The 68,185-nt window shown below is 38.0% G+C and overlaps 5 protein-coding genes, 2 long non-coding RNA genes and 1 other non-coding gene across 9 annotated transcripts; 3 read left to right on the forward strand and 5 right to left on the reverse strand.

The window, feature by feature from the left end:
* Positions 1-349: 349 nt before the first annotated feature.
* Positions 350-1,168, reverse strand: LOC106403876. The gene is made up of 2 exons (XM_048757385.1): positions 915-1,168; positions 350-824 (listed from the first exon to the last, which is right to left on the reverse strand). The coding sequence occupies exons 1-2, from the start codon at positions 1,166-1,168 to the stop codon at positions 350-352; spliced, it is 729 nt and encodes a 242-aa protein (XP_048613342.1).
* A 4,572-nt stretch (positions 1,169-5,740) lies between these two features.
* On the forward strand, positions 5,741-9,502 carry LOC106422852 (protein ALP1-like). Of its 2 annotated transcripts, XR_007324089.1 has the most exons (4): positions 5,741-6,758; positions 7,077-7,114; positions 7,198-7,497; positions 7,577-8,261. XR_007324089.1 is itself a non-coding variant. In XM_013863644.3 (3 exons), the coding sequence occupies exons 2-3, from the start codon at positions 7,079-7,081 to the stop codon at positions 9,465-9,467; spliced, it is 1,209 nt and encodes a 402-aa protein (XP_013719098.2). In that variant the 5' UTR covers positions 5,752-6,758; positions 7,077-7,078; the 3' UTR covers positions 9,468-9,502. The 2 variants fall into 2 exon arrangements, 1 of the variants encoding a protein (XP_013719098.2); XM_013863644.3 differs by lacking the exons at positions 7,198-7,497; positions 7,577-8,261 and adding an exon at positions 8,295-9,502 and having other exon boundaries at positions 5,752-6,758.
* Positions 9,503-9,811: 309 nt separating this feature from the next.
* Positions 9,812-10,757, reverse strand: LOC106431749. Its single transcript, XR_001286269.3, has 2 exons — positions 10,422-10,757; positions 9,812-10,343 (listed from the first exon to the last, which is right to left on the reverse strand). It is a non-coding gene; the product is annotated as an uncharacterized LOC106431749 (long non-coding RNA).
* A 2,076-nt stretch (positions 10,758-12,833) lies between these two features.
* Positions 12,834-13,665, reverse strand: LOC106422853 (septum site-determining protein minD homolog, chloroplastic-like; the record flags this gene model as incomplete). Its single annotated transcript, XM_013863645.3, has 1 exon — positions 12,834-13,665. A coding segment is annotated over one exon (495 nt), but the record flags the coding sequence as incomplete, so codon positions are not given.
* Positions 13,666-19,672: 6,007 nt separating this feature from the next.
* LOC106422854 lies at positions 19,673-21,784 on the forward strand. Its single transcript, XM_013863646.1, has 3 exons — positions 19,673-20,008; positions 20,204-20,998; positions 21,077-21,784. Exons 1-3 carry the CDS (start codon positions 19,673-19,675, stop codon positions 21,782-21,784), a joined length of 1,839 nt encoding a protein of 612 aa, XP_013719100.1.
* Positions 21,785-29,259: 7,475 nt separating this feature from the next.
* LOC125588245 lies at positions 29,260-29,366 on the reverse strand. Its single transcript, XR_007324633.1, has one exon. It is a non-coding gene; the product is annotated as a small nucleolar RNA R71 (small nucleolar RNA).
* Positions 29,367-44,883: 15,517 nt separating this feature from the next.
* Positions 44,884-50,883, reverse strand: LOC106380260 (putative two-component response regulator ARR19). The gene is made up of 7 exons (XM_048758814.1): positions 48,057-50,883; positions 47,871-47,956; positions 47,591-47,770; positions 46,196-47,497; positions 45,646-46,028; positions 45,500-45,556; positions 44,884-45,235 (listed from the first exon to the last, which is right to left on the reverse strand). The coding sequence occupies exons 1-4, from the start codon at positions 48,547-48,549 to the stop codon at positions 47,030-47,032; spliced, it is 1,227 nt and encodes a 408-aa protein (XP_048614771.1). The 5' UTR covers positions 48,550-50,883; the 3' UTR covers positions 44,884-45,235; positions 45,500-45,556; positions 45,646-46,028; positions 46,196-47,029.
* An 89-nt stretch (positions 50,884-50,972) lies between these two features.
* LOC125587749 lies at positions 50,973-52,976 on the forward strand. Its single transcript, XR_007324090.1, has 2 exons — positions 50,973-52,406; positions 52,516-52,976. It is a non-coding gene; the product is annotated as an uncharacterized LOC125587749 (long non-coding RNA).
* Positions 52,977-68,185: the final 15,209 nt, after the last annotated feature.

Consider the following 68,185-nt stretch of genomic DNA (forward strand, 5'->3'; position numbering starts at 1 on the left):
ATAGTTTTGACCAGTAGAGTACGTAGGTATAGTCTTGACCACTTTCTTATAAGGTCTTAGGCGTTTTCTTTCTTTAAATCTAAAGGAACTTGTTTCCTTTTGCCCATTGTTTCTATTTGGAAACCATTTTATTATAACTCAGTGGGTCATACATTCTTGGGTGTATATAATGCCCTTTAGGCAATGCCTTGGCCATAGATTTTTTACTAGGCTACTATACCCGTACTATAATGCCCTTTAGGCAATTTCTTTATCAATAAAATCATTCACATTATCAAGCAAAATCAGGCAAGATATAATAGCAATGAACTCAAAGCATTTCATAAAAAAATAAGACAAGATGTCGATTTTAGTCTTTGAGACAATCAGAAGTCTCAAAATCCAAGAGGTCGTCCTTTTCAAGGTCGTAATCATCATCAGCATCATACCCGGTATCATGAACCATATGGGCTTCCGGGTTCTTGTTCTTAAGGCTCTCTTGATAAAGCTCACATAGATGTTTAGGGGTTCTACAATTCTTGGCCCAATGGTTACTCATCCCGCATCTGTGACAAGCTGATTTGGTAGAGTTAGACGGTTTGGATATGCTGCCTCGACCACGGTCATAACTGCATCGGCCACGACCATAGCTGGAACCACGACCACGGTTATTGTGGTTTCCTTGCCGGCCATATGAGTAGTTGTCACGGCCACGTCCTTTGTATCTACTACGGCCTTTGCCGTGTGATCTCTTATCATCATGGACGTGGTTGCACTCTTTGGGATCTTTCTTTTCAGCCTCATTGGCTTCTGGTAATGCTGCTGTTCCGATGGGTCTCATCTCACTGTTTTTCATCAGGAGTTTATTATTAGCCTCGGCCAGGAGTAGGCACGAGATCAGATCAGTGTATGAGACGAAGCCTCTCTCTCTATACTGCTGTTGCAGCAACACGTTCGTCGAATGAAACGTGAAGAATGTTTTATCAAGCAACTCTTTCTCGGTTACTTCCTCACCACAAAGTCTCATCATTGAGACTATCTTAAACAATACTGAATTGTATTCATCCACAGACTTATAGTCCATGAATCTGAGATTCTTCCACTCATGTTTAGCCTTTGGTAATAGCACCGTTTTCTGGTGATCATATCGTCGCTGTAAAGCGGTCCAAAGGTCTAGTGGATTCTCCATGGTGAGGTACTGATCTTTTAGACCCTCAATGAGATGGTGGCGTATAATACTTATAGCCCTGTACCGATTCTTATCAGTCTCATTGTTGTCCTCGATGATAGCATCACCGAGTTCCTTTGACCTCAAGTTAATCTTTGTGTCAAGTGCTCATTGCAAATAGTTGTCTCCGGAGAGATTAAGGGCATCATAGTCTAGGTTTGAGATTTTTGACATCTGAATCACATTATCATTCAAAATTTGGGGTTTCACAATGTGATCATGTGGCCGCAAGACAATCAATAATCTCGGCCACAAGCAAGTCTTATACAATCATGTTTTCAAACAATCTAAAACGACCATGGTGCGATCAATCATAGATTCTATATTAGGCCGCACGGCCATACAATTCTATGATGCAAACTATTCAAGTTTATACGATCTATATGTCATGCTGGTCGATATTTTAAAACAAAACGAATGCAATTCATATTCAGTTTTATATGTTTATGCAAACAACCCTAATCAATCGGTCTCTTATTATGAAAATTAGGGTTTTGATTTAAGCAATACTAGAATTCGATTTTAGCAATATGAGATCAAGGTTTCAAGGCCTTTAGGATTTCAAATTCGAGATTAGATCTATCAATCAATCTATTAATCCTAAAACCTCAGATCATCAATCATTCAATCAAAACAAGAACAATCAAAATCGAATTCAAGCTTTAGGGTTTTAGGGTTTCGATTCCAGAATTTAGGGTTTCATAATTCAGATCAGAAACAATCAATAAAACAATCAATCATGTTCTAGGGAATCAATTTCAATCTAGTGATTATGATATGATCAGTTTTAGGTTATACCAATTTTAGGGTTTGATCAATAACATCGGATTTCCATAATAATGGATTAGGGTTTTAGGGTTTGATCATTATGTTCTCAGATTATTCGGTATACCTTTGTTTGTAGGGTTGAACCGGACCATCAAAGGGAACGGATGAACCTCGAGCTGGAATGAGAACAAACACGAGTTGGACACGAGCTGGTTGCTTTCAGATCGTGAACAGCTAGGACGAAGAATGCGCGCCAACTGCTTCAGGGGACGTTCGTCTGCTTCACGCATCTTCGAGCTGGGGGCGTCGATCGTCGGATTGCAAGCTGGTCCTTCGGGAGCGGGAGCTAGCTGGGAACGTCGGACGCGTACTGGCTGAGCTGAGACGCGGGACACGTTTTATCGGGAACGCGAGCTGGACACTTGTTATCGTGTCGCGAGCGTCTGATCGGTATTGCGAGCTGTCTGATCAGGAATGTGGGCTTGCTCTGTTGTGAACATGAAACTGGGGACATCTAGGATCAGGAACGCTTTAGGGTTTAAGCTGATCGGATAGTTGCAAGCCGGAACACAAGCAAGAACAGATTAGGGTTCTTAGGTAAGTTGTCGGCTAGGTTAGGTTTAAGGGGTTGGCGATTTAGGCTCAGGTTGCAGAGGACAATCGTGCTGATAACGTGTTGTAAAAGAATTGGGAATTCTGTGTATTTTATTAATGAATAATACATCCCTTTATATAAGGGTTACAAAGGAGTTTAAATGGAAATACATAAATGGAAAGATTACAAATCATAAACCAACAAGGAATAGGAAAACTAGTAATATGGAAACCCTAAGTCGGCTGCCTCTCTCTCTTCTCTCTCTCTAGGGTTTCGGCCATGTCTCTCTAGGTATGGGCTGGTTATGGACCGAGCCGATTATGGACCGGGCCGGTTATGGGCCATCCACTTAATGATTTATAACAGAAACAAGGTTTTACGTCATTGTTGGACCTAAATCCATTACAAAACAGTCAAGAATATTTATCGGCCAAACTCACGGATATCTGGAATGCGAGGAGAAAGACAATAAGAAGACCTTTGGACCTCGGCTTCAAAGAAAACCCGGACTGAGCATACCAAATATCTAGGGGATCTTAAAACACATACTAGATATTTGGTACTAAAAGATTAGGGAAGAAATGTGGGCAACAATATCTTCAGAACGAAATGATATAATCAGTTTTTTTTTTTTTTGACAACGACTGATCTGTTACTCAAGCTTGAGGTGGTATGGGAAACCATACCGGAATAGAACAACCAATCTAATACATATCTCTATGAAAGGATCTCGCTATCTTAGCTAATGAATCAGACGATACATTTTCATATCGAAGAATAAAAACAATTGAAAAATCTGGAAATTTGCTCTTCAGCTTCTGCAGCTCATCTAATTCAGTTGAAGTTTGTGAGAGGGCGATCTACTGGCCCAAAGTTATAGGAGTTTGGCCTCTGCTATCGCAGTTGTTAGTCTCCTTGAGCGCAAATTAGAATGGACCATTAGCTTCTAAAACCAACCAGACCGGGTAAGCCGGTTCCAATTGACCATCACTTTTTGCTATTTTTGGATCAAAAATAATTTAACGTATTTCATCAGTAGTTTCTTTTAATACAACATTCTCAATAAAGTTTGAGTGAATTACTCAAAAAAAAATTTCTTATGTTTTGTTACTCCAAAAGACACTTATTGCATGAGAGACACATTCACATTTTCCAAGTCAATTGTTAGACTTTTTTGCCCTTATTCATTTAAGGTAGTTCATCTCTAGTTACAGCTGGTTAAGAAACTGAGAATTACAATTATTTCAATTAATATAGTTTGGTTGCTCATTCAATTTTATTATTTTTAGTTTTATATTGAGTGAATTACTCAAAAATACACTTTCTTGTGTTTTGTTACTCAAAATGACAATTATTGCATGAAAGACACATTCACATTTTTCAAGTCAATTGTTAAACTTTTTTGCCCTTACTCATTTAAAGTAGTTCATCTCTAGTTGCAGCTGGTCGAGAAACCGAGAGTTACAATTATTTCAATTAATATAGTTTGGTTGCTTATTCAATTTTATTATTTTTAGTTTTTATATTTTATTGGTTTCTTCTTCATTTTCTTCTCCACCATGACCCTACGTATACACCACCACCTCCACCACCACTTTGTATCCACCTTCGTATCCATTGCACCACCACCTTCTATGCAACAATCATCTCCACCACAATCTCCACCGCAACCACCTATATTGTATCCATCACCGCCTTTCCCGTAACCACCACTTTCTTCACAACCCCCACTCCTCCGCTGCGGTATCCACCAGCTGCGCCACCGCAATAGCCACCTCCTCTACCTCGACGACCGCCACCACTTTCACGGTATCCACCTTCACGTCTTCTACCACTGTCTTCTCCATAACCACCACCAACTCCACAACCACCACCACCTCCACTTCCACCGGAACCACCACCATCTCCACCTCCACTTCAACGGCCACCTCTTCGTCCACCTCCACCACCATCACCACTTCCACCACGACCTACACTGCAACCACCTCCACGGTATCCACCTTCACGTCTTCCACCACCGCCTTTCCCATAACCACCACCACCTCCACTGCGGTATCCACCACCATCTCCACCACGGCCTCAATCTTCACCACCATCTCCACCTCCACTTCAATACTACTTTTCTCATTTCTATTGATCAGGAAAAAAACAAAAGCTTATCATCACCTCCAGCAAAGATACGCCGCCGTCATTGATCTACCAGTCTCACGATAGTAACGGCCTAACTCCTTCTCCTCAGATTTTTCAGCTTCATCTTCTCCAACATCACCTCTTTCTCTTTCGCCTCCACTACCACTATCCTCGTTTCCACCTTTACTCTCACCATCACCGCCACCGTCGCCGCCATCTCCGCCGCCGTCGCCATCAAAATCGCTCCAAATCACGAAAAGTTTCATCTTCTAATCACTGATTAAGTTATTAAATCTTTTTAACCTTCGGAATTGAAGTATGAATCAGAGTTTGTGAATTGGGGAAGTGACTTTTTCGGGGTTTGTTTTTTATTTTTGAAATATTGACTACTCAAAATGCTTTGGTCGGACTAAAAAAACATGCAACAACATGGGGGCAATGAACCCAACAAGATTAAAAAAAATAGTGTAACTTAAAGCTCAATCTATATGATGTCCCCACTCATAATTATTTTTTGCTCCATACCTTTTTTTTTTGCCCCCAACAGAAATATTTTCTGCCTCCGCCAATGGGTCGGAGAATGTAACGAGAGTAGGTTGATTCTTTGCAGATTCTGCACTAGTTTCTGGTTTTTGATTTTCCAAAATCTACTTTTTATCCAATCATGATTTTGACAAAATAGATTTCCTATTTTTTAGGGAAACTGGTTTTTACTTTCTTTTACTCTTTCCTTCCCAAAAACTAAGGTGATGATTGTTTACTTAGATTTTAGATTTTGGTTTTTGGTTTTTGGTTTCTAGTTTTTAGTTTCTAGTTTTTGGATTTTAGTTTTTAGTTTTTGGTTTTTGATTTTGCAGTGGCTTTTAGTGTTTTTAAAAAACTTGAATGGTGAGTTTAGATTCTTGGTTTTGGTTTTTGATTTTTGATTTTTGATTTAAAAAAAAAAATAATTTTCTGTATTTTTTTGTTTTCTCTAAATTTTTGATTAGTAATTTATTTAATTTTAAAATGTGTCTATTATTTTTAAGAACTTGACTTAATTTTACATAAAATAATTTTTAAATAATTAATTTTATTTATTGACAAGTTTTTTAAAAATGTTCTTATATAAAAGTATTATATTGGTGATAAAGTCTTATAGTTTATAGACATGAAATAGTAAAATGGTGAAACCTAATTTTCCTAAATAATACAAAAATTTATCAACAGTAATATTTACATGTTATTTTAATAGTTAACTTTGAATTATTAAATTTATTTATTCATAAGTTTACAATTGTATGAGCTAGCTATCAAGATTGTAAAAAAATGATGTACTATTAGATAGAATATCATTCACACACTGTAATAATTCTATTACATTTTAATTAGCATAGATATAAAATTGATGCTTATGTATATACTCTGTTGACCAAAAACGTATCTCCTATTTATTTCAAATAATCAAATTTAAAATTTGATTTATCTTGACAGCCTACGAATATGATAGTAGACGCACTGTCTCATAATAAACACAAAGATTACTAATCCTTATTTTTACAATAATTAGTACTTTTCTTTATTTTCCCTATATTAATGGATAAATATAGAAAAAAAAGAAGAAAATTGAAAAACCAACGAAAATGAGTAGTGAAAACTGATGAAAGCTTGTTTTTGGTTTTTACGTTAAGAAAACAGTTATTTGAAAAAACTAGTTTCCCTACATTTTAGGAAATCCATTCTTTGAAAATCTTGATTGGATGAAAATTGGATTTTAGAAAAACAAAAACAAAAAACTAATCCAAAAACTACAAACAATCAACCTCTAAAATCCCTATTCTATTGGATTCTTCCTAAGAAAGTTACGTACAAACACAAAAATGATTTTTTTCTGTTTTTTTTGTTAGCTAATTTTAGCTAAATAAAGTACTATATAAGACAAATCTATTTCACTACAAACACACAAAACAAAGCAAAAGCAAATCAAACGTAAACCTTAAATAATGCATCCAAGTGTCAAGTTTTAGGAAGCTTGCTGATCTTCGTTTCAAATCTTCTTCTCTACATCCAATCGAGAAGGTATTTTGCTCCCTGAAAATAAATTTTTGTAGCTATCTATTAATGAATATATAATTATGGTTAATTTTGTTTTAAAAATTATGGATGTACATATTTTACTTATTGTTTTAAAGGTACGGTTTCTATCTATTTATATTATATCTACAATAAAAAATTAAAATTTTATTCTAAAATATAATTACAGCATAAATACATGCATTGTTATATAATTATTATTATTATAACATGTACGTAGGAATTTACCTCTATAGCTATTAGTAGTTTATTTATAATATTAAGTTACATATATTTAACTATTAATGGTGTATTTTGTTATAGGTATGACACACCGAGGACAATCATCAAATGGCAAAGAGGTATTTATTTACTAAATAAATTATTTTAATTAACTGATTATATAGTTTAATTGACTAACTTATGTATGATATTACTGTTAAAGGGAAAAATACTATGGAACGATATCAAGGTCCATATATTTCTTGAAATATATGAAAATGAAATGGAAAAAATAAATTGGCGTACCGGTCCTTTGAAAAAAGAGAGTAAAACGAGAATTAGAAACGAATTTCAAGAAGCAACAGGTCAAAATCCAGAATGGCTTCCATTGAAAAATAAATTCTATTCTATAAAAAAAATGTATGACATTTATCGTCGATTGGGCCGTATGACTGGGGTTTCATTTCACGAGACCACAAAAGCTATTCAAATGGATGATGAATGGTGGAATGACCGTATTCAGGTAATCATTGAACATCATAACTCATCAAGTTTTTTTAAAAAGTAAAATAAATTATTATTAATATTTTTTTTTAATTTAGGAAATACCTGATGCTACAAAGCTCCGGGAACATCCCCTCACTGATATTGACAGATTGGATAGACTTTTTGGAGGCAAACACATTTCAACCGATGATGGATACTATCCAGGTTCTGGAGTGGATTAGAATACCGAGTCTGAGACTGTTACCGAGAATGAACACGACACTGTGAATCTAGAAGATGATTCTGATGCGCCTTCAAGAAACCAAAACGGAACACCGTCTTCCTACAACCAGAGTTCCAAACGGGTGTACGGAAACACTTCGCGTAGTTCATCTTCAGCACGTAAACGAGGAACATCAAAGGTTTCGTATGACTTCGTGACAAATGAAGCCTATATGAAACGAACAGAACTTTATGAACGAGCCCAAGATAACAAGCTTGAACGTGCAATTGCCTCATTAAAAACACTACCAGGTCTTCAATATGACTCTTCGTTATATTGGGGAGCAGTGACTGTGCTTCAAAGTAATGAGACACATGCACGTGTTTATCTTACACTACCCGATGATGATGCTAGAATTAAATATCTCGAAAGAATGACAAGAATCGACCGAGAGGCTGAATAAGAAAATTAAAAAAATATTGAATAATTTTTTTTGTCGTATTTTATTTCATGTTTAATTTTGAATAACTATTTCTTGTTTTTTTATTTTTTTAATTTATCAAATAATATTTATTTATTTTAATATATTACTTTTTTTTTTTTTTGGTTAGAAAGAAGCATTTTACCGAAAGCTTGAAGATGATGAAGCAGAAGATGGAAGCATTCATTTTGGAGAATCCTTTGTCGATCCTTACTCTGTGAGTATAGAAAGGCAACGCATGAACCTGGATCCAGAACGCGGTCGAAGATATGTATATGAATTACTTCACGGCCATGACGTACAATGCTATAACATAATTCGAATGTATCCACCGGTATACATTCAGTTATGTGAAAAGCTTAAGGATGATTATCAGTTGAAGGAGACTGATAATGTAAGCATCGAGGAAAGTGTTGCGATATTCCTTAACATATGTGCTCAAAATGCAACTCAGAGGTATGTTGGGAAGACATTTGGTCATTCACAGGAAACTATAAGTAGGAAATTCCATGAAGTGTTGAGTGCTCTCGAAAAAATGGCGGTTGATTTGCTTAAACCTGGTCCAAATAAGCTCACACAACCTCATCCTAGGTTACAATCCAATAGAAATTATTGGCCTTACTTTAAAGGATTTATTGGTGCAATTGATGGAACACATGTTCCTGTCACTATCGCGGGAAAAGATTCAGAAAAATATTGGAACAGGAAAAGTGACACCAGTATAAATGTTTTAGCTATATGCAATATGGACATATTGTTTACATATGCATATATAGGTATACCGGGATCAGCTCATGATGCAAAAGTTTTAGCACTAGCAATGGAGGGGCCTCATCAATTTCCAACTGCACCTTTTGGAAAGTATTATTTAGGAGATTCTGGTTATCCTCTTCGACCTGGATTTCTTACTCCGTATAGAGGGGAAAGATATCATCCTAGCCAATACGATGGAGCTAGTCCGCCCAGTAGTTATAAAGAAATGTTTAACAAACGACATTCTTCGCTACGATCTGTTATTGAAAGGACTTTTGGTGTGTGGAAAGGAAAATGGCGGGTTTTAAGAGAGAAGCCAAGATACAACATACATGTTCAAAGAAGAGTTGTTGCAGCTACAATGGCTCTACATAATTTTATCAGGCTTTCAAATTTAGGAGATGTTGGTTTTGATTCGGACTATCCAACTGGTAATGTACCAACTGAAGACTCTGATTCAGATGAAGACGAAGAACATAATAACACTCATGTGCACTATATGGAAGGCATTCGAGATCAAATTTCTGCATCTTTATGGGATTCAAGATAAATTTTATTTTATATTTAAATTTTTTTGTTTTAAAATATTTTAAAACAAAATTATGTATGCTTTGATGATAGTATTTTATTTTTTATTTTTCAATAATAGATATTTTACTATTCATAATATTTAAAATTTATTTTCTTTTAAAAGCAAAAACCAGAAACTAAAAACCAAAATCAAAAACCACCAATCAAGTTTTTCAAAAAACCAAAATCTACTGCAAAATCAAAAACCAAAAACTAAAAACCAAAAACCAAAAACCAAAAACCAAAAACCAAAATCTAGAATCTAACAAAACAATCATTGAGTTGTTTCTTACCGGGTATTTTGGTCTTTGAACAATGAGAAAGTGTGTCTAAAGCAAGAAGTGTCTTATTGTGAAATTACAAAGTCAAAAAGTGTTTATAAGTGTAATTGTTTCATAAAGTTTATGTAATGTTTGTCTGAAACATCATGAAGACATGGGCACTACAAAGATGCAAAGATCAAATTCCTTGATTGACACGAACCCTTTGTTCGACCAAGTTCCAAGAAAACTTCAGTTGCCTCCGAGCATTTCTAGTGGGTATGTATGAACTGTACGTATGTATCCCTAAACTTTGGAATACCAATGTGTGATGCAGAGTGGTCATCCAGACAGAGTTTATATGCCTTCAAAGTTGTCCTGGAAAATGATTGTTGGCTCACAATATCTATAATTAACTGGCTACTGGTTACAAACCTGCCACTTGGGATGCATAACTCTCTAGTCGCTTTGTGTGCATAAGCAGTGCCAAGTTCTACTGTGGAAACTCTTTGTGCAAATTTTAAAGTACTGATTGTTTATCCAAAAGTATTCCTCAGGACTCAAGTGAGCAAAGATCAGTGTTTTGGCTTGACAACCTTAAATAAAGACAAGAAATAAAAGCACTTAATATCGTTTGTTCACAAAAACAGAGAAGAAATTATTCATATTAGTACCTAATGCGTCTTGGAGTAGAAGATTCAGCTTGCTGTTTCGGTATAGATTGGAGAATTGTTCTGACCCCAATACAGAAATCACATATCCTAGAAAAGAAACAGATTTGTTTCGATATTGTGCTTCCTTGAGTCTGTCTTCTGTAACGTCTGATTTATCTACTGTTGCGCTCCATGCAAGATTCAACAGATGCAAGCAACTTCGGATGGTACCTCTAGATGTGGATGGTACCTCTAGATGTGTCTTTCCCGCGTACGTGCACCATAAAAATGCAATGAAGTTAGATCATATAACAGTAACTATTTGATTCTGACAGTGTGTAGTTTAGAGTTATGTAAGAGCACCTGTGAGACCGACTACTTTGATTGTTTATGGACGTGAAACTAACATCCCTATTCACCTCACCAAACTCCATCTGCTGAAGTACATCCATGGTATAGTTCACAGAATGCATTGTAGCATCAGGAAGACTCAAGCCATCGTCCTTGCTGGAGCAAGTCTGAATATCTAATGTGCGTAATGCGTATAGTCAAGAAAACTTAAGAACATAGGGTCAGCCTATGTGAGAAAGGTAACAAACCAGGAATGGTAATGTAAATTAAAGTTCCGGCGGGACTCACGAAAGGATATTATATATTGTGCAGGAGGAATTTTATGAAAGAAGGTCTCAGACTTGTTCACTGTAGATTTCGACCATTTGGACGTATATCTCGTAAGTTGTCAAGTCCCTTCTTTTATCAAAAACCAGAAAGATATCACTGAGAGCATGATAGTCAAAGAAGAGGATGCTGGCGAGATTTATAGTCGTATGAGAATACTACGGGAAAAGGCTTTTTGATATTCAACAAACCGGAACAATTGCTTAATATGTACGAGAATTTCAGGAGTTGGCGACTCACGTACATTTTGAAGAGGAAATTTTTGGAATACATATTCTTAAATTGTTTGAAAATAGAGATGAAATAGGTGACTAAAATGAAAGAACAGGTGGGATTACCTAACTAGATTGTGGCAGTGATGAAAATGGAAGGGAGTGAATTAAGTCGTTTAATTACTGGAGGAAAGAGCTTTGACAGTCAGTTGTTAAGTCAGATACATGGTGTTACATTTTGTAATACTTGATATACTCAAACTACTCCAAGTGTACTCTGTCAAATAAGATATCAATTATAATACTTGGAGGTTAAATCCACAAGGAGCGTACTAGTAGATTATTACCTAACACTGATATGCATCCATATCGTTATCCACATTCCCACATGGACGCAATGGGAAAGATTGTTTGATCCAAAAATGGTGTTTATGCTGGTGATGTTTGTTGAATCAATACAATAAAAGAATCTAAGTTGAATGATTAGATTCTTGAGGCTTAGGAGAAATCTTGAGATGAAATCAAATGGAAAAAGAATATAAAAGAGATTTCATTGAATAAAGGTTTATTACAAAGGTAAAGTGAAACTTAGAATACAAAATCTCTATGAAAATATGTTTTTTCTATTCTAAGAAGAGGAGAAGATCCCTTTCCCATAAGGAGGAGCTCCTTATTTATAGAAAGATGAAGCCTAGGACTTCCTAGCAATATGGGTCTAATTATTGTCTAATGGGCCTTGAGGTTGTTGTAAAATCCACCCCCAACAGTAAGCCCCCCAAGTTCGTAAAGAGAGATGAAGTCGATCTCTATGAATTTTACGAATAGGGTTTATTAGACAATTAATTAGACACGTATGCCTAGGACGATTTAGGCGAGTTTACTTTGAACTTGTGCCTAATAAAAGGCGAATTTGCTTTAGACTCGTGCTTAGCAAAAGACGAGTTTACTAAACTCATGCTGAGACAAGGGCGAGTTTACTGAGAACTCGTGCCTAGTAGAAGGAGAGTTTCTGTAAACTCATGCCTAGCCAAAGACAAGTTTTTGTAAACTCGTGTCTAACAATAAGCGAGTCGACCGCAAACTCGTGCCTAATAAAAAGCAAGTTCAATTTAAACTCGTGCCTAAATGCATGTTTACCGAACAATTGCCGACCCGAAGTCTCGTGTTGAGATTGTGTGTGTCGAGCAAGTTGTTAGCGTGTATGCTCGTCAGGCTATGATGACGTGAGAAAGCACCGGCTTGTGCTGTTTCCGATAAGCTCGTGGCTGAGAGCCATCTTTCGAAGCATGAGGACATATGGTGGTGGCAACTGCTTGTTGGCTCCGTTTTTTCTCTTTGGCTCTGTTTTACAAAAGCATGATCATGATTAGACAAAAAAAAATAACCAACTGTTGCATAATTAATATGCGAGCTATCAAACTTGTTTTTACTTAATGCTAGTGAGTTGTGCATGATGATATAATAATTGTCAACTTATTAATATCATAGACTACCAACAGCTAATCAATAACATAAGATGAATGAACAGTTTAGAGTTGTTTCATTAGTTTAAACCAAAGCCACAATGTTTAAGTGATTAAAGCACGTGATGGTTTGATAAAATAACTTATCTTTGGTGTGAAGAAGAAACGAGCATCCAAAAAGCTTGTGCCTTTAATGGCTAGCGACAGAACTGGCTAGCGACAGAGCTGGCTATGGTGGTCTCGTTGCAAGGAAGAGATAGTAGCATTCACTCGTTGATTCTCTTTGGCTCGACGTTACGTAATCAACTCCGAGGAAGTTCAGTTCAGTTTCACTTTCAGTTCGGTTCCACTCAACCACCAAAGAAAGAGAAGAAGCCACGTTTCTTAGGCTCCTCCTCCACCATAACAGCCTTCATACTATCTTGTTATGTCGGGAGTCGTCACAAGAGCCGCCTCGTTCGCCGGAGTGATGGCGGTTATGAACCCGGCGTCGATTCCGGCAGGGCAATCGATGATGATGAAGTCCGGCGAGCCTTCCGGCCTCGTTTTTAGGGCGTCGACGAGCCACTCGAGCGCTTTACCGCCGAATCCCATCGGGAGCTTCGACCTAGGTTTCGAGATGCATAGCAGTTCGAAGTTTGACCAGCGCTTGTCGCGAACGAGGGCCTGGTCGAGGCGGCAGTCTCCGTTGAGGACCTCGACGACGGTGTAGTTGACGTGATTCGCTAGCCCTAGGAGGAGATCGAGGTTGCGGAGGCCGAGGTCGGCGTCAATTGCGACGACGGAGAAGCCGTGGTGAGCGAGGGAGAGTCCGACGTTCGCGGTGGTGGTTATTTTCCTGACGCCACCTTTTCCGGAGGTTATGACGACGATGCGCGGCGTTTCTCCGGCGAGCTGGGGTTTCTCGCGGCGTTATCGAAGACGCTCCTTTTTTCTATTTTTTTTTTTTTTTTTTTTTTTTTAGAAAGAGAAGATGAATAATGGATCTAGGATTCTCTCAAATTTGATATGATTAGAAGATAGTTGTTCTCCTTGCCCCCTCCTTCTAGCGTCAACTGTTTGATCCAAAAATGGTGTTTATGTTGGTGATGTTTGTTGAATCAATACAATAAAAGAATCTAAGTTGAATGATTAGATTCTTGAGGCTTAGGAGAAATCTTGAGATGAAATCAAATGGAAAAAGAATATAAAAGAGATTTCATTGAATAAAGGTTCATTACAAAGGTAAAGTGAACCTTAGAATACAAAATCTCTATGAAAATATGTTTTCTCTAGTCTAAGAAGAGGAGAAGATCCCTTTCCCATAAGGAGGAGCTCCTTATTTATAGAAAGATGAAGCCTAGGGCTTCATAGCAATATGAGCCTAATTATTGTCTAATGGGCATTGAGATTGATGTAAAATCCACCCCCAACAAAGATGGTGGATCAGATCATACAATCTGCTGTTATACGCCATAGTAGGAGTCCTTTGCGAGTTCAGTTCTATTAGTAAAGAAGAAAGACTCATCTTGGGTATTCTTTTTGGATTATATGGTGTGAATAAATAATAATTACGGACAAGTTCTCTAATCCGGTTATAGATCAGTTTTGGAAAAAAACAGAAGGTGAAAAAATATTCTCTAAACTGGATTTAAGGTTAAGATATCACCAAATCAGGATGGAGAAATCTGATGTAGAAAAACGGTTTTCAAAACTCATAGTGGCCAACATGAGTTCACATTAATGCATTTTGGATTATGCAATTCTCCATCAATGTTTCAGTCTCTTATGAATGAAATTTTTCTACCTCTATTGCGTAAGTTTGCATTAATATTCTTTGATGATATACTAATATGCTCAAATTATGCTATGACAACTCTCTCAAATAAGAGATCGATTGCAGTACTCAGAGATCGAATCCACAAGGACTCTAGATTGCACAATATGCTTTGGTTTTCTAGTTAAGCTAGACAGTAATGATAAATGCAATAAACAAAAAAAATAAATTGTTCAGTTGTAAGTTATCAGAATGAGGGGTGCTAGACTTAGGGAAACTTGAATGTATATCAGAAATGCAAACAAATGCATTATCAGGGATTCTTAAAGAACCGCCTCGAACTCAAACTCATATAACAACCATTCAACTCTTGCTGCAATGATTATCTAATGTTAACTTAGAATTTCAACTCTCGTTGTGAATTCAGTTACTTCAGACAAGCATTAAACTCAGGTTTGATATGCTCACTAAACACTTAGACCAACTCTCACTGTGCCTAATAATTTAATTCATCTAAACTTGGTTCAGGTAATTGACCATGCTCTCGCATGTCTTTATTATCCTAAGATCTAGGTTTAAGATGATCAATCCTTAACTAATTATTTAGGTCAGCCAGATGAAGAACTAATTGATTTTCCTAGCAATTCTATGAGTTTAACAATCTATTTGATGACCCTTGAAAGACCCTAAATCTAACAAAATTGATTACTCAGACTTATTAATAAATAACATCATAGATATATCTGAATAAATTGCATAAATAGAATAGAGTAACAAGAGAGTTCAAAATCTTCTCTCTAAAGGAGTTCAGATCTCTATCTCCAATCCTAATATCTGCTATCCAAAAATGAAGCCTAGCCTAAACAGTGACCATAAAATAAACTAATATAGGTTAAACACGTCCAAGGCCTTCTTTTCAAATAAGGAAACTTCTGGGAAAAAGTGCAATTCCATAGAGTTGGTCAGCTTTTCTAGTTCTCAACAACATCGATCTACACCAAGGTGGCGTCATTCGACGCTCACGTCAAGGCTTGACTCCACTTTCTGCACAGCTACCGCTTTTCATCACTTTAAGCTCCATTTTAGTCTATAATCTCCAAAGTGCTCCAAAATGCACCTAGACCTGAAAATGACATAAAAGATATTTGAAATGCATAATAAAGCTCTCAAATGACCTATACCATGGCTTGAAAATGGTAAATTCCATGGCATATCATATGCTAATGTACAATGGTTCATTGAAGGAACATGTTATTCACTTAAGATTGGTTATGGAGTTTCTGGTCAAGCATCAACTGTTCGCTAACAGGAAGAAATATTCATTTGGTCAGCAAATGGTTGATTATTTGGGGTATATCGTCTCGGCAGAAGAAGTAGAAACATATTTCGAGAAGACAAATGTTATTAGTAACGGGCCAGTTCCAAAAATAGTGAAATTAAAAAGTTTTTTTGGGCCTCACATATTACTATAGACTATTTATCAAGTCTTATGGGGTAATAGCAAGGTGCTGACTGAGTTGCTGAGGAAGGAACATTTTGATTGGGATAATAAAACACAAAAGGCTTTTCCAGAATTGAAACAATGCATTATCATTTCCCCTGTATTGGCCTTACCAAATTTGACTAAAGTGTTTGTGGTTGAATTAGATGCTTCGGGGGTACAGGTTTGGAGTTGTTTTAATGCAAAACCAATGTTTTATATCATATTTTAGTAGAGGACTGGAAAACGGAGAATAGATCAAACTGGTATATGAATGGGAGCAGATGGCTATTGTGTTATGGCTGTGGAGAAGTGAAAACACTATCTGATGGGATGCAGATTTACCATTTATACAGATCAGAAAAGTCTGAAAATAATGTTGGACCAGAGAGATGTGTCTATGGATTACTGGAATTGGCTCACCAAATTATTGGGATATGACTTCGAGATTCTTCATAAGGTTAGAGTGGAGAATAAAGTAGCAGGCAGATTGTCAAGAATCATGTCTGATAAGCAGTTTACGTCTGTGGAACTGTTTAGTGAGTTGACAGTGGCATCTAATATGAAAATGCAAGAGATTTTTGAGGATATTGATACACATGAAAAGATCCGGAAGATGTTAAAGGAAATGATTTATAGAAGTTTTGAAAAGGTGAGCTATAAGATGAAGGGTGGTAGGTTGTTTTATAAGACATGCTGGTCTTGTAACACCCCTACTAATAGTTGACAGGAAATAATACGATCGATGTTTCCCGAAAACAGACCTAAGGTTCTCAGAATACTTTTGATCGCCTTGCACTAGCAACCCGATAACACCAACGCTCTTATCAGATATCAATCTAGGCTTTTCAACCTGACCAAGTAATACCCGATAGTTAGTTTTTTCCGTACAAGGACTAATATCATATGGAAACTCTTCATTTACAAATATTGTTTACACATTATATATTTACTTAAACAATATTACAAACCGGTTATAGTTTTAACCTAAGGCATATTTTCCAACAATGTTTCACCTTAAATATACAAAACATCGACTTTGCAAGGATAACAAAATACTACCACTGGTTTCACCGTTCCTTCAAGCCCAACAAAAAGTTTTCCCAACCAATGGTTACCTGCGCACACGAATGAATCATGAGTAACAAGTTACTCAGTCAATTTAGAACCACTACCAGTCAATCAATCATACACAAGTGCAATCATAACAATGCATAATCATGCTCATACAAGTACTAGTACCATACATAGATTATAATCCATCCTTGTGAAATCCCATCTTAAAAATCACTTCCATATCACCCGTCTTTCACAAATCATTCATATATATATATGCTAAACCCGAAACCATCAAGGATAAGATCTTAGCGGGTAAAGAAACATCATCAACATCATCATCGCCTTTGGATGAGCACTTTATAAACATCCTACACTGGACCGTCAGCCATTACACAGCCCTAGGCTGCAATGCGTAACTCTGTGTCTTCATACATTTTGGTCCATCACGAGCCACCATGTAATGAACAAGCAACGGTACTTCATTCATACGGGGATACTTATTTAATTTTTATTTTAAAGTCTTGATGTTTTAGTGTATTTGGAATTTTCATATCTTCCTTTCAGAATATGAAAAATTGATTTAAGATTAGAAAGAAATGGACAAAGAAATAATTACATTTATTTAAATAATATTATTGGAGATAAATAAAATTATTTATAAAATAAATGAATTTTGTAATTAATATTAAATTTAAAATATGTATAAATTGTATTTGTTTATGAAACAGAGAGGGTACTTATTTATACTTTGAGTCTAATTTTTATCCTACGCTATATTTTCTACTCAAACTTTAACAATTTTCTCTTTGTAAATTTATTGAGAATTTTTTCCGAACCTTCTTCTGAAAAATTTAGCAAATATTTCTAAACCTTCTTATTTGTAAATATATATGTTCTTTGTAATTATATTTGAGTAATTTCATTTTAGATTTTAGGGGTTCGATAGAATTCATCACTTGATATTTATGCTTTTTGAGAAAAGGGAAACATCTATTCCTATGTTTTAAAGTGTATTGTTGTATCTAGACTCGAGGCCTAATATGTGATGTTAGGTTATTAGATGCACCATAAGTGTTTAATTTAATGCATGAAAATATTTATGAACAAATTGTCCTTCGCCAACAAAAACTGATACGAAGATAAATTTGTGAACTTATCAAACTTGGACATAAATGTGCGTTTAGACATCTACAATCAAGCAAATAATTACAATATATCAATCCTAGAAAGCGGATAGGGTTTTGGCGACGACCGTGGCGACTCTGAATCTGTGAGGGCGTGAAGTGCAAGACGAAGACAAGAGGGAGACTATCGACACTCCTCTCCATTCTACGGTGTCCTGTATTGCATACGGAGTTTCCTCTACAAACTTTTTCCATCCCTTTGGTGTGTTTGCGTGCTTAACAAGGTTTGTTCTGACAACGAAACCATGAGCCGTCAATTAGGATCCCGGGCAAGAAGAGACATTGACACGACAGTGAGACGTCGTCTACAGGAGAACGAGGAAGAGATCATCAGGGTTCCTGTGTTTGATAACTCGGATCTGATTGCAAAGTTCAAACACACTCTTATAGGATGGATGTTCCACTCTGACGGAAGAAGGGTTGAGTCCCTGATGAAGCATATGCCTAAGCGTCAGATCTGTGATGTGGAGGGACGGGTACGAGGAAAAAACCTTGGGAACAACAGGTTCCACTTCGACTTTGATAAGGAGGAGGATCTGATCAAGGTACTGGAAAAATGTCCATGCCACTTTAATAAGTGGAGCTTTTCATTGGAGAGATGGACCCCTACAATCAAGGAAGACTTCCCCAACTCTCTGCCTTTCTAGGCGCTTGTGTCGGGGGTTCCGATTCATTATAAGAAACCAGAAACCTATGAAAGTGTGGGGAAAGCACTGGGAGTGTTTGATAAAGCGGATATGGAAGGAAGTCGGGTGAGAGTCTTTGTGAATGGAGATTTGCCTCTGAAATTTGAATGTAAGGTTGGCTTTGAGAATGGCGATGTGGTAAAGGATAGACATTGTTATTCCTGTAAGCGGATATCTCATGAGGAGGGAACTTGCCCTGAGCTTAATGATAATCAAAGAGAGAGAAACCGCTTGGCAAGAATGGAACAGAAAGAGAAAGAGGATATGGCGATGAAAGAAGCCTTCTCACTGATGCAGCGTGGATCTTATTGTTCATGAGTTTTGGTTTTCCTTTTCTTTTGGTGTTATCCTTTTTCATAATTATCTTAAATTAGTTATAATTCCTTTTCTTATAAGGAATATGGTTTTTATTTAGTTATATATAGAAACGATCCCTTAGCTTGTGAGGGTACGTTTATTATTTTGATTATTAATCTAAAGAGATTTGGTGTTCTTGAACCTTGCAATCGGCTAGAACATAGGTGTTCTCAACAATTCATGAAAACTTTGATCCTAGGAATTCTCAGACTAAATAGGATTCATCGTGTTATTGTAGCGTGAGCTACATTAGTTGGTATCAGAGACAACCGTTTTTGATTTCTCAATCGGAAACTTGATCATGGCACCACGAAAATTTACCGACGAACAATTGGAGGAGATCCGCCAAATGTTCGAAACGTTTACCGCGAGTTTGCAGACTACCTTACAAACCTCGATGGAAAACGCTTTAACCACCGTTCTTCATGCTCAACGTGAACAGCGGGATGTTCAGGGAAATCAACAACAGCGTCAAGAGAGGCCTCGCAACGCCCAGGTTGATGTTTCTGATGATGAAGAGCTCGCCGAAAACCTATTCGCTGCTCAGGGTCACGATCAACGCGATCGCCGTGGTCAACACCAAGACGCTCGCCATGATGACCATGATCAACGACTACATCAACGGTGGGAAACGGGTTTTCGTTCTGAAATCCCAGAATTCTTGGGAACTTTAAACCCCGAGGATTTTATTGATTGTACTCATATGGTAGAAGAGATCTTAGAGTTCAAACAAGTGCCTCCAGAGATGTGAGTTTCGCTTGTCGTCACCCGTTTCAAAGGTCGCGCCATGGCATGGTGGCAACAACTCAAGGAATCTCGGAGACAAATCAGCAAGCAACACATTGATTCATGGGAACGACTTCTTAAACATAGGCGTCGCAACTTCCTACCTTAAAACTATGAACGCACTCTGTATAACAAATTACAGAATCTGCGCCAGGGAGACCGCTCGGTTGACGAATATGCAACAGACTTCTTTCACTTCGCATCACGCATACCGGCACCGGAATCAGAATCTCAAATGATTTCGAGATTCATTGGAGGGTTAAGAACTCAGCTACAGAACACACTGCAACAATTCAATCCCTCTTCGGTCTCAGAAGCTCACCAACGTGCAGCAGCCATGGAAGTTCAGCTTCGCACTTCATGGTCGTTGGGCTCCCCTAGACCGCGTGGCCAACAGGCTTCGTCAAGCGAAGCGACACCCAGTGCTGATAAACAGAATGTACGTCCGGACGATACCAAAGCATGGAACATGACGGACTCAATCGCGGCTTCTCGCCCAGCGAGACCTAATGCATTACGATGCTTCACGTGTGGCGAAAGAGGACACATACAAACGGCATGTCCAAATAAGACGCGTAGAGGCTTGGTGGCGCATTATACTGACGAGACTGGTCCACAATATGATGATTACGAATCAGATCATGACGAACAGGGTGATATGATACAAGGCGATACTGGTGTCTGTTTGGTTCTCCACCGCAGCTGCCTACAACCTCAAACATCAAATGATTCGTGGCTTTGCTCTAACCTGTTTCGTACTACTTGCACGATTCAAGGAAAGGTTTGCAAGCTGATCATTGATTCAGGGAGCAGCTCCAACTTGATCACACAAGAGGCTGTGCGTAAACTCGGCTTCAAAACAACTCCTCACCCGTCGCCTTACAAGCTAGCTTGGTTGAACGCTAGCACTGATCTCTTCGTCTCAAAACAAACTTTGGTTGCTTTCTCGATTGGATCCTATAAAGATGAAGTCTTATGTGACGTAGCGCCAATGGATGTGTGCCATTTACTTTAGGGGAGACCGTGGCAATACGACAGATATGCAACTCATCATGGTCGCAATAACACTCATATGTTTGTATACGGCGATCGCACCGTTACCTTGCTACCCTCAAAGGAACTAGGTGACAAAGTGGAGCCAGTACTACACAACGATCAGAAACATCACACTCAATCTCTCATCACCTTACCTAAGGCCGCATTTGAAGCAGAGCTCGTGTCGTCACCAACTATCTTGGCGATCGTCGCGGTCCCATGCATGGCGGCATCAACAAATACAGTCCCTGCACCATTTACGGATCTACTTACCGAGTTTCAAGATATGTTTCCGGACGAGTTTCCACAAGAGTTACCACCATTACGCGATATTCAACACCACATAGACTTGGTTCCTAATTCAGTCTTACCGAACCGGCCACACTACCATGTGAGCCCTCAAGAGCATGATGAACTTAGACGGCAAGTAGGGGATTTGCTTGCTAAAGGTCTTATACGAGAAAGCCTGAGTCGAACCACAGTGCCTGCTCTCCTAATTCCCAAAAAGGACGGCTCATGGCGAATGTGTGTCGACAGTCGAGCAATTAACAAAATCACAGTGAGATATCGTTTTCCTATACCTCGTCTTGATGATTTGCTTGATCAAATAGGACATGCGGTAATTTTCACCAAACTAGACTTGAAGAGTGGCTATCATCAAATACGCATCCGACCTGGCGATGAATAGAAAACAGCTTTTAAGACGCGGGAAGGACTATTTGAATGGATGGTCATGCCGTTTGGCCTATCCGATTCTCCAAGTACGTTCATGCGAGTCATGAATCAAGCCCTGCGTCCATTCATTGGCAAATTTGTGGTCGTCTACTTCGATGACATACTCATATTTAGCTCATCATTGCCGACACATATGGAACATCTCCGAGAAGTGTTGACAGTGCTGCGCCGCGAGAAGCTTTATGCGGCTAAACAGAAGTGTGTTTTTGGTACCAATGAGGTTCTTTTCCTCGGGTATATTGGGTCTACGCGAGGTCTTGAAGCCGACCCTAGGAAGTTCGAATCTATTTGTTCACGGCCGACGCCGACGCCGACAAAAATCAGTGCGGTTCGAAGTTTTCATGGTCTTGCGTCATTCTACCGATGTTTTGTTCATCACTTCAGCTCCATTACAGTGCCTTTGACAGACTGTATGCGTGGTCAATCTTTCCTCTGGACCCCAGCCGCAGATGATGCTTTCCAAACCATCGAAGAGAAGCTCACATCGGCCCCTATATTAGTCCTACCCGACTTTGATAGTGTCTTTGAACTACATACGGACGCTTGTAAGTTGGGCATTGGAGCTGTCCTTAGTCAGCAAGGAAGACCGGTGGCGTTCTTTAGCGAAACGATTGCCGGTTCTCGGGCACAGTACAGCACATATGATGTGGAATTCTATGCGATTGTACAAGCGATCAAACATTGGAGACACTATTTTTTCCATCAGGAATTTATCCTTTACACTGATCATGATGCTTTAAAACATTTGGGCAGTCAGGATAAAATTTCTGCTCGGCACGCTTCGTGGATCGCTTTTCTCCAGCAATTCACTTTTGTTATCAAGCATCTCTCAGGTCGAACTAACAAGGTGGGAGATGCTCTTAGTCGACGCCATGCGCTTGTCTCCACTCTCCATACTATGGTGCCTGGGTTTGCGGTCTTGACAGAGCTTTATCCATAAGATAGTTTTTTTGGCCCTATATGGAAGGACTTACATGAAGATCGGCGTTCTGAGTACTCCCTCGTTGATGGGTTTGTGTTTCGCTAGAACAGACTTTGTGTGCCAGAGTGCAGTCTCCGCCTGCAGCTCATAAAAGAATTACATACAGAAGGGCATGTGGGTCGTGATCGTACGATACAGTTGGTCGCATCCTCGTATTTTTGGCCGAGTCTTCGGCGCGACGTGATCCATTTTGTGGAGCGGTGTGTCGTCTGTCAGCAGTCAAAAGGGCATGCCTCCAACAGCGGACTATACATGCCATTGCCTATCCCAACTCAACATTGGACAGATATCAGCATGTATTTTGTTCTTGGCCTTCCTCGCACTCAACGTGGTAACGATTCTATTTTCGTTATTGTGGATCGATTTTCGAAGATGGTGCATTTTGTGGCATGTAAGAAAGCTACATATGCGCTACAAGTAGCTCACCTCTTCTTTCGCGAAGTCTACCGTCTCCATGGTCTACCGTTATCCATTGTTTATGATCGAGACTCTCGTTTCCTTAGCCATTTTTGGCGGTCCCTGTGGAAACTCTTGCGAACTAGTCTTGATATGAGCATTGCATACCATCCCCAGTCTGATGGCCAGACAGAGGTCGTCAATCGGTCCCTTGGTAACATGCTTCGGTGTCTCGTGGGCGATAATATCAGGACGTGGGATACAGTATTAGGCAAGGCAGAATTTGCCCACAACCACGCAGTGAATCGTAGTACCGGGTTTTGTCCTTTCCGGGTTGTTTACGGACTGATACCTCGTGGTCCTCTTGATCTCGGTGTTCCTCCGGATTTGTTGAGAGATAATGCTCAGGCTGTTGACTTTGTTGGGTCCTTGACTCACATTCATGGGCAGGTTCATGACACTTTGCAGGTTTCTTCCGCCAAGTATAAAGAAGCCGCTGATCGATATCGGCGCGACTTGCAGTTCCGAGTGGGTGATCGTGTATGGGCTGTGTTAATTAAAGATCGTTTTTCTCCGGGAACTTATAACAAGCTCAAAGCAAGAAAGATCGGGCCTTTGGAGATTCTTGAGAAGATTAATGCAAATGCGTACAGAGTGTCTTTGCCATCCGACATCCATTGTTCGGACGTGTTCAACGTAAAACATCTCTGCCCATACATTCCGCATGATGATGTTACAGATTCAGGGACGAATCTTTTTCTACCCCGGGTGACCTGATGCAGCGTGGATCTTATTGTTCATGAGTTTTGGTTTTCCTTTTCTTTTGGTGTTATCCTTTTTCATAATTATCTTAAATTAGTTATAATTCCTTTTCTTATAAGGAATATGGTTTTTATTTAGTTATATATAGAAACGATCCCTTAGCTCGTGAGGGTACGTTTATTATTTTGATTATTAATCTAAAGAGCTTTGGTGTTCTTGAACCTTGCAATCGGCTAGAACATAGGTGTTCTCAACGATTCAGGAAGACTTTGATCCTAGGAATTCTCAGACTAAATAGGATTCATCGTGTTATCGTAGCATGAGCTACATTACTCACAACCCCAACATCAGAGTCCAAGAGCATACACTGACATATATAACCGAGACAACAGGGGAAGAGAGACGAGATCGACCTATCAAGAATCTTCAGACTTACGTAGAGGAGGGCGCAAGGAGGATGAGAGATACCATGATCTACGTAAGCAATTGAAGGAGAGACGTGACGCCCACTCAAAAAACGTATAGAACAGACTTAAAACAGGTAACCACTCCGAGCTTCACCACTGTCGGGAGAGATACCATCCGTATCAAAACAGCTCCGGAGCTCTGACAAAAGAGAGGACCAGAGACTCTGCTTCATCGTTTGAATGGAGACCAAAAAGAGCACCGGGGAATCGTTACGAGAATCAATCAACAAAGCATGGGGATCATGGATACACGAGCTCCAAGAGCAGGATGCCATGTGACTCGCAGAGAACCATATCTCAGAACCCCCGACGAAAAGGTTTCATGGACTCTGGTAGAGGAAGAAACTCAAGATCTACACCTTCCGAGGTGTTGGAATGGAGACCAGTTAATAGAGCTCGCGACTCCGACAAACCTCGCGCCTTACTGAAGAAGGACATCACGCTTGAGAACTCTAAAAAATCCTTGGGAGTAAATGCCCCTGGTGACTCAGCCAGTAGAAGAAGCAACTCTAATGGCCTCGGTCTAGATAGAGAGAACCAAACTACACATGACAGAGAGATTGTCTCTAAGGAAAGAGTCCAAGAAGATGAAACGATCAAAAACACTGAAAAAGCGCTGCAGTCAAGTGACAAAGATCAAGGGATGACGATGGGAAAAGAATCTATAGAGGGTCAAGAAACAGAGAAGAAGAGAGAGGATAAAGATCTGGATAAAACCATTGAAGAGTATGTGGCTCTAGCTATGACAGTTGAAATGACTAACGAGGATGATCTCCTGGACGACATCGCGGAAATGGAGAAACAATCGTTAGCTGATGAGATGGAGGATGTCAGGATAAAGGCTATCTCACAACTATCTCCGTAACGACCAAGTAACAAAACTGCTGAGGCAAAGGCCCCGTCTGACAAACCAGCCACACAAGGAATGAAAAAGAGTGAGACTCTAGGAAATAATTCAAAGTATCAAAAGAACAGGCGAAGCTCTCAGCAGAGTACAACTTTGGGGAGAAAGAGGGGAGCTCGTAGCCCGGATCTTAAAGGAGCTCCAGCATCACGAAAGCTGGCAAGTAAAGGACGTCTATCACCAAAATCAAAGGTCATGAAGCCGGCCAGAGAGATGTCTTACGACTCTCGCAAAGTCCCTCGCCATGAGGTGTATCTTTCTGCGATTTCAAGCAGAAAACCAGTGTCTACTCCAGGTTCGATGATGTCCCAGAAACCATCCAGTTCCCAGATATGAATGCAATCGCATGAAACTGTCAGGGGGCTGGCGCGTACCTGACTAAGCAACATCTCCGGGAGTTGCATTGCTGTTTTCATCCTCGCTTTCTTTTTCTTTCTGAAATGAAAAACAATTTTAATTTTTTGCAAGACTTTAAATTTGAGTTTGGTTATGATAATTTGTTCACCGTGGAGCCGTTGGGGTTAAGCGGTGGCCTTGCTTTGTTTTATATGAATGATGCTGATGTGAAGGTTGAATTCTCAATTGAGTGGATGATAGATATTGAAGCTAAGATAGAAGGACACAAAGTGTTTATTACCTTTGTGTATGGTGACCCGGTTGTAGAACATCGGGAAGCAGTATGGGAGAGACTTATGAGAATCAACCTTCAAAGATCGGGACCTTAGCTTATAGTGGGGGATTTCAATGAAATTACAAGCAACCTGGAGAAAAAAGGAGGTAGAAAACGCCAGGAATCGACCTTCTTACCGTTCAAGAATATGATCTTAGCATGTGGTATGATTGAGTTCCCACATTCGGGCAACTTCTTCTCTTGGGCCGGTAGAAGAAGATCAGGAAGAGTCCAATGTCGGCTTGATCGAGCTCTAGGAAATGAAGACTGGCACCAAGCTTTTTCCCACACGGATGTGGAGTACTTACTTCAATGGGGCTCAGACCACATGCCTGTCCGAGTAAAAATAAAATAAAAAAGTCTACATGGCGTAAAGGCTGTAGGTTCGATAAGAGGTGGCTCGGGAAGGAAGGCTTCTATGATACCGTGAAACTAGGATGGGGAGATGAGGTCCCAACGGAATCAAAGAGCCTACATGAAAATTGGTCGCTGCCGAAAAGCTATCTCGAGATGGAAAAAATGAAACCCGTCGCACAACCAAAAGCTAATCGAAAAGCTAAAACAAGAACTGGACAGAGCCCAAAATAATGACAGTATGTCTACTGAGGAGGAGCTCGAGCTAAAGTGGAAGTTATGTGAAGCATATAGGGAAGAAGAGCTATTCTGGAGACAGAAATGTCGAGCCATTTGGCTTAGGGAGGGAGATAGGAATACAAAGTTCTTCCATGCTAGGACGAAGCAACGCAGAGCGCGCAACCGTATCATGAAGCTCCTGGACTCACTTGGCAACTGGGTGGAGACAGAGGAAGGTATAGAACATCTGGCTACAGAATATTTTTCGAACCTGTTTACAGCCTCAGAACCGAGTGATTGAGAGGAAGCTCTCCGGTTTACTACCGCGTCGGTCACTGAGGAGATGAACATAGCTCTGATGAGAGAACCAACAGAGGCGGAAATCAAAGAAGCAGTGTTCACGATCAACCAAGATAAAGCGCCCGGACCAGATGGCATGACGAGCCTTTTCTACCAACGTTTCTGGAATCTCACTGCTAAAGATATCTTCCATATAGTTCAAAATTTATTTGCTTCGGGCGAGCTAGACGAGAGGATAAATCAGACTAACATATGCCTGACTGATTTCTTGCATATTTTACATGTTTTTAATAATCCATTCTTGTATATTTTGATCATGTAGAATAGATTTAGACATCTTTAGGATCCATTTTGTATTCATAAGTCTTTATCAGGTGTTGGTGTGCCTATGGAGTTCTTGAAGGTGTTTTGAGGCATTGTGGTTCGAAAATAAGTGAAGAATGATGTTTGGTCGAAGCTAGGCTATGGGAGCGGGTTGAGTACAGCGGCCTGGATAGCCCGCTGGTTACAGGGTGAAGTAGAGCGGCTGGTCGGAGCGACGTCCCACACCCGTCCGCAGATACATCGTCCAACTTGACCAGACTGGCGCGACCACCCGGAGAGCCCTGATCACCCGGCACTGAGGACTGGAGCGGGCGACCTCAGCGACCTCTCGACCTCGCTCGCACGACCTTCTTCTCTCGACCAAGTTGGAGCGGTCTGCTGGAGCGGCCTGTCGCCCACATTCACCTACCCGCTCCGTGTCTTTACTTGGTCGATTTTAATGTTATTATGGGCTTTCTTAGACTTATTTATGAAGCCCATTAGAGTTTTAAGGAGCATATAAATACTTTGTAGATCCTAAAGTTGAGAATTATCTTCTTTTCTCTCAATAAGAACACATAAACCTCTAAAAAGAAAATTTGGATCTTGAATCATTTTTCATCTATATTCTTTGTGTTTGTGTGATTATCTTGCTCTCTAATCATGTTTAACCTTGAATCATCCATGGTTTTGGGTTTATTCATGTCTATTAGTGAGTAGACTAATCTTGGATTCATGGGCTAGGGTGATTAGAGAAGATCTAGGGTATTTAGTGTTAGATCTACTTGTTTTCTTGCTTGTTGAGGGTTCTCAATGCTATTTTAGTCTTGATCCTACTAAAATAGATCTATAGGCATTTCCTGCCCACAAGGTGTATGATGAAATGCCTTAACCAACTCTTCAATGCTTTTAGCTTGCTTTACCTAAGAGATTAGTTACTAAAGGAGTTAAGATTGCTATTAGGCTTGTTCTCCATGTTTGCTTTAGTAACATTCAACCTAAGAAATTTGATGCTTGAGTTGTTTTAGCAAAAGAACATTCATCTAGAGATAGAGCTTGTTTAGCTTAGTATCTAGGCATAAGGAAAGTGTTTGATTGATAGCTTGCCACTCTTAGATTGGATCTACATCACCCAAGATCAAATGCCTAGCCCCATAAGTCCTCTTGCTTCATACTGAGAAAGAAAGATCATTACTTTATTGCATTAGCTTATTAGTTCTTAGTTCATACAATCTTTAAAACCGGATTGCACTTAGCTTAAGAATGAACTTGCATTCCCTTTGCTTTAGAATCACCTAGGATTGGCTCGACAATCTTTTATACTACAACATTTGATTAGGAGCCTTGAAAACTCCTAACATCAAATTGGCGCCGTTGCCAAGTTCTAGGTTGATTGTGACATTGAGATTTAGTCACTTGCTTGAGACTAAGTCATTTTTCTTTTATTTTGTTACTGATTCTCCTTCTTCCTCTCCCTTCGCATTTCAGGTGTATGAACTTGAGGAGCAGAGGTTCATCAAGCCTAGTTCCAAGAGTTGAAGACATAGTTTAACTTGAGAGGGAGATAGCAAGAAAGAGAAGAGAAGAAGAGCAACATGCTCACTTTCAGAGATTGGGGTTTGAAATGGAGCACAATAAGAATCAGCCTCATGATGGAGTGGCCCAAGGAGCTGCAAACCTTAGGCCACAACATCCACAGCGCCAAGCTAAAGCCATTGGAGCCTATGATCAACCTCACATTCGTGGTCATAGGTTGGGAATCAGAGCACCAGCTGTGGAGAACAACAACTTTGAGATCAAGTCAGGGCTGCTCAACACCATAGAGAACAACAAGTATCATGGCCTTGCTGCAGAAGATCCATTTGATCACTTGGACAAGTTTGATAAGTATGGTGGCTTGTCCAAGACCAATGGTGTTTATGAAGATGCCTTCAAGCTCAAGCTGTTCCCCTTTTCTTTGGGAGACAAAGCACACCAATGGGAGAAGACTCTTCCAAGTGACTCTATCATAACTTGGAATGAGTACAAGAGGGCATTCCTAGAGAAGTTCTTCTCTATCTCAAGGACAGCCAAGATCAGGAATGAGATCTCTAGCTTTCAGCAGAAGAACCTAGAGGGCTTTAGTGATGCTTGGGAGAGGTTCAAGGGCTATTGGTCTCAATGCCCACATCATGGCTTCACCAAGGAGAGTTTGCTCAGTACCTTCTACAGAGGTTCTCTTCCAGAGTTCTGGAGCAGATTAGACACAGCCAGCAATGGTTTCTTCTTGGGTAGAACTTAAGAGAATGCAGAAGAGCTGGTGGAGAACATGGCTAAGAGTGACTCAGTCTACAGTGAAGAGTATGATGGAAGCAACAGAGGTGATGATCAGCACACCAGGAAAGAGCTGAAGTCTCTCCAAGCCAAGTTGGATCTACTTCTTGCAGAAAAGGCTAAGCAGGAGAAGATGAACTTTGTTTGTGACCAGAAACAAGAGGCACCTCCAGTGATCAATGAGGTTGATGGTTTAGAAGGCCAAGAGGAGTTGTGCTTCATCAATGCTAATGGCACATGGTACAAGAAAGAGCCCAACTTTCAGTACCAAAAAAACTACCAGCAAAGGCCACTCTACAACAACCAGCAAGGAGGTTACCAAGCCAAGCAGAATTATCCTCAAGGTTTCACCAACCAAGGCAACCAGTCTCCTCAAACTCAAGGAAGCTCTAACCAAGCTCAAGCTCCAGATTCAAGTGTGGACTCCATGTTCAAGAAACTCTTGGAATTTCAGGCCAAAAATGAGAAGACAATGGTTTTTGAGTTCAAGAACATCCACACAAAGATTGATGAGAACTACTCTGACGTCAACAACAAGTTCTTACAACTTGCCTCTCACTTCAAGGCTTTGGAGAGTCAAGTTGCTTCTATGCCTTCATCCTCCAAGCAGCCAATGGGGTCTGTACCAGGGAAACCAGAAAAGAACCCCAAGAAGTCTTGCAATGTTGTCTTCTCCACTACTTCTTCAAAGATTGAGCTGAGTGATCATGAGAAAGAGGAAGATGAGATTGAAAGACTGGTATTTGGAACTGAGTTTGGGGAGGTTGAGAGATTTGTTGTGGCCACAGCTGAAGCACAGATTGTGAAGGACGCTGCCAAGAAGGTTGAAGCAACGAATCTGCAAAGAGCTGAGCATAAGGCTGAGAAACAAGTTGAGAAGAGAGCTGACAACAAGCTGAAAGAGGTTAAGCTAGAGGAAGCCACTGAGGTTGAGCTATCACCCCATGATAAGCTCCCTTTCCCCCAAAGAGTTCTTACCAAAGCTCAGAAGAAGGTGCTCTCCAAGTTCAGGAAAGATCTTAGTGATGTTGGGGTCATGCTTCCATAAATCTCGGGTATGCGTGAAGCTCATGTCCAGATGATGCTTATCAAGGACATTCTAGACCACCAAGCTGAAGTAGCCGAGCTTTTGGACATCTCCATTCTGAAGATTGATCCACCAATCCCTCCAAACTCCCTCCCTAAGCTTGAGTCTCAAGGGATGTTCACCTTGCCTTGCTACCTTGGTAAGCTCACTTTTGATGATGCTCTTGTTGATTCTGGTACAAGTGTGAATGTGATCTCAATGGAGATGATGAAGAGTCTAGGGATTGAGAGCATGGAGCCAAACACATCTTCCCTACAGTTTGGAGATTCCTCTTCTACAACTCATATTGCTCTAATCAAGGATTTCCCTTTGAAGATTGGAGCATGCACCATTCTTATAGACCTCACTGTTCTAAAAATGGCAACTAAGAAAAGAGTCCGATTAATCCTTGGCACTCCATTCCTCACAACAGTGGGAGTTTACATAGACTTTGCCAACAAGAAAGTGTTAGAAGCTAAACAAACATTTGCTTCCTTAGACACAATTTAACCTATCTTCACAAAAAAAAAAAATCTAGTGTTCAGGAGAGTGTTAGAAGCTAAACAAACAGTAAATCAATTAGCTAGAAAGCCTAACTAAAACTCTACATTATTATATATAAGAGGTTTAAGAATCTAAAATTAATTCTATTAAATAATAAAGTATAATATATGGAATGTTATTATTTACAAGTAATAACACTCATATTATTTTAATTATCATATGGTATTATAAAATAATTTATAAATTTAAAAAATTTATTGTTCAATATTATAATTTTAGTTTGTTTAGACAAAAATGATTTTTAATAACTAAATATTGCAGGAAATCTAAATGGTCACAGTTTATCAAATTAAAACATTGCTCATATTCTACACTCAAATTATTGATTCCCATCTAACTCTTAAACAACGAATATTCAAAGAAGATATTTATTAGATTTCGTTAATGACCCAATAATCCCTCAAGGAAAATACAAACTTGATGAAATCACCAATATGAGAGAATCATCGGATTATGATATTGAATGTAATGTTATAGATAGATAACAAAATGTGCAAGTGAATCCACAATAAGAAAATAATATATGAGAAAAGTGTGAGATGTAACATTGTTATTTTTGTGGTGAAATATGTTGTTAATGAGATATAGCATCTGCATCATTTGATGTGCCAACGCTTTGAGACAGACCGCAAAGATGTAACAGCAATGGTAGGAGACCTTGAGTCATGGTCGAGCTATTCGAAAGAGTCTAAGGAGATTCAAGAACTCAAGAGTAGATTTCAAAACTTCGAGATCATCTATATTCCTAGAGGATATAATGGAACTGGAGATCACTTAACGAGGAAAGCGAGATCCTTTGATAGAGACATTTGTTTTGTTGGTTATTGTATTCCGGTATGGTTATCCAAACCACTTCAGGAATAACAAAATTACATTTTGTTGTAAAAAAACAAAAAACATGTATGAAAACAAATAAAGTGTAAAAGACACGTGTAAAAAGATTATCGACATATTAGCTCGATAAAAAAGAGTTCGATATCACACTTTCTCTTAATCAAATGACAATGGTAAGCTTGTTCATAACCTCTACGTTTTAAACGTCAAGGCTCGTCTTTGTGTTTTCTGAAGTTATTCTTTTTTCTGTGTATGTTGTTTTCCTCTACAGATTCCATTATGATAACTGGAAAGAACATAGATGGAATACAGATGGGAATGAGATCATAAGTAGATGGACACACAATGTCTTTTGAACCCACAACAAAAATATTTCGGTCCACTAGAATGCACACTATTAATAGTAAATTCATTTTTATCTGATTCTGTTAACCAAACATAGGATTCAGTGTCAATAAAAACTAAATGGGACTGTTGTTTTTAGTACCACGTACAAGATTATCTACTCTTATATATGTTTTAAGTCCTAGGAAATTTATATAGTTTTTCTCTAAAAGTTATTTTTATTTATTGGTTACACTAAAGAATTCTTTGTGGCTGCCTGGTCTGTGGTTGGAGGTGAATTTATTATTGTGTTCCAATCTTTTTTTATTTTTGGGTTTCTGCCTACCGGAATCAATGCCACTATTCTTTCTCTAATTCCTAAGATTGAGAATGCGCAGACGATGAAGGAATTCAGGTCCATTGCTTGCTGTAACCTATTGTATAAGGTTACATCTAAAGTTTTAGCTGTCAGACTAAAAGTTTTTATGCCAGATGCAATTGAACCAAACCAAAGTGCATTTGTGGAAGGTGGGCTACAGCTGGAGAATGTTCTTCTTGAATCAGAGTTGGTTAATGTGTATCACAAGGCCTCTACGTCTCCAAGCTGTGCTATAAAGTTTGACATATTTAAAGCCTTTGATACAGTCAAGTGGTCATTCATTACCTCTGTGCTTAAAGCCATGAACCTTCCTGATCAGTTCATTCATTAATGTATTAATATCTGCATCTCTACAGCCTCTTTAACAGTGGCAGTTAATGGAAGTCTAGAGGGTTTCTTTACAAGTGCACGAGGAATCCGACAAGGTTGCTCTCTATTGCCCTATCTCTATGTCATCATGAACAACGTCCTCTCTAAGATGTTGAACGAGGCAGCAGCAAATGGAAGATTTGAGTATTATCCGTAATGTCGGGCAGTTAATTTGACACATCTAAGCTTCACAGACGATATGCTGGTCTTCTCGGATGGGTCTGTGCGATCACTTGATGGGATATTGGAAGTGATGAGTCGATTTGCTCGGTTCTCTGGGCTTCATATCAATGCTACCAAGTCCTCTATATTCATTTCTGGTGGTTGTGGGAGTGACATTGTGAATGCAGCGGCTGAGAAAGGCATAGGAGTTGGTATCTTACCAATCCGTTATCTTGGACTCCCATTAACCTCTGGTTGACAAAGTAGGGACTCGGCTGCTGTCTTGGGCAAACAAGAGTCTCTCGTATGCTGGTAGACTGCAACTTATTAAAAAGGTTATTTACAGTATTGTGAATTTCTAGAGTTCTGCATTCATACTTCCTATAGGCTGCCTTGATATGATCGAGGGTCTCTGCAGTACTTTCCTCTAGTCGGGGACTGTCACACAAACCCATAGAACAAAAGTTGCATTGGCTGATTTATGTTTCCCTAAGGATCAAGGCGGCTTGGGACTGAGAAGACTTCGAGATACCACTCGGGTTTTTTCCCTCATCTTAATATGGCGGCTCTTTACAGACCATTTACTCAAATCATGGATTCAGTAATATCTGTTGCGGAATAGTTCGTTATGGGATGTAAAGGAGAATTCTCAGGGATCCTGGATTTGGAGAAAATTGTTGAGGCTACGGGGTGTCGCTTACTAGTTCATTCGCCATGAAGTTCGAAATGGTGAATCGACCTACTTTTGGACTGACAACTGGATGAAGAGAGGGAAGCTTATTGATATTACAGGAACGCAGGGTACGTGCTAGCTTGGGGTATTGAGGCAGGCGAAGGTTTATGACGCCATTGATGGATCACAATGGAGAATTGGAGGAGGAAGGAGACGAGTATTTCACGAGCTCATCTTACAGATATGTGATCAACCTGTTCCTGTGAATGACTCGGGACCATATATTATTCTGTGGAAACATGCGCACGACGTCTATCAGAGCAGTTTCTCGTCCAGTCGGACTTTGGAGCAGAACAGAGACAGGCGTGATAAACTTGTTTGGAGCAATGTGGTCTGGTTTTCGCAGGCTGTCCCGAGATACTCTTTCATCACTTGGCTTGCGATTAAAAATTGTTTGTCAACAGGAGAGCGTATGAGGATGTGGGGTATGCAGCAATAATGTATACTTTGTGGGGAGAAGAATGAAACTAGAGACCATCTCTTTTTCGCATGTCCTTATAGATATATGGCTTGGATACGAGTGACTGGGAGATTTTTGGGTTCTCGCATTACTCCGGACTGGCAGGGTACTCTTGACAGGATGCAGAGTGGTCGGGTCTCTGGAATGGACAAAATCTTAGAGAGAATGGCTTTTCAGATGACAATCTATCACATATGACGCGAAAGGAATGCAATGAGACATGGGATAGCGTGGACACTGATGGAGCAACTTTCTCATCAGATTGATAAAACCATGAGAAATAGAATCTCATCTTTGGGTTACCGGTATGGAAGTAAACTGGAGGGGGCTCATGTGGTGCTGGTTTGAAGTCACAATTTGAATAATTTTTGGTCGTCCGTATACAAATTACATAGGCAATAAACATCTATTTATGTCTTAGCTTTATAGCAATATAGCTTTTATCTTTCTTGCCCTTCATGTGAATGCCTATTTTTTTGATTATTATCAATAAATTTGAAATTTCATAAACAAAAAAAACAAATTGTAATATTGATATTCATAAACTATTTTTGGGTATATATATATGTCTAAAATTATAGCAATATTTTGTTTTAAAGTTTTATAATATAAATAAAAATATCATATACATATAAGTATTTATATTATCTCAATGTAAATTCAAATTAAATATTTTTGATCATCTATTTATATAGTTTTTCTCTAAAAACTATTTTTATTTATCTTTCCGTAATTGCCCTCGCATCCAGTCAAAAGCCCTAACATAGATTCCAACCTAAATGAAATCGCTACAACTAAAACTAGAGATAAAGAAACTGAGGCAAATATATACCATTTTGTCTAGGATTTAATTATCATTTAATCATCTGAATGATATATATTAAAGCTTCAAAATCCAGTACAGATTTAATAAACTATAAGAAAATATCTATAACTCTAATTACGTGCATCCACTACAAGAAAACAGCAAGGATACTGAGGGAAAAAATCGTCGGAATTTCGTCGGAATAACGTTATTCCGATGACATACCGACGAAACAAGTCCTCGGAAATAATTCCTTGGAATTTCTTCTTTCCTCGGAAATCCCTCGGAATTTTCCGACGGAATTCCGAGGAAACAAATTTCCGAGGAAATTCCGAGGATCACTAGTTTGTCAGAAATCTCCTCGGAATATACCGAGGGAGAACTTCGTCGGGATATTTCCTCGGAAGTTCATCGATCGATGCGTTTTTGGACATATATCCATCGATCGATCCGTTTATAAAAAAACATTCGGAATATACCGAGGAAAGGTGTCCCTCGGTATATTCCGAGGAAGATGTCTCTCGGTATATTCCGAACGTTTTTTATAAACAGATCGATCGATGGATATATGTCCAAAAACACATCGATCGATCGAGTAAAAAATATAATTAATTTCCTCGGAATGTAAAAAATATTAATGTTTTTTAAAAAATAAAATTTTTGAAATTGAAATTCGAAAAAATAAAATTAAAATTATAATTGAAATCATATTAATTAATATTCAAAGTTTCACAAATAAAAATAAAACATTCCGAGTTTTTGGAAAAAAAAAAAAACTACGGGTCTGGCACGTCCGGGAACACCTCGTTCGGGTACATCCTCTGCATCATCTCCATCATTTGCTGGTTCAGCCTCCTCTGTGCCTCATAGCCCGCCTGTTGAGCCGCCATCTGGGTCTCCAACAAAGATATGCGATCATCCTTGTCCTTCAACTGAGCCGTAAGTACTTCTGGATCAACAAAGGGCGGTGGTGCACAAGAAGGAGGAACCGACCGGGTGCGACGACCCAAACCGACCAAACGTCCCTTCTTCTTTGGAACCGACTGAATAGAAAATAGCCAAATTTACAAATTGAAACCAAGAAATAAATGAATTGAACTTTAAAAAAAAAAAACTTACGGATTCAACGATTTCGTTGATTCGAAACCGGGACAAGTTGGTCGAAGCCGTCGAAGCGTCATCCTCGATTTGAAGCTGAGACACTTCGTCTACCACCTGAGTTTGGACAAGGTCGACCACGTCCCTCACAAGACCGTCATCAATCTGGCCGGTCTTCTTGTTGGTATACGCCTTCCTCATTAGGGCGAGATCATCAACCGGCTCGCCATCATTTTCTTCCGCCTTGAAAAAAAAATAAATTAAAGAAACATTAGAAATTAGAAGAAATGCACAATAAATTAAAATTCTGAAACTCAAATAATTGAAGAAAAAGCGGTTGAACTTACCATGCGATCTCCCTGAGTGGCAATAGATTGAGCACCCAAGTTATGCTTGTAGATGCCCTTCCCTTTACGGTCGCTCCTGCGGTTGGTGGAGTTGGTGGAAGAAGTTTCTTTCGTCTCTTCCTTATCCCAATGCGCACACAACTCCTTCCAGACCGTGTCGTTCATCGACTTTGGGACCTTTTAATAAAAAAAAAATAGTTTAATAAATTAAAAAATTGTTTAATAAATTAAAAAATTGTTTAATAAATTAAATCGAACCTTATTGATTTCCCACTTCTTCTTCCACTCGTGGATCTGCTTCCCATAGTTGTCCATAACTTTATGGACGAAGTGGTAATAGATAAAGAGCGTCTCATCGGAATTCCAGTTGAACTCTTGCTGAAAAAAAAACACAATTAGTAGAAAATTTATATTAAAGATTAAAAATATAAGTAAAAAATTAGAATACTTACCGCAAACTGACGAAACCACAGAACCTGCTTGTCGGTAGGGAAGTGAGTGAAAGTCGGATGTCCTCTGTCGAGGGCCGAGTACATTATACGGTTGATCCATGCGCTGATCCATGCGCTGATCCCGTTCCCGGATCGGTTGAACCTAATAAAAAGAACAAACAGTTAATAATGAATCCAAATTTAAAGAAAAAAAATGTTTAATTACCATGTTTGACCCCGTCCATGTGGATACGGAGTGAGATACGGAAGATGGTCACGACCGGGCTGTTGAACCAACTCCGCAACACTCATCACTCCCGGAGGACCCGGAGGAGCAGGAGCGGATGCAGCAGCGGGAGCGAGAGGAGCAGGAGCGGGTGCAGCAGAGGGAGATGTATGGTTGGAGCTGTGGGGCGAAGGGGAATCCTGAAAATGGCTGGAATCCTGAGACTGGCTCCCCGTACCACCACGACCACGACGCTGTCGAGGCCGGGTCTAATCATCATGAGACCTGTAAATTAAAAAAATATATTTAATAAATACAGAAATATATAAATTAATTTTTTAAAAAAAAAAATCCCAAATAATTTAATCACAAAAAAAGATTTATAGATATTAAAAATATTTAATAAATATATAAAAATAGTTCTAATAAACAAAAAATAGTTTTAATAAATAAAAAATAGTTTAATAATTACAAAAAATAGTTTTAATAATATATATATATATATTAAAAATATTTTTAAATCCCAAATAATAGTTTTTAATCACAAAAAAAGTTTTATAGATATTAAAAATGTTTTGTAAAATCAAAAAATTCGAATTTATATACAAAAATGATTTTGTCAAATCCAAAAAATCGAATTTATATAGAAAAATCGTTTTGTAAAATAAAAAAATCGATTTTATATACAAAAATCGATTTTATAAATACAAAAAAAAAATAAAAAAATTATAAAAAAATTCTAAATCAATTCAACAAAACAAATTATTCAACCAAATCACAATTCTAAACCTATTATACAACCAAATCACAATCCTAACCAATCACCCTAACAAAAATCTATCAAAACTACACAAAAACCTAACAAATAGAACCTAAGAGAGTGGGATAGGGTCCTTACATGATTTGTGTAAGAGAAGGGGGAGATCGCCGGAGATATCGTCGGATTTCAGGGGGAAATCGCCGGAGAGAAGAGAGGAGTCGCGCAGAGGAAGAAGAGAGAAATGGGGAAGAAGAAGGGGCTCGTGGTTATAAAACCTAGGGTCCGACGGACATTATCCGTCGGAATTCCGTCGGAATTCTAATTCCAATTTTCGCGAAATATTTGCCCGGTAAAATGAAAATATTCCGAGGAAATACCGAGGAACTAGTGTTTGGGGTTTCAAAACATCAATTTTTTTGCCGTATTTCATTTATTATACAATTGTAATGCATACCATTGAGGATTCTTTGTATAGATGAGCATAAACCATGAAATAAAAAAATTCAAAACTAATTGAAAGTATTCCCTTTACCGTTCATTAAAAGGATCGTGTTCATGAGATTGTCAAAAAAGTTCTTCTCAATATGCATGACATCTAAATTATGCCTTAGCAGAGTATGGCAGATCCCAGAAAATACTTTTTTTGTTTTACCTTGAACATTAAGGATCGTGTTCATGAGATTGTCAAAAAAGTTCTTCTCAATATGCATGACATCTAAATTATGCCTTAGCAGATGATTTGTGCCAGTATGGCAGATCCCAGAAATTACTTTTTTTTGTGCCAGTTATGTAGTTCTCCAACAGCATCTACCGGAAAACGCTCATGTCCACCGACGTCTGGCGTCCTTTCTGCACCAAAATCTCTTAGTTGTATCTTCAAATCTTTCCCACAAATTTCCGGAGGTGGACTGTCAAACACCCTCTTGTTCTTCGTAAACAAATTCCTACTCCTACGATATGGATGATCAGGTGGTAGGAATCTCTTGTGACAGTCAAACCAACACGTTTTCCTTCCGTTTTTTAGTTGGAAAGCATCAGTGTTATCTTGACAATATGGACATGATAGCCTTCCATGCGTTGTCCATCCAGACAACATACCATATGCTGGAAAATCACTTATTTTCCACATTAGTACGTACTGCCCGCATTTGAAAGTTTTCTTTACACGAAACATCGTATGTTTCAGCACCTTGAGCCCATAGTTGTTGCAACTCATATATTAGTGGCTTAAGAAACACATCAAGTGATCTCTTAGGATGCTCTGGTCCGGGAACGAGAATCGAGAGAAACAAAAACTCTCGTCGCAAGCACAAGTTTGGGGGTAGGTTGTATGGTGTAAGAATGACGGGCCATAGAGAATACTGTCTTCCACTCTTGCCAAACGGACTGAAACCATCAGTACATAATCCAAGGTAGACATTTCTTCTCTCATACGCAAAGTCGGGATACTTTGATTGGAAATGCTTCCACGCTTTTGCATCTGAAGGATGTCTGATCTCACCATCTGTTGAGTGCCTCGCATGCCATCTCATTGGTTGCGCTGTGCGTTCAGACAGATACAACCTCTGCAACCTTTCCGTCAAAGGTAAATACCACATCCTTTTATATGGCATTGGAACTCTTCCACTCGTATCTTTATAACGAGGCTTTCCACAAATCTTCCATGTAACCCGCTGTTCATCCGCCCTCTAATAAATCATGCAGTTGTCGCTGCATACATCTATTACCTGATACGATAAACCAAGACCAGCTACGAGTTTCTGAACCTCGTAGTATGAACCAGGAGCTACATTATCCTCGGGTAGAATACCTTTTACAAAATCAGCAATCGCATCCACACAGTCTTCAGCCAAATTATAATCTGTTTTAATGCCCATCAATCTTGTAGCAGATGATAAAGCTGAATGACCATCTCTGCAACCTTCGTACAATGGTTGCTTTCCAGCATCCAACATATCATAAAATCTCCTAGCTTGTGCATTGGGTAAATCTTCCCCTCTAAAATGATCATTTACCATCTGCTCAGTACCTACACCATAATCTACATCCGTTCTAATTGGTTCTTCTAATCTAACCGCTGGCTGAGGTTCGCTAGTACTACCATGTTCATAATCAGTTTCCCCATGATGATACCAAATTTTGTAACTTCGTGTAAACCCACTCAAATATAGATGAGTCCAAACATCCCACTCTTTAATAACCTTTCTATTTTTTACAATTAGAGCAAGGACATCTTAAAATACTTGTTTTTGCTTCCGGTTGTCGGTGAACTAACCCCATGAATTCGGTTATACCTCGTTGGTATTCTTCCGTAAGCAATCTCGTGTTCGGATCCAAATGAGGTCGATCGATCCAAGAACGAAAATAATTTGAAGAAGACATATTTTTTATGAATCAAATTCGTGTGTAAATAGAGTAAGAGGGAGGATGAAGATATGGAGTGAATGAAGAGGAAGAGGACTGCTTGTATTTATAGTTTAAATCCTACCGACAGACCGAGGAAATTTCGACGGAATTCCGACGCCAACGGCTAGTTCGTCGGAATTTCTTCGGAATTTTGTAAAATCCCTCAACGGCTCTCCAACGGCTATAATATTTCCTCGGAATTCATCGGTTTTTTCCGTGGAACACATTTTTCCTCGGAATTTCCTCGGAATATTCCGACGGATTGATATTTCTTCGGAATTCCGTCGGTATATTCCGAGGAAATTCCGAGGAAACCAAATTTTGTGTTTCCTCGGAATTTCCTCGGAAATTCCTCGGGATATTCCGAGGATTTCATTTTCCGTCGGAATGTCCGTCAGAATACCGCTGTTTTCTTGTAGTGATCTGATCTGTGGTATTCTATTTGTTCTCTTTAACTAAACTAGGTCCATTTCCGCGCTACTCGCGGATAATGTAGTTATGTAATTTTGCTTTTAAGTTTAGTATAAATATATCATTTAATAATTTTTATCCTAAAAAATCTTCAGATATTTTTGAGCTTGGAAAGTAGGTATATATCTAGTTCTTCTTTAAGTAATGTTTTTTCTATGTTTTCTTTTGGCCCTAACCTAAATTTACAGCGCAATTTTCATATAAGTTCAATATATGCACAAAAATTCGGAAGCGAATTAGAGTTGGGATTTTTGAATATACGAAGAGAGAGCTAGAAATAAATTATGCATGTTGATCCGAGAAGGTTGTGGTTTAATTTAGAGAACCATAATAATAATAATAATCATAAGAAAGAATGCTGGCAGTGTGTAACTTTAAAAATAACATTTACTAACGTGAAAATCTAAAAAGTGTTCAACTTAATACAACGATCGAGCATTTTGGTATATTTTTAAAAATATTAATACACATGAAAGTATGTCCACTTTTTTAAGTAGATGTTTGTACCCATTTAATATATCTTGTAGACATAAATGGCAAATTTGTGAGATTATGGTTTGTGTTAGGCGAGTACCTGATTTCAGACCTCTGGAAACAAAACTTATATGCGCTCACCATTTTCAATACATGTATGCTTAATTGCTTATTCCTTGTCTTTATTCTCTGTATCAGCAGTATAAAAGTTTTTTTTTTTGGAACACTTAAAAGATATATGAGGTTTTATATATATGAGAGGGAGAGAGAAGTCTGACACAAAGGCATTATGCGTATTTATGTGTAGGACATATTAAAGTAATGATAAATTAAATATAGCTACACGAAAACATTTAAAATCTATAATAATCATATTAAGACTTTGATATTTTAATAATTTATAAAATTATTATTTTGAAAAAAAAGTATAGCAACAACTTTTATATTGCAAAGATGAATATTTGATGTATGATTTTTTTTTCGCCTTTTACCACGTCTAGTTGTAGAGTTTTTTTTTTAAGAATGAACATTTAAACTTGAAACTAGACTGGCGCGCAGATATAAATTTTCAGTTTTTAATTATTTATTTTATTAAATGATGTATTTGTAATATTCGTTCATATTATATTCATTAAGTAAATATTTTTTTTGCATCTTAAACTATCTATTTTTTTACGAATGTGTGATATCATATAAAAAATATAAAAAAATGAGTATAGAGTTAATTAGATAATTTTAAAAACATAAATTTTTTTTTCGTGTCCGATATCATATAAATAATGATCTGCCCAGTTAACAAAAATCATGATTATTTTATGTGTAATTTTTTTTTATTTTGACAATTTCCTTAAAACTATATTAAATTTTACATATTTTAATTAGAATATTTTTAATATCTTTACCTTTTTATTTGAAATGCAACTCAATATTTTTTTTAACAATTATAACAAAATATTTAAAAAATATTTTTAGAATTTGTTTGAAAAATATGAAAATTACATTTTAAATTAAAATTATCCTAAAATATGACAAGTTTTGATGTAAACGAAAACTCAAATTATGTCAAAAATAATTATACTCAATGATAATAACAATTTTAACTGATTATTTTTTTAAAAATACATTTACAAAAATATTGTTTGAAAGAAAATTCATTTATCTTTCAAATATAAAATGAAAATATTATAATTAAATAATAAAAAATATAAATAAAAACCATAAATTTAGCAAATGACAACTGAGTTATATTATGCTAAAATTTTCTTTCTAACAATTTATCAAATGACAAATGAGTTATGAGCAAATAATACCATATAATTTTTAAAAACATAGCCATTCTAAAATATTTTTTGAATAAATAATAATTTTTAAATTTAATCAATTAAAAATAATATCCGTACAATTGTGTGAGTAAAATTCTAGTTTTATTGATGCATGTTATACATTAGTGCTGCATGTTTTAGGTAACATTTTAATGATGCACGTTTTTAAAAATTTCCATTATTAAAATTAGGCATGTAAGGATAACTCATGAGTTTTTTTGATTGATTAAATGACATTATGTCCAAATTTATTTAAGGATATTTCATTAAGTTAACTGAAAAAGACAAACAATAAAATAGGAAGTTTAAATTCATTTAAGCATATTTCATTAATGTAACTGAAAAGACAAGTAATAAATTAGGCAGTTTTATTCGTTTTAGGATATTTCATAAATGCAACTGAAAAAGACAAGCAAAAAAAGTGAGTTTAATTAATGAAGTAAGAACATTTTCAAATGAGTACTTCTCTTTTAATAATATAGGTTAGACAAAATAATCTCTAGGTTGTTACCATGAAAGTATGAGATATCACCAGCTAAATTTAGTAATTTGTTTTGCCCACACTATACATACATTGTTTTACTATTTTTTAAATTTTACATTTTATTTTTTGTTTTCTTATAATTATTAACCAAAGAAAATTATTATTTTTCATTTCAATTGGAAATATTATGTACTTCAAACTATTTTATTGAAAAAGCAATAAAAGATATAATTTGAGGTTAAATTGTAAAAGCTGATATAAACATTTTTTTCCTAGTTTTAGCAATGTATTGCTTAATATGCTATTGTGTTCAGTTCTATAATTCCCAGGTTTGTTACTTGAGTGAGGAGTAAAACTTGTGTTGTTATGGTTTGTAAACGAATAAATCGGAACATTAGAAACTCATTTTAATATATTAAGAATTATTCAAATTTGTTTTTTATTGATAGGTCATATTAACAACAAAATTTTAAGGTTCCTTTATAATTTTAACTTTTTCATCTTCTTTTTGATTTTTCGTTCATATAAATAATTTCAAACTCTGCCACAAAATTGTTTTCGTTTTTATTGGTAGGTTGAATCAAGCTCATTGAATGAAGAAAAACAATGCGAGACACATAATCATGAAAACACCATAGTCGAATAGGCACAATTATAATTATAATTTTTTCGGCCTCTGAGTAGCAGTTGAGCCTCACGCGCCCATTTTGTTTTCTCTCTAATCTCAAAACGCGTTTCAAGAGGGCTGAGGCTCACACGATTCTCCGGCGTCTCCGTCGGTGCTCGATGTGACCTCTCCTCACCGGAATCTGCTCGACGAGACGGATCCAGCAAGATCTGGTATACTAGGAGGTGTTCCTCTCTCTGCGGCAACTCGGGTGGGCTCTCTGTAGTGGCAGCCTCTAAGAACTCCGCCGCTCTGGTGACTCGACGGTGAAAGGTTGGCGTAAGCTGTTTGAGGACGACGGCGACACAACCAGAACCGCGTGCCAGTCACTGGGGCTGGGGTAAAGCTCCGAGGGAAGAGTTTGTTTTGCGGTGTCGGTGGATCTCACAATTGGGATGGCGGTTCCCCTTTGTCTTGAATCTCACCGGCTCGCTTTTCTTCCTTTCCTCGCTGACGAGAGTGGAGGAGCACAGAACTCCTCGGACCTGTGAGGCGGTGAAGCGGTTGCAGAAAGCGGCGGTTAGGGTTTCGGAGTTGTTCTTCATCTGAAGGCGACGTTTGTGGCCGCGGGACGCTCTGTGGGCGGCTCCGTTGATGGTGACTGGCGGTGGATCTGGCGGGCCTCGACACCCCCGTCATGAGAAGTCACCGGAATCTGGATCTGGTGGTTGCGGTGTCAACGGAGGAGGGAGCATACTCCCTCGGTCTTTTTTCCCTCAACTGAAATTTCTCTTTGTTTGTAATTTGTGTATCTGCATAGCTTTAATCACTTGTAACCTAGGATTCGCGTTTCTCCGGTGTATCAGGAAAAACTGTAGTCCGATGCCCTTCGGGGATGAAAAATAATTAATGTATGTTTACTTAAAAAAAAAAAAAGTTGAGAAAAAAAAAAAAAAAAAGAATAGGCACAGTTAAAACATTCACTGACTTCTTTTTCTTCAGTTCAGCAAGTGAACCGTCAGACATCATTAGCTGCAGGAAACGAATGTAGACAGTAACATACAAACACCATTGAAAGACAAAAAAGTAAAAAAGTCACAGAAGACAAACTCGTCAACATACCAAGGTGTGAGCTAAGGATAAAAAATAATTAAACTACACAATCACACAAATCAATTTAAATAAACAAAGTAACTTTTCTAGATAACAAAACTTTTACATGTTACGCTACATGTAATGGCGTTGACTGACAGATTGATGCAAAATAAAGTAATTCTCATAGCATTAGAAGACAAAGTGATGACCAGATGAAGCCGCGCTTGCTCGGACGTCGTTCTTGCGCTATGCAGACCCTGAAGTTGTGTCACAGATTACATCTCCTTGAAATCAATTTGCCCATTTTCAGTTGGTCCCTGGAAAACATAAACATAGAAAACGTAAGAGAAAGGAAAAAAACGGAAACAAATGGTATGGTTCTGTTTCGTTTAGAGGTCAATAATGGTGTAAATGCAAATTTTGAAATTAGAGACCCAAAACTTTAAATCAAATAACAAACTATACAAAAGCCCACAGCTTTCATTAAAAAAACAAAGCAAACAAACTGAAACTGCATTGTTCATATTCGGTTTGGATTGTGTTATCATCAAAAGAGTGATTGAGAATTAGAAAACAAAAACCAGATGGTGAATCCTCTCCAGTGAAGCTTCATCTCCATCTTTTAAACCTCCAACAACCTAAACACTAGATCAAGAGCTTTCAAAAACCAAACCAATGATCTGAAACAGAGGAAGTGAAATCATGAATCAAAAGTGGGAAACTTAACCAGTGATGGAGCTCGAACTCCTCCATTTCCCTCAATTCTCTCAACCGCTTGTTCTTCCTCGTTCCTAACAAACTCACAATATATAAAAGATCGAACATAAAAAGATCACAGACAACTCCCAAGAACACTTTTCAAAGAAAACTAAACATATGTCAAGTGATGCTTTGTACGTAGCAGGAGCAAGGCGTTCAGTGTCGTACCAAACATGGAAGATCAAAGCACAAATGACAGTCAGAAAACTATAGTAAACTGAGACGAAAGGCTATTACAAAGCTTTCACTAAAGATCCCTTCCCGACGATTGAAGACCACCACGTTTAAGGCGACTTGCATAACTCTTTACTCTCTAGGCGGTTAGGAGCGATGAACCCTCAACGACAGTACCTATAGTTCGTAGAAGGATCTAATTATTTTATACATCGAAAACATGTAAATTAAGATAGCAAGGACGTCACAATACAGCTTCCCAAAAATGGATAAGCCTGAAAACAGTTTAGAGTCTCCACTGCCTGGTAAAACATGTTCGAACAAAATCGCAGAAGAACCCTTACAGTGGTTTCAGACGATTGGCCATTAGCGGTGGTTTCCGGCGATCGGTTTGCCATGGAAAATTTCAGGAAAGTTTTGATGAATTTGAGGGAATGTGAAAACTTTGATGATTCTGAACGACAAAGAAAGAGGAGGTATCGGTTTTTATAGGCCCAAGAGGGAGGAGGTGGCGAGTTAATTAGCTGCGTTTCGAATTGGTTAGTAATCAAGAAGCTTTGAAAACAGATTCTCATTGTTGCTGCGGTTACGTCGGCGAAAAGGCAATCAGAACTTGGACCGTCTGACGATCGTTACAAATTAGGTTTGGATAAAACGAAGAGGATAATATGGTCTACATGGGCTATAGGGTTTTATATATTTCGGGCCAAATAGAGAAAACTTGTTTTTAAGCCTAACAACATCTTACAATGGCCCAGTACGATTTTCACCAGAAATCAAAATGACGTGCCTTAATAATTGGTGGGGAATATTTGTGCTGACGTGGACCCCTCGAAAAGCTTTAAAATTAGTCTCTATATAGTAGTGATTTCCTTATGGAATTAACTCACGCGCATCTAACTGGTTAATAATTGGAATCAAGTTATTTATTAAAAAAAACAGAATTATCCATAAAATAACAAATGTATATAAGAGAAAATGAAATACATTGATACTGTTGTACTGATATGCATATTATCACTGACCAATATTTGAAATGAGTTCCATAGAATAATAACTAACTAATCTTCTTGCGACTCACAAAACAAGTCACATGCATGCTCTCGTTCTTCCCTTCCTTTTCTTCATGTCACTGATGATTCTCTCACAAATCATGAAACTTCCAAGAAACAGCCAAATTACTTATTGTAACTATAGAAGTCGTTTGGGTCATACGGTAAACTTGGATAAGTCCCCTCAACGCCCGTTACACCATTGCCGGAAGCTTGTTCCGGTTCATTGTTACTCATCACGTTATTCCATTGATGAGGAAGCTGATGTTGTTGTTCCTGCTGGAGATGGTTCCCATGGCCAAGATCATAGGGCAAACGAGGCATAGTATACGCCAGTCCGAGATCCTTTAGTATATCGATGTTGGAAGCTTTTTCAGGCTTCATTTGATTAGAAAGTTGATATTGTTGTTGTTGTTCAAGCTTCTGCTTCTGCAAATAGTTATCATGGTCAAAATCATAAGGCATAGTATTGGTCATGACCTGGTTGTTGTTCACTCCCAAGTAGCCATTTTGATACTGATTGTCCTCGACCGGGTAAGTAGCTCGACAATTCATAAGGGACGATGATGCAGCGTGGTTGTTGTTCACTTCCATGTAGCCATTTTGATAGTGATTGTCCTGTACCGGGAAAGTGGCTCGACCAGTCATAAGGGACGAGGATGCAGTTTTGTTTTTGTTCACTTCCATGTAGCCATTTTGATACTGATTCTCCTGGACCGGGTAAGAGGCTCCACCATTTATAAGGGACGATGTTGCAGTGTGAACATTGTTCAAACCTAAGAGAGGTGAAGTTGTACATGCACTGGACCAACCAAACTCTTGCATCTGTTGAGTGATTTGTTTTCCCTGAAGACTAAGACGATATTTCTGCACAACAACATAATTAATGTAGAATATCCGTTACTAATATTCGCAAAACCCTATATTTAATTGTCACACAAGAATCGATAAAATTTTGGGTTTTAACCTGAAGATGACTACACACATTTCTTCTAGTGAGCCCTTTGATATTCATGTCTTCCAGCATTTTGAGAAGTGGCTTGGGATTAGCTTCTGCATTTGCATTCAAAATATCATTAGAAACAAATAAAAGAAGATAATAATAAGAAGATAAATAAATTGATAGAACACAGATTACGACTAGTTATATTACTTCTTGCACCACCAAGAGTATTGACGGCTTCGAGAAATTTCTCTTGAAGATCATTAGTCCACACCACCCGTGTCTTCAGTTGCTTTCTTTCTTCTCCATCGATGTTTTGTTCACTGTTGTATGGGCTTGTGGTCCATGAATCGTTGTTGTCTTGGTCTGAACCGTTATTCTGAACCGAATCTGATTGGATTGGTAGATTTTCTCCAATTTGCGGTTTCTTTTCTGCCTTTTCTCCTATCATATTGATGTTTTGTTCACTATTACCTTGGTCCACGGGCATGGAGTCATCTTTGTTTTCCTTGAAACCATCGTTATTCTGAACCACATCTAATTGAACCGGTGGAATTACACCTGATTTAGACATCATCCTCTTACGTACAATGTGTTGCCATATGGTGGCTATGATCTCCTTTCTAATCGGTTTCATAACATAGTAGCATGCACCATGAACCGTTGCTTGCATCACCGATACTGTTCGGTCATCATCAGACATAACTACACAAAGACGAAATAGATAATTATTTTTTAAAATCTAATTAATAGAAATTTGGTTTAATTAATATAATTTGAAAAAAAAACTTCGATTTACATACTTACGACAGGCAGATCCATCTTTGTACAAATGATTTTGAGAGCTTGGATTCCATTAATTCCAGGCATATGAAAATCCCAGATCACGAGATTAATCCCATGTTCACAGTTTCTCAGAAACGCGAGAGCTGCTTCTGCATCCGCATACACCGTCACTGGATAACAAAAAAACATATCAGTATAAACCCTAACCCTAATAACACAATCTATCGTTCAAAATGAGAGAGGGGAAATAGAGACCTTGATAGCCGTATTTGATCATGAGGTTTTTCATCTTACGTAAAGTTACAAAATTGGGTTCGACAACAAGAACATTAGCACTCGCCGGAAATTCGTTGAGAAAAGAGCTCATTTGAGAAGTTTCTCGCTGCTTAAATAGAGTTATATCGCCATCATCGGTTCTACTTCCCTCCGACATTACAAATTTTACTTTTGTAGAGATTTAGACTGAAAGAGAGAGATTATATGTAATGCCAGAAGATGTCTATATCTTATACAAGAAGTTGTGTGCTTTTTATATTACAAAAAATATTTTCATCATCATAAATTTTTGACATTTGTCCAATAAATCTGAGATATTGGGTTTCTATTCAATAGGTCTACATATAATGGGATAACCATTGAATACAATGTAAGGAAATAGGTTAATTAAAAAGAAAGAATAGGAATACTAGTCAAGTCAACTTTTTCATTATTGACTTTCATTCAAAGGAAAAAAAAAACAACTATGTTTTGGTTGTGTTGACTGTATTTCTTTTCTTATATAGTTTACTAGGGTCGGCCGGATATTATCTTTGTTCTTATGTGAGATGACTATTTACTTGAGGTTAAAGATCTGAAATAATATGTATATGTGACACAGTGCGTTGTAGAAAAATTTAGATATATAAAGTCGTATCGGTTGAAGTGTTATAGTTACGGAAAGATTCATGCTAAAGATCAATATCTAAAGATTATATGTTTAGTGTTTTAACTTTGGAGCGTCTTTTAACCTTGGAGCATCCAAACCTTTTTGAGAATGTTAAGCTTTGTTTACAACAATTGACCATGCACTTTGAGCATTCTAAGACTTTATTGAATCATTTAGCATACGAAACAATATATTATTTACTTACAATACCTATAAGAACCTTCCCGTAGAAATCGAAATAGTTTGAAGGGTTAAACATGTTCTTTCTCAGCAACCTGACACATTGTTATATTGACTAATCATCAAAACACAAAACACATAAAAAAAAGAGAGAATTCAATCAAAATCATACCAAGTGTTTGGCCTCTATGGCCGGAGCCTTAGCCTTTATGTGTTTCATGTCATGCGTTTGTTGTAATGGTTTTCGATATACTTCTTAGTTGCAGAATCTTTCTCCATTGTTGAACTCGAAATCGACTCTTCATCCTCTACAGCCTCCGACGTTGGAGATGGCATAATATTCGCTACCACCTGCTCTTCGTGATCCGTTTCACAATTCTCCTTTTTTTGTCTCCCAAAAACATAAAAAAATGTTGCTATTTATCTTCCATTGGATTTATTTTTGTCGCAGCCATCGACAGAACGCCGAGATATCATCTCTACTTTCTTAGTCTTTCCTTTTCGCATGTGGTTTAAATTTTCCGATGAATTTGTAATTTCGGCTTACTCATGGTATTTATTTTAGGTCAAACTTTAAACTTTGTAATTTTTATGTTTTTTTTAATTATTAGATTTTATGATCCGTTAAAATAAATGACTTTTATATGTACAACATGTTAAAACAGATTTTTACTATAACTTGAAATTAAATAATATTTATTTACCAAAATATAAAAAATTAACCTTGAAAATATGAACATGTAAATATAATACTACTCCCAAATTTAGCAATACTATTAGTTTTAATAAATTATGGTCCTTTTTGTTTATGATATATAGTCGGGATGGATATTTTACCCGATACTTGAACCCGTATTCGAACCCGACCCGAAAAACCCAAACCGAAATCCGAACCGATATAGGAAAATGCCTGAATGGGTATTGATTTAGGAGAGATTGGATATTCGAACTCAAACGGGTAATATCCAAACCCGAATGGATATCTGAAAATAACTGAACATATGTATACTTGCCCTTATATTTCTTGTTTACATCTCTCATTTTATTTAAAATATTTATATTGATGTTACACATACGTTAATATCATATAATATATATATAATTACGGAGAAAATGATTTGTCAAGTTTTTTTTTCATGTATTAACAAAAGTTACATTCAAAATTTCAAAACAATAGCCAAATTAATGTTTATTTATTTTTGAAATGTTATCTCCAAATTTATCAATCATTCAATCTATTAAAAAATAAAAAATCAGATAAGTGAAATCTATATTTTTAAATAGAATAAACCTAAAAATGAAAAATTATTTTTTTTTTCAAAATCTCAATATCCGAACCCAATCCAAAATAACCAAATCCGAACTAAAATACCCGAACCCGATCCGAAGTATAGAAATACCCGAACAGGTTCAATACCCCTATACCGAAATACCCAAAAATCTGAAATACCGGACCAACCCCGAACGGGTATCCGACAAATAATCTTCTGCATTTTTTTATGTACACTTACTGTTTAAAACTAAAAACATTTATATTTATTTCAAACTTATTAATATCATTAAATTATGAAACTAATATGAAAATTATTTGACATATATATATATGGATGATGATGATTTATTAGCGAAAGAGAAAAAGATAGTCTCCATGTTTTAATGTCATTCTCGACTTTCCATGTGGGGAAGAAAATTTATAATTTTATACAAAAATCTCTCCTCAAACCCAAAATGCTAATTTCTTTTGGCTTCTTCTTCATTCTTCCCAGATTCTCTGTAGAGGAGGATCTATGAATCCATCTCCTCCCCCTATCTAAGCTCCTCTTCTTCTTCTTTTCCATCGGTTACTCTGTTTCAGAAGATTTTTTTGACTGAAGGCATTCACTCTATTTCAGAAGCTTCCAGAAGCATCAATGGCCGAGAGTTTATCTGTTAATACGGAAAAACTATCTCTTTCTACCACTCTCATCTAATCTTTCGTGATTTAAGCTTCTAGGTTACTCTGCATGTTAGTTTTATCATTGGAATCAACCTTCAAAAATCTTCTCTTTTTTTCTTCATAAGATTTAAAAATTTGGTTTTTTAAGCTCTAAAGGTTTACTTATATTCTCAGGTTTTAATGTTTGATGTAAACAGGACAGTGCAGAAATTGTAATAAAACAACCAAAGAGATCACATCTGTTCTTAAAGATGATAGTTTTGGTGTTTGCAATGGTCCGTGGTCTCTAAATTTGCTCCGTCTGCTTAAAACAGTTTAGTGTCCAAACCTCACAACTTGTTCGAACTCGTATCACCACTCGGATTCATTACCCAGAGCCAGAGACTTTCAATAGGTAAGTAACTCTTCTTGTTTCTTTGTTTGTTTATTCACTTCTAACTGTGAAACTGATCTGAATGTGGGCACAATCCGGTGAGGTTCTTTGCGATACTATCGATGCAGAGATCAGGAAGCGGTTGGTTCGAAACGTTGGTTTGATATCTCTCCACCGATTCGTTACCCAGTGCTTGAAAATATGACGACTACGAATCAGTTAAATGGAGAAGCTCCACTGCTTGTGTAGGTGGAAGCTCAAGCAACAACCGGAAACCTCGGCGTTATCTGGAGTTAGCATCGTTATTTGCCAAAATTTCCGCCGCGGAGATGAAACGATTCAAGAGAAACCCTCGAACAGGTTAGCCATAAAACAGTGAATTAGTATGATTTAAGAGATAAGAAGAGAAGATGAGTTCAAGAAGAGAAATACTCACATCCATTTATATTGTTTACACCCCGCCTTTCAGATCTAAGCAAAGCATTAAAGACGAATCGTGGAGGAGAGTCAATAGGATTTAACACGAAGCCATTAATCAAACCGTTGCAGGTCGGGAGACGAATTGCAAAAGTCACGCCTAGCCGTCTCACGAAGAGGAGCGATGAATTCCGTTTTCTCGCTGCAGCCGTATTAGGGATAGACGGAGCCCATTATCGTTGGGCCGGAAACACTTCTAATCTCACTGCCCATGAACACACTAAAGAACGAAACCGAAAATGTTGAAGTTTAATGAAACGTGCGGTTTGCCTTATGGACACGTGTCATTACGATATGAAATGACTTATCTACGTGGATCCTAGGTGTCTCTCTAAGGAGAGAGCAAACCATACTTTATAAAAATAGATATAGAAATGTAATAAAATTGTAAGAATGTTAATGATTTTAAGATGATTTTTATTTTCAATACTTAATATGAATTTTTTTATTACCTTATCTGAGTTTCATTCCAATATTAGACTTCCAATTCGGACGTTCTTTGAAACCAATTTCAGACTATTTACGAAAAATACTAGATGTCTATTACATGGACATATGTCAATATTATTATTATATATATATATATATATATATATATATATATATTAGTTGAGTACGAATCTTGATTTTTTAATTATTTACAATAAACATATCTATTAGTAAAAAAATTGGCGCTTAAACTATGTCCTTGTTATGATTATATTAATAATACAATGATAAAAGTAATCCTTAAATTCTTGTAGAAATGGTGAAATTAATATAACCAATCACAAAATATTTTAACCAGTATGTGATGTTATCCTAGATACATCAACATACAATTTGCCATGTAAAAATACATATTGTAAAAAAAAACAATCTAATTTTTTAACATCTTTTCCTGGCTTTTTCTTAATTTTATTGTAGAAGTACGGAGTAAAATCGAAGTTCAAGCTTGCACCGGAGAAAATAGAAGTGCATCCCCGCCCCCACCAATTGATATTATTACAATCACAGGGAGTGGGACTTTCCCAGTACGAGATGGAGTAACCACTCTTTCCATTGAACCCAGACTGGGGCGAAACCAAGAAGTTCTTATGATGGGTGCACAAACATTAAATAAAATATTAAACAAAACATTAAACAAAATATTTTAGATATATATTTAAAAAATATTTTTTTAGAAATAAATGAGAAAATCATATGAAAATAATATTTCATTTGATTTCGTAGAATTGTCTTCACTATTTTCATTGTAGAGGAATATATTTTTAATACTTATTGTTGCATCTGGTAAAGTTAAAATCAACTTTAAAAAACCTATAAACCAAAAATAAAGATTATTAAGTAACAAAAAATTCATCATCGAAATAAATCTAATTAAAACTGAAAACGAAACATAATTCAAACGTGCAATCTACCAAAAACATGATTAATGAAACATAAATAAATTACAAACATGTAAAACCTGCAAACCATCAACTGTAGTCAAGAGTAAAGCCACTTCTGTGACTTTTGGACTTTTACTACTGAATCAAAAACTTAGATGCTATCTAAAAAATTACTAATCGTAAGCATTGTTTAGTTACCAGTTTTGTATGGTAGACAAGAGAATAAAACTTTGTAAATTTGATTTGATGGTTTACTTAAGCAATTAAATTTTCTAAGCGAATTGTTAGGATTTTAACAAAAAAAATAGAGGATACAATTGGCTTTAATTAAAGCTAATTTTAATTTTTGATGGGGTAAATTATTTTTTAATTTTTCATTTGGGTTAATGTAAATTTTAGTGGGTGCACTATCATGAATTATAGTGGGTGCACATTTAAAATTTCTTAACAATTACATTAAGTTTTCAAAAAATATGGGTGCATGTGCACCCCTTCCCTACTCATGAGTGGCTTCACCCCTGAACGCAGAGCAGAAGGGACTCCAATGCACAGTGCCAACCCTGACCTAAAGTGGGGGAAACTGTGGCTTTAGGGGCCAAATTAGATTAAGTATTTAGGGGCAACAATTTTGCAAAAGGTTGTTTATAGTCCACTGGTTGTGTTTTACTTATCGGTCGGGTGATGGGTTTGAGATTTGGAGGCAACAAATATTTATTTTTCTTTAGGCTGTACTTTGTACTGGCCCGGGCCTGCCTATGCACAATCAAATTAGCTATGCTCCAGTAGATTAGTATACAAAGATGTCAGAAAAGGAACACAAGCTCGCTCTGGATATACTTGAAGATTGTCGAGAAATCGATTCTAAGAGTCGCGACAACGGGTCATGGGGAAAGGGATTTGATTTTGCGGTGTAAACAACATGTAAAACTGGAAGTTCTGAACTCGGATGCTAATGTTATTGATGCTTATACTGAATCTGAAAGAAAACTCTTTTCAGCCTCTTTTGTGTATGTAGATAAGGACAAGTCTGCTACTAAACTTTTATGGAACCATCTTATTGTGATGAATGGGGATCGTGATGGACTTTGGTTTGTAATACGGGACTTTAACAACCTCATAAATAATGAAGAAAAAGCAAGGGATCCTACACACCTAGAAAGATCTTTCTTGGATCTCCGGACCTTCTTCTCGGAGGTTCAACTACAACATTCGGGTCACCCTCTTTCTTCGAAGGGGCAACGAGGTGATCATTTTGTGCGCTGCGGACTTGATAGAGCGGTTGCTAATACTTCTGAGCTGATAATTATCCTACTGCTCAATTTCACTACATGTTTTGTGAAGGGTCTGACCATAAGCGGGTTATCTTGATTTTTGAGCCAAGACAGTGAAAGAGACGTGGTCTGTTTCGTTATGACAGATGCTTAAAAGATAATTTGGAGGTGAAAGCGTTGATTAGGTTGATGTGGAAGAATATCCAATCCAAGTCGGTGAGCTAAAGGATCACCCTAAGTCGCATCACTATTTCAGAATGGAATAAAGTCTAGCAGAGAAATAGGAAACTCTCAATTGGCCAGAAAAAATCAGACCTTGAGAATGTGCTATCAAGACTTTTGAATGATACCGAGCTGATTCAAAGGATCTCCTCCGACTTAAAGGATGCATACTTGGCTGAGAAAGCCTATTGGAAGCAATGAAATCATCTCTAATTAGGGTTAAAACTGGGAGATATAAACTCATGTTACTTTCATGCCAAAAAAAAAGAGACGCCGGAGAACGAATGCTCGTACAGTGATTAAGGATGCAGAAGGAACCACCGTCTTCAAGGAAGAGAAAATAGTGAAAGTCATTTTTTCACTCTTTAAAAATGTGTTCACATCAACAGAAGAAAATAGAGAAGAAACTGACAGTTATGCCCTCTCTCCAGCGATCTCGGATGCATAAAATAAAAAACTGACCCCCCCCCCTCCCCTGTTGAGATCAAGAAGTCACTACAAGAAAACAGCGATATTCTGACGGACATTCCGACGGAAAATGAAATCCTCGGAATATACCGAGGAATTTCCGAGGAAATTCCGAGGAAACACAAAATTGGGTTTCCTCGGAATTTCCTCAGAATATACCGACGGAATTCCGAGGAAACTACAGTCCGTCGGAATATTCCGAGGAAATTCCGAGGAAAACTGTGTTCCTCGGAAAAAACCGATGAATTCCGAGGAAATATTATAGCCGTTGGAGAGCCGTTGGGGATTTTACAAAATTCCGAGGAAATTCCGACGAACTAGTTTTGTCCGTCGGAATTCCGTCGGAATTTCCTCGGTATGTCGGCAGGATTTAAACTATAAATACAAGCACTCCTCTTCCTCTTCATTCACTTCATATCTTCATCCTCCCTCTTACTCTATTTACACACGAATTTGATTCATAAAAAATATGTCTTCTTCAAATTATTTTCGTTCTTGGATCGATCGACCTCATTTGGATCCGAACACGAGATTGCTTACGGAAGAATACCAACGAGGTATAACTGAATTCATGGGGTTAGTTCACCGACAACCGGAAGCAAAAACAGGTATGTTAAGATGTCCTTGCTCTAATTGTAAAAATAGAAAGGTTATTAAAGAGTGGGATGTTTGGACTCATCTATATTTGAGTGGGTTTACACGAAGTTACAAAATTTGGTATCATCATGGGGAAACTGATTATGAACATGGTAGTACTAGTGAACCTCAGCCAGCGGTTAGATTAGAAGAACCAATTAGAACGGATGTAGATTATGGTGTAGGTACTGAGCAGATGGTAAATGATCATTTTAGAGGGGAAGATTTACCCAATGCAGAAGCTAGGAGATTTTATGATATGTTGGATGCTGGAAAGCAACCATTGTACGAAGGTTGCAGAGATGGTCATTCAGCTTTATCATCTGCTACAAGATTGATGGGCATTAAAACAGATTATAATTTGGCTGAAGACTGTGTGGATGCGATTGCTGATTTTGTAAAAGGTATTCTACCCGAGGATAATGTAGCTCCTGGTTCATACTACGAGGTTCAGAAACTCGTAGCTGGTCTTGGTTTATCGTATCAGGTAATAGATGTATGCAGCGACAACTGCATGATTTATTGGAGGGCGGATGAACAGCGGGTTACATGCAAATTTTGTGGAAAGCCTCGTTATAAAGATACGAGTGGAAGAGTTCCAGTGCCATATAAAAGGATGTGGTATTTACCTTTGACGGAAAGGTTGCAGAGGTTGTATCTGTCTGAACGCACAGCGCAACCAATGAGATGGCATGCGGAGCACTCAACAGATGGTGAGATCAGACATCCTTCAGATGCAAAAGCGTGGAAGCATTTCCAATCAAAGTATCCCGACTTTGCGTATGAGAGAAGAAATGTCTACCTTGGATTATGTACTGATGGTTTCAGTCCGTTTGGCAAGAGTGGAAGACAGTATTCTCTATGGCCCGTCATTCTTACACCATACAACCTCCCCCCAAACTTGTGCTTGCGACGAGAGTTTTTGTTTCTCTCGATTCTCGTTCCCGGACCAGAGCATCCTAAGAGATCACTTGATGTGTTTCTTCAGCCACTAATATATGAGTTGCAACAACTATGGGCTCAAGGTGCTGAAACATACGATGTTTCGTGTAAAGAAAACTTTCAAATGCGGGCAGTACTAATGTGGACAATAAGTGATTTTCCAGCATATGGTATGTTGTCTGGATGGACAACGCATGGAAGGCTATCATGTCCATATTGTCAAGATAACACTGATGCTTTCCAACTAAAGCACGGAAGGAAAACGTGTTGGTTTGACTGTCACAGGAGATTCCTACCACCTGATCATCCATATCGTAGGAGTAGGAATTTGTTTACGAAGAACAAGAGGGTGTTTGACAGTCCACCTCCGGAAATTTGTGGGAAAGATTTGAAGATACAACTAAGAGATTTTGGTGCAGAAAGGACGCCAGAAGTCGGTGGACATGAGCGTTTTCCGGTAGATGCTGTTGGAGAACTACATAACTGGCACAAAAAAAGTATTTTCTGGGATCTGCCATACTGGGAGGATCATCTGCTAAGGCATAATTTAGATGTCATGCATATTGAGAAGAACTTTTTTGACAATCTCATGAACACGATCCTTAATGTTCAAGGTAAAACAAAGGATAATTTGAAGTCAAGACTGGATTTAGTCGATATATGTGCTCGTTCAGAACTTCATGTTGATGAGAATGGTAGGGCTCCTTTTCCCATATACCGACTTGATGCAGCGGGAAAAGATGCGTTCTTTGATTGGATTTCAAACGATGTGGAATTTCCAGACGGTTACGCATCAAATTTGCGTAACTGTATCGACAGAAAGGAAGGAAAGTTTACTGGCTTGAAAAGCCACGATTGCCATGTAATGATGCAGCGCCTCCTTCCGTTCGCCTTCAAGGAACTATTACCACGAAATGTTCATGAAGCAATTGCAGGGATAAGTGGTTTCTTCCGCGATTTATGCACGAGATCAGTGACTCTTGAAGGTATTGAAAATTTGAAGACTAACATAGCCGTGATTCAGTGCAACCTTGAGAAGATATTTCCTCCCTCATTTTTTGATGTTATGGAGCATCTTGTTATTCACCTGGCAAGAGAATTGGAACTTGGTGGTCCTGTGCAGTATAGATGGATGTATCTGTATGAGCGGTATATGTTCCATTTGAAGAAGATGGTGAAAAATTTAAGTAGGGTGGAAGGTTCTATAGTCGCACAGATGATCAATGAAGAAACTTCAAACTTTGCCGAGTACTACTTTCCAGCAGAAGTTCAGACCAAAAACAGAAGACCTGCTCGGCATGATGATAGAGGCGAACGGGCAACATATCATGTTACGGTTCCAGACATTTTCACAGACGTTGGACGACTTAGCGGAAAACCAAAGGACCGTCGACTTACTGAGCAGGAGCGCAGTCATTTGCAAACATATTTGCTCACCAACTGCGAAGACGTTCTTCAATATGAGAGGTAAATAAATGAGCTTACAAATTTTTATTTTAACAAGTTGAAATTTAAATCTTAATTAATTACATTATTGTCATCATATACAGGATTTTCATGGCAGAAAAGCGGTTCGAGTATAGATACGCCACAGAGGACGAACTAGAAGAAATGAAGCAGAGAGAATTTACTGGATGGATGTTTACTTATGTGAGTGCTTTAAACAAATTAAAATATATTTTATCACATATTTATACTAATTCACATTTATTGATATAATATATATATATGTGCTATTAATAGGTGTCTGCTGGTTTGGCCAGAGGTGAAACATTTGACGATTGGATACGTGAGATGGTCGTTGGACCAAACTTTGTTGTGAAGTCATATCCGAGATTTTGTACTCGAGGATATGCATTCACAACTCAGAAGAGGAGACGTTCGAGTACGACTTATGATGCTGGCGTTTGTTCTGCATCAGGAGATGATGTATACTACGGACACATACATGAGATTTTGGAAATCAAGTATTTGGGCATGGTTGGATTGCGCTGTACTGTTTTCTATTGTGATTGGCACGACAACACCCCAGATCGAGGTGTGAGAACAGATGCATTTGGTGTTACATCAGTAAATTCGAGGCGAAAGCTGCAATATTATGATCCTTTCATTCTTGCTTCCCAGGCCGATCAGGTAATTAAATGTTAATTATTCAGAATGATTCATCATCATGTGTATTAATTTATAATTTTTCTAAATGTTACAGGTTTGTTATATCAAGTACCCCCGGGTAAGGAACAGAGATGATCCATGGGTTACTGTTACAAGACTCAACCCGAGAGGCCGAGTTCAGGGAAGTTCTGAGCTGGAAGACCCACTACAACCAAGCACATCCGGCAACTGTAGTGCAGCAGAAGATTTAGCTGGAGTTGGCCTTGTAGTCGATTTAACCGACTTTGGAGAGGAAGCCGTCGTTCACGTAGAGGATGAACCAGTGATTGGAGAGTTTCACCAAGATCCAGATTCAGATTCATCTGGTGATGATGACTCGGAAACAGACTACCATTGAACTTATTATTTTTTTTTTTTAAGAAATACCGAGGAACACTTGATATAACCTCTTTCCTCGGATAATAGTTATTTGGTTTATCTAGCAAGGCAAAGCTGAATACGAATTAAAAGCTACACAAAACACAACCAAATAAAACAAAGAAACCATGTAAAAGAAATACGAACTCATAATTAAGAAACCTAAAAAAAAACTCAGTTCAAAATTAACAGAAAATAAGACCATAAAACGTTAGAATAGAAAAGAAAATAAAATAGCCGGTGATAGCTCCTACTCCTCGTCTCCTGCTCCAGATGTTCCTGCATCGTTGGGTCTCTTGGACCTCTTTCTTACCCTGTGTGTACCACTCGAACCCGAACCAGAGCTGGATGGAGAGTTGTCCCGATGAACTACATCATCCTTTTGGCAACGACACGGCCTGATACGTGAAATGGCAGCCCAGATCTTGTGTAGCATGTCGTTGTTTGTCTTTATGCTCTGATCTCTCCAATGTTGTTGCTGGCGCGAAGTGGCGTTCGGTGGAAGCTCTTGCAGCTTGTACTGGCTGGAGTCTGATGGGAGTAGCTGATGGGGTTGTGAATCATCTGGAATGGCTTGTGCAGCCTCATCTTGTCCTTCTTCATCAACCACGCCCTTGCCTTTGGTCTGATATTTTGGCGTGAAGAAGGATGGCTTGTCTACTAGTGCGGTAGCAGGGGGTAGGAACTCAACTGCAGCCTCTGAAAGTAGAGCAGTCAGGCCGATCTGAGGCAGGTGGCAGTAGAGTGTTTTCTTCGCTCGGTCCTGGAATACGTAGACGTAAGGACCATCCCGATGGATCCTCGAGTGGGGACCAGCTATGAACTCCTTACTTACTAGAGAAATGACATCCAGGTAGTTCCAAGCAATGTTGTTCGATCTGTCCAGTGCTACCTGCTGGTTCTCGCAGTCTACACCCACATGTCTAAGGATCCGAGTAATCACTGCACCAAATCCACATGCATTGCTCTTGGATTTGGTTACTTTCCCCTTGTATCCTGCTAAGTTTGCGGCCAGCACCGCTCCCATGTTGAAGGCAGTAGCAGGTGGGAATGTAGAGTTTCCAAATGCCGGTAGCAAATGCCTCACACCTTGGTACAGGAGGCACAACTCCCATTGCGTGACTGATGCGGCTGTGGTTGTCCCGTATAGCAATGAGCCAATGAGGCGTGTCGCATATCTCAGTACTGGGCTCCGGATAAGTGACTCCTTTGCCTGAGAAGATCTATAAACCCCTGTGCCAATCGTTTCCCAGAAGTTCAACAGCTCTGAAGTCCAATAAAGACCATATGTCCTCTCCCCCGCACTCAATCCAAATAGTCCGCAGAGGTCTGTGAAAGATACCTCATAGTATACTTTCTGCACTACGAATGCCAGAAAACCTTCCTGATGGCTATCATCGGGACGGGTGACGTATGCGGATGCTATGAACTGGCGTACCAACTCCGGATAAGTGGGTTCCTTGAGGTTGCATAGTTGGCCTAGACCCATGTTCTGGAACAGTCCTTCAATGTCTGCTTTGATTCCCAATATTGTCATCGTCTCAGGACATGCTAGTTGTGTAGCCGGAACGGCTACCTTCTTCATGTTGTTGTAGTGGGTGGTATCAGACTTATCCCACTTCTTTGGCCTTTGCTTCTCCAGCTGTGACGAACCCTCTTCTTGTGTGTTTTTCTTTGCTGATGTTTTCGTGCGCTTCATTCTCTACAAAATAGAATCATTGCTCTCAACATGGTTATAATCAATTAAGAACTCAAAGCAACATGAAAATGAAAAGCGAAATCGAGTTGTGATAAAAAAAAACGAAATTGAAAAAAATTCTCTATCCCTAAATCATCTCAAATCATGTTCCAAACTCGTTGATCACAGACAATTGTGTTCTATTCCATGTTTAAACATCTGTTTCATGCATATTTGATCAAGGAATCAACACGGAAATAAGAAATTCACAAAACCCAAAAAATTGCTCAAGAACACGATTTCAGAATGTGGAGATTCGCGGAGTATACCTGTCTTAGGGTGAAGACGAGTGTAGGAATCAGGTAGAGCTCGAAAAATCAAGTGGAATAGAGCCCAAAATTGTTCAAATCGGATGATTATAGAGAGAGAAAGGGGGGGCGAATTATAGGGGAAATCGGAGGGGATGAGAGTTCTAAGGTTTAGATCCAAAAAAGGTCGGGTTTTGCCTTATAATTCTGTTTTCCGAACACGCATCGATCGATGCGTTTTTTTTCTATAACGCATCGATCGATCACATTCTTACGGCCCGGGCCATCTTGGTAATCGATCGATGCGTTTTTGTTCTATAACGCATCGATCGATGCGTTTTTAAAAAAACATACAAGATTTTCCGAGGAAATTCCGAGGAACAATTCAGATTGTCGATCGATCGATGGGATACTCTCATCGATCGATCACAATCTTACGGCCCGGTCCATCCTAGTAATCGATCGATGCGTTTTTGTTCTATAACGCATCGATCGATGCATTTTTAAAAAAACATACAAGATTTTCCGAGGAAATTCCGAGGAACAATTCAGATTGTCGATAGATCGATGGGATACTCTCATCGATCGATCACAATCTTACGGCCCGGGCCATCTTAGTAATCGATCGATTTGTTTTTGTTCAAAAACGCATCGATCGATGCGTTTTTTTTAAAAAAATTACGTTTTGAAACCCCAAACACTAGTTCGTCGGAATTTCCTCGGAATATTCCGAGGAAATTTCGAGGAAGAAGAGGGTTTCCTCGGAGTTCCCTCGGAATAATCCGAGGAAATTTCGAGGAAATAGGGTTTTTAAACCGAAAAAAACGTTTTGCCGTTTGAATAACACCTATATAACCCTTATTAAGTGTCTTACGTTCATTATGAAGTCAAAAATTTGTTCCTTACCGTATAATTAACACTTTTCCGATTGTATGAACGAAATCTCGCAACATAAGAGAAACACTTATACCTTTTAATGAACGGTAAAGGGAATACTTTCAATTAGTTTTGAAATTTGTTATTTCATGGTTTATGCTCATGTATACAAAGAATCCTCAATGGTATGCATTACAATTGTATAAGAAATGAAATACGGCAAAAAAAATTGATGTTTTGAAACCCCAAACACTAGTTCCTCGGTATTTCCTCGGAATATTCCGAGGAAATTCCGACGGATATTTTACTATCTGTCGGAATTTCCTCGGAATATTTTCATTTTACCGGGCAAATATTTCGCGAAAATTGAAATTAGAATTCCGACGGAATTCCGACGGATAATGTCCGTCGGACCCTAGGTTTTATAACCACGAGCCCCTTCTTCTTCCCCATTTCTCTCTTCTTCCTCTGCGCGACTCCTCTCTTTCTCTCCGGCGATTTCCCCCTGAAATCCGACGATATCTCCGGCGATCTCCCTCTTCTCTTACACAAATCATGTAAGGACCCTATCCCACTCTCTTAGGTTCTATTTGTTAGGTTTTTGTGTAGTTTTGATAGATTTTTGTTAGGGTGATTGGTTAGGATTGTGATTTGGTTGTATAATAGGTTTAGAATTGTGATTTGGTTGAATAATTTGTTTTGTTGAATTGATTTAGAATTTTTTTATAATTTTTTTATTTTTTGTATTTATAAAATCGATTTTTGTATATAAAATCGATTTTTGTATTTTACAAAACGATTTTTCTATATAAATTCGATTTTTGGATTTTACAAAAAAAATTTCTATATAAATTCGATTTTTTGGATTTTACAAAACATTTTAAATATCTATAAAACTTTTTTTGTGATTAAATACTATTATTTGGGATTTAAAAATATTTTTCATATATATATATTATTAAAACTATTTTTTGTAATTATTAAACAATTTTTATTTATTAAAACTATTTTTTGTTTATTAGAACTATTTTTATATATTTATTAAAAAAATTTAATATATATAAATCTTTTTCTGTGATTAAATTATTTGGGATTTTTTTTAATAAAAAAAATTAATTTATATATTTCTGTATTTATTAAATATATTTTTTTAATTTACAGGTCTCATGATGATCAGACCCGGCCTCGACAGCGTCGTGGTCGTGGTGGTACGGGGAGCCAGTCTCGGGATTCCAGCCATTTTCAGGATTCCCCTTCGCCCCACAGCTCCAACCATACATCTCCCTCTGCTGCACCCGCTCATGCTCCTCTCGCTCCCGCTGCTGCATCCGCTCCTGTTCCTCCGGGTCCTCCGGGAGTGATGAGGGTTGCGGAGTTGGTTCAACAGCCCGGTCGTGACCATCTTCCGTATCTCACTCCGTATCCACATGGACGGGGTCAAACATGGTAATTAAACATTTTTTTTTCTTTAAATTTGGATTCATTATTAACCGTTTGTTCTTTTAATAAGGTTCAACCGATCCGGGAACGGGATCAGCGCATGGATCAACCGTATGATGTACTCGGCCCTCGACAGTGGACATCCGACTTTCACTCACTTCCCAACCGACAAGCAGGTTCTGTGGTTTCGTCAGTTTGCGGTAAGTATTCTAATTTTTTACTTATATTTTTAATCTTTAATATAAATTTTCTACTAATTGTGTTTTTTTTCAGCAAGAGTTCAACTGGAATTCCGATGAGACGCTCTTTATCTATCACCACTTCGTCCATAAAGTAATGGACAACTATGGGAAGCAGATCCACGAGTGGAAGAAGAAGTGGGAAATCAATAAGGTTCGATTTAATTTATTAAACAATTTTTTAATTTATTAAACTTTTTCTTTTTTTTTTAATTAAAAGGTCCCAAAGTCGATGAACGACACGGTCTGGAAGGAGTTGTGTGCGCATTGGGATAAGGAGGAGACGAAAGAAACTTCTTCCACCAACTCCACCAACCGCAGGAGCGACCGTAAAGGGAAGGGCATCTACAAGCATAACTTGGGTGCTCAATCTATTGCCACTCTCGGAGATCGCATGGTAAGTTCAACCGCTTTTTCTTCAATTATTTGAGTTTCAGAATTTAAATTTATTGTGCATTTCTTCTAATTTCTAATGTTTCTTTAATTTTATGTTTTTTTTCAAGGCGGAAGAAAATGATGGCGAGCCGGTCGATGATCTCGCCCTAATGAGGAGGGCGTATACCAACAAGAAGACCGGCCAGATTGATGACGGTCTTGTGAGGGACGTGGTCGACCTGGTCCAAACTCAGGTGGTAGACGAAGTGTCTCAGCTTCAAACCGAGGATGACGCTTCGACGGCTTCGACCAACTTGTCCCGGTTTCGAATCAACGAAATCGTTGAATCCGTAAGTTCTTTTTTTTTTAAAGTTCAATTCATTTATTTCTTGGTTTAAATTTCTAAATTTGGCTTTTTTCTATTCAGTCGGTTCCAAAGAAGAAGGGACGTTTGTTCGGTTTGGGTCGTCGCACCCGGTCGGTTCCTCCTTCTTCTGCACCACCGCCCTTTGTTGATCCAGAAGTACTTACGGCTCAGTTGAAGGACAAAGATGATCGAATATCTTTGTTGGAGACCCAGATGGCGGCTCAACAGGCGGGCTATGAGGCACAGAGGAGGCTGAACCAGCAAATGATGGAGATGATGCAGAGGATGTACCCGAACGAGGTGTTCCCGGACGTGCCAGACCCGTAGTTTTTTTTTTCCCCAATCTCGGAATGTTTTATTTTTATTTGTGAAACTTTGAATATTAATTAATATGATTTCAATTTTACTTTTAATTTCATATTTTCGAATTTAAATTTCAGAAATTTTATTTTTTCAAAAAAATTAATATTTTTTACATTCCGAGGAAATTAATTATATTTTTCACTAGATCGATCGATGCGTTTTTGAACAAAAACGCATCGATCGATCCGTTTTTTTTTTAAAATATAGCGAGGGACATTTCCCTCGGAATTTTCCGAGGGACAACTCCCTCGGAAAATTCCGAGGAACGGATCCCTCGGAATATACCGAGGGAACAGTTCCTCGGAATAAACCGAGGAAAAAGTCCGTCGGTATACTCCTATCGATCGATGTATATATGTTCAAACACGCATCGATCGATGAACTTCCGAGGAATTATCCCGACGAAGTTCTACCTCGGTATATTCCGAGGACTTTTCCGACAAACAAGGGATCCTCGGAATTTCCTCGGAAATTTATTTCCTCGGAATTCCGTCGGAAAATTCCGAGGGATTTCAGAGGAAAAAAGAAATTCCGAGGAATTATTTCCGACGACGTGTTTCGTCGGAATTTCGTCGGAATAACGAAATTCCGACGAAATTCCGACGATTTTTTCCCTCAGAATCCTTGATGTTTTCTTGTAGTGAGTGACTCTCTTAATCAACTCGGAATTTTTTCCCAGGCGGAATGGCTTTTCAGCGGGTTTCCTTCATTCAATTTGGAGTAATATCGTGGATGTGGTTGTTAAAGAAGTACAAGAGTTTTTGGTTTCGGGGTGCGGCATCCCAAGATAAATAACTCATTTTAGACTAAATTCTAAGATACAGTTATTTTAGGCAGTGGTGGACTATAGGTTGATTCCCTATGAAATTTTTACTATAAAATCATATCCAAGATTCTAACAAGAACACTTCAACCGCTTCTATCGAGCATCATCTCGGAAAACCAGTCCGCTTTTTTCCAGGAAGAGCTATCTCTGATAACGTCCTTATAACTCATGATGTGCTTCACTTTCTAAAGACATCCCAAGCCAAAATAAGATGCTCCATGGCGGTTAAGACCGTTGAAAGTAAGGCATATAATCGCCTCAAATGATAATTTATCTCACTCGTCCTGACTCGAATTAGATTCCATCTTTTATGGATCTTGTGAATCATGCCATGGGTATCCAAAATTACATACTCCTTCCTCATCAACAGATCACCTAGAGGGAGACGAAAAAAAAGTAGAGGTATATGTCAAGGAGACCCGCTTTCACTTAACATTTTCATTTTATGTAGTGATCAAGTTCTCTCAAAACTTTGTAACAAAGCCCAAGAATATGGAAGCTTTAAATGGATACGAGTGGCGAGGGGGAGTCCCCAAGTCAACCATTTACTCCTTGCGGACTGTAATATTTTTTACATTAAGGCTAATAAAGATAACATCAAGGCTTTTAATGACCTTCTACAGAGATATGAAGAAGCCTGCAGGCAGGCTATTATCTATGCAAAGTCTACTGTGAAGAAAATTCACCACATTCAAAGATAAGGGGCAGAAAAAAACAAAAAGTCAGCAGGTAATCTGCAAAGATTTTATTTACAGCGGAAAAATGTTGATGCTCAAAATCATCTTATCCCCTATTTTGTCTAATGCTTTGACTTGCTTCACGTTACCTATCTCACTATGCAATTGCATTCAATCCGCTATTATTCGTTTTTGGTGGAACACAAATTTGGAATACCAAAAATGACATGGTTGTATTGGTCCAAACTCTAAAGATCAAGTTAAAAGGGAGAACTCGTATTCATGGACTTAGTACTTCAATGATGTTTTCCTTGCAAATTAATCAGAGTTGGCGGTTACTCAATAATCATTGGAGTCTCTTAGGCAAGGTTTTTATAGAAAAGTACATTCAATAAAATAGCTTTTTCTATGTGGTTGAAAGAGACTGAATCTAATGGTTGGACAAGAAAACATATTTTTTACTAGGGCAGTATTCGTTGTAAATTCGTCGTAAACAGGGTGTTACGACGAATTAACGTCGAAAGACGTTTCGTTGTTAAACGTCCGTCATAACAGAGGTTTCGTCGTAAACGACTCGTTACGTTTACGACGAAATATATTCCTCGTAAAGCGCAGGGAAAGGATTCGTCGTAAACGACACGTAAGCATTCGTCGTAAAGCCCACGTAATTATTTCGATGTAAAGCACACGTAAATACTTTCGTTGTAAATCACTCGTAAACATTTCGATGTAAAACCCTCGTAAATATTTCGATGTTAATCACTCGTAAACATTCGATGTAAACTCCATGTAATGTTTACGAGGAGTTTACATCGTTTCTTATTATATTATTATTAATTAGTATATAATAGATTTTAATTTATATTTAATATTCAGAATTTAAAATAATTTAAATTTTAAAACGAAATATGAAATTGGAAAACATATTTTAAAAAGTCATACAATAATATTTAAATTCATAATACAAACAGAAAAATAAAAAAAAAACTACATATTCTCGAAGTAGTTGGTGGGGTTGCTCGGCTATTGACGGGTTGGATCGGACTCTTGGGGATCTCGTGGTGGCATTCCAAGA

This window comes from Brassica napus, chromosome C5, assembly GCF_020379485.1.
Source record: "Brassica napus cultivar Da-Ae chromosome C5, Da-Ae, whole genome shotgun sequence".
NCBI classification, from domain to species: Eukaryota; Viridiplantae; Streptophyta; class Magnoliopsida; order Brassicales; family Brassicaceae; genus Brassica; species Brassica napus.

What these genes read in the sequence shown, in the direction of transcription:
- LOC106403876 (XM_048757385.1), bottom strand. Translation starts at nt 1,168, where the DNA reads ATGGAGAATCCACTAGACCTTTGGACCGCTTTACAGCGACGATATGAT. An exon ending in AACGTGTTGCTGCAACAGCA is followed by an intron (nt 825 to 914) that starts GTATAGAGAGAG and finishes GATGAAAAACAG; the next exon opens with TGAGATGAGACCCATCGGAA.
- LOC106422852 (XM_013863644.3), top strand. Translation starts at nt 7,079, where the DNA reads ATGACACACCGAGGACAATCATCAAATGGCAAAGAG. An exon ending in AATCATCAAATGGCAAAGAG is followed by an intron (nt 7,115 to 8,294) that starts GTATTTATTTAC and finishes TTTTTTGGTTAG; the next exon opens with AAAGAAGCATTTTACCGAAA.
- LOC106422854 (XM_013863646.1), top strand. Translation starts at nt 19,673, where the DNA reads ATGGAAAACGCTTTAACCACCGTTCTTCATGCTCAACGTGAACAGCGG. An exon ending in AGATCTTAGAGTTCAAACAA is followed by an intron (nt 20,009 to 20,203) that starts GTGCCTCCAGAG and finishes AACAAATTACAG; the next exon opens with AATCTGCGCCAGGGAGACCG. An exon ending in TCGTCTCAAAACAAACTTTG is followed by an intron (nt 20,999 to 21,076) that starts GTTGCTTTCTCG and finishes CATTTACTTTAG; the next exon opens with GGGAGACCGTGGCAATACGA.
- LOC106380260 (XM_048758814.1), bottom strand. Translation starts at nt 48,549, where the DNA reads ATGTCTGATGATGACCGAACAGTATCGGTGATGCAAGCAACGGTTCAT. An exon ending in ATGTGTGTAGTCATCTTCAG is followed by an intron (nt 47,771 to 47,870) that starts GTTAAAACCCAA and finishes GTTGTTGTGCAG; the next exon opens with AAATATCGTCTTAGTCTTCA. An exon ending in ATCAGTATCAAAATGGCTAC is followed by an intron (nt 47,498 to 47,590) that starts ATGGAAGTGAAC and finishes CAAAATGGCTAC; the next exon opens with ATGGAAGTGAACAACAACCA.